This window comes from Sycon ciliatum, chromosome 6, assembly GCF_964019385.1.
Source record: "Sycon ciliatum chromosome 6, ocSycCili1.1, whole genome shotgun sequence".
NCBI lineage: Eukaryota > Metazoa > Porifera > Calcarea > Leucosolenida > Sycettidae > Sycon > Sycon ciliatum.
The window spans coordinates 25,420,334-25,487,833 of record NC_088648.1 but is presented as its reverse complement, the minus strand read 5'-3'; the positions used below and the strand labels follow the sequence as shown (position 1 = coordinate 25,487,833).

General features: G+C 47.7%; 6 protein-coding genes and 2 long non-coding RNA genes across 8 annotated transcripts in view; 2 read left to right on the top strand and 6 right to left on the bottom strand.

Moving 5' to 3' along the window:
- Nucleotides 1–2,028: 2,028 nt before the first annotated feature.
- On the bottom strand, nt 2,029–3,699 carry LOC135819787 (uncharacterized). Its single transcript, XR_010553976.1, has 3 exons — nt 3,576–3,699; nt 2,719–2,881; nt 2,029–2,113 (listed from the first exon to the last, which is right to left on the bottom strand). It is a non-coding gene; the product is annotated as an uncharacterized LOC135819787 (long non-coding RNA).
- A 926-nt stretch (nt 3,700–4,625) lies between these two features.
- On the top strand, nt 4,626–7,543 carry LOC135819775 (uncharacterized). The gene is made up of 3 exons (XM_065333042.1): nt 4,626–4,913; nt 5,068–6,060; nt 6,287–7,543. The coding sequence occupies exons 1-3, from the start codon at nt 4,636–4,638 to the stop codon at nt 7,266–7,268; spliced, it is 2,253 nt and encodes a 750-aa protein (XP_065189114.1). The 5' UTR covers nt 4,626–4,635; the 3' UTR covers nt 7,269–7,543.
- Nucleotides 7,544–7,554: 11 nt separating this feature from the next.
- Nucleotides 7,555–9,923, bottom strand: LOC135819779 (uncharacterized). The gene is made up of 4 exons (XM_065333049.1): nt 9,226–9,923; nt 8,791–9,005; nt 8,215–8,533; nt 7,555–8,043 (listed from the first exon to the last, which is right to left on the bottom strand). The coding sequence occupies exons 1-4, from the start codon at nt 9,893–9,895 to the stop codon at nt 7,805–7,807; spliced, it is 1,443 nt and encodes a 480-aa protein (XP_065189121.1). The 5' UTR covers nt 9,896–9,923; the 3' UTR covers nt 7,555–7,804.
- A 5,812-nt stretch (nt 9,924–15,735) lies between these two features.
- On the bottom strand, nt 15,736–17,231 carry LOC135819786 (uncharacterized). The gene is made up of 3 exons (XR_010553975.1): nt 17,210–17,231; nt 16,305–16,448; nt 15,736–15,836 (listed from the first exon to the last, which is right to left on the bottom strand). It is a non-coding gene; the product is annotated as an uncharacterized LOC135819786 (long non-coding RNA).
- Nucleotides 17,232–26,766: 9,535 nt separating this feature from the next.
- On the top strand, nt 26,767–43,931 carry LOC135819776 (uncharacterized). The gene is made up of 12 exons (XM_065333044.1): nt 26,767–27,311; nt 27,724–27,882; nt 33,484–33,709; nt 34,834–34,978; nt 35,695–35,838; nt 36,831–36,927; nt 38,389–38,516; nt 39,459–39,621; nt 40,426–40,506; nt 41,111–41,196; nt 42,060–42,453; nt 43,444–43,931. The coding sequence occupies exons 1-12, from the start codon at nt 27,183–27,185 to the stop codon at nt 43,672–43,674; spliced, it is 1,983 nt and encodes a 660-aa protein (XP_065189116.1). The 5' UTR covers nt 26,767–27,182; the 3' UTR covers nt 43,675–43,931.
- Nucleotides 43,932–46,966: 3,035 nt separating this feature from the next.
- On the bottom strand, nt 46,967–47,917 carry LOC135820161 (uncharacterized). Its single transcript, XM_065333474.1, has one exon. The coding sequence runs from the start codon at nt 47,915–47,917 to the stop codon at nt 46,967–46,969; it is 951 nt and encodes a 316-aa protein (XP_065189546.1).
- A 15,112-nt stretch (nt 47,918–63,029) lies between these two features.
- On the bottom strand, nt 63,030–64,804 carry LOC135819781 (uncharacterized). Its single transcript, XM_065333051.1, has one exon. It carries the CDS (start codon nt 64,765–64,767, stop codon nt 63,748–63,750), a length of 1,020 nt encoding a protein of 339 aa, XP_065189123.1. The 5' UTR covers nt 64,768–64,804; the 3' UTR covers nt 63,030–63,747.
- Nucleotides 64,805–66,188: 1,384 nt separating this feature from the next.
- The window catches only part of LOC135819780 (uncharacterized), a 13,491-nt gene continuing 12,179 nt past the window's right edge, over nt 66,189–67,500 (bottom strand). The window contains exon 5 of the mRNA XM_065333050.1: nt 66,189–67,500. This exon is cut by the window's right edge and continues 167 nt beyond it. Coding sequence (XP_065189122.1) covers nt 67,294–67,500 — 207 coding nt within the window. The 3' untranslated portion in view covers nt 66,189–67,293.

The window sequence follows — 67,500 nt, the reverse complement described above, 5'->3', positions numbered from 1 at the left end:
AAAAATGCATACACTTGGTAGTTGTTTTAAGTAAAGGGAGAGCAAAGTGTATGGATTTCAAGATAGACTCAAAATTTACAAAATAAATAGGAAAAGGCGACAGCGTATACTGCCAAACGCGGCAACGTCCGAATCATTACAAAGCCCAAATCGGAGTACATGTTCAGTTTACGTATACCAGATCTCACTCACTGAGTATCCTTTTGAAACGGCAGCAGAAGCCCTCCAAAAGCTTCACGCCTGACAGACGTCCCGCAGCCCATGAAGCATGGGCAGAGCGTGTGCTGCAGGCGAGAGGTACGGATGGGTAGAGATACAACAGCTGCACCAACCAGATCCGATCTGTCATTGACAAGTCTGTTTGCTACTGACAAGCTCCTGCAGTTTGTGCAGACATTTCTGGAAGAAGATATTCGCCAAGAAATGCGAAAAATCGATTCCACTAAAATCTCAGCAGATGACGGCGATTCGATTTCTGGGGCTCCATCGCTTTCTCACACCTGCTCGCCTTATCGAAGGTGTTTGTGCCTGGAGTAGTACAAAGCAATGCAAGACAACATGCACAAGCATACACACACGCACACACACAGACGGTAATAAGAATGCAGACACACAAACACACACACGCACGTGCGTGCGTGCAACAAACGTGCGTGCAACTGTGTTTATACACAACACCATCATGGTATTGCTGCAAGACCAACAAAATCTTTAAAGACAACAGTGTTGTCAAACATATCAAAACAGTAAAGACTAAGTGAGGAGCAGTCTGACTTACTCTCTCCCCCTCAATGAAGGCACGCACACACACACGCACGCACACACACATGCACACACGCACGCACACACATACACACAAACGCATGCACGTATGCTTACCCAAGGATCCTAGAAAAGTCTCGAGAATTCTGCCTGCAAATGGTGGTCAGGATTCCATACAGGTCGTGGAGCGTCGGGCAGTTTTTCTGTGCCCTCAGCCAGTGCAGTGTGCCGTGTACGTTCTTGATATCCGCCTTCCCGCGCATATCCTTATGATTGTCGTCCATGTAGTCCGGTAGGACAATGCGATAGTTACGTAGAAGCTTCTCGTCGACGAATTCTGCAGCATGCCTGGCCAGCAACTCTGTGCACAACATAGCAGCAAAGAGACGGGAATGGAGAGAGGGAAAGAGGAGGGGGGGGGGGGGGGGGGGAGGGGGTGCAGACAAACTTCAGCACACTGATGAATGTACATGTATTCGAATACTTCAAAGTTGTACGCACTACGCCATTCCCCGCCTCAGATCTGCGCCAAATATGATGTAATCACGGAATTCCTCCGTGACAGAAACCCATAGCAGAAAAGGCCCCAAGCTGCACACCCTGGTTTCCATGTACTCTTGATGTCTGGTAATCCAGAGTGTCCATATTTGGGGAATCCAGGTTAGGCCAGTCTACTGGGCTTACCTACCTGTTACAGATATTTCCAAATGATGTCTGCCAACAGAAATACAATCGCTCCAATGATGACGACTTAAAAACGTCTCAGAGAGCGTTGCAGTCTAGAAGGGAGCCTTTTCATCAGGTTCATTCCTGAGATAATGCGAGACAGAAAGATGGACAGACAGACAAGCTGATGGATAGACAGACAAGCTGACGGACAGACAGAGAAGAGAGGCATCAAGCCAAGACCGAATTCTTCAAACATGACACCTCAGCACAAATGAAGAGGTACCCATAACATACAACCAATAGTCCATACCCTCCCCCCCCCCCCCCCAAGGTGGGCAACGCCTGGGCCAGCTGTGCATAGGGTCTTGGTCAAGCATTGTTGGATCTTCTGATGTCATGCATCCACGCCACAACAGCGCAAGGCCGGTCTCGAGGCAGGGCACCATTGTTTTTGATCCACGAGTACCCGCGACTCCCCGGGATCCGTTCAAGGCATTATCCATATCGTGCAACCATCGCCATGTGTATTGTAAAACGTTTCCCCTGCACGCAGCGATATTACAAAATTCATCGATCTTCGGCCTGCACCCGTGGAAATTACCTTGGCCGGGCACTGGTGTGTATCCAGCTGTGGTGAATGGCTAGATAGTCCATGACTCCACAGCAGCTGCTCTTTCAGATCCTGCCAACCGATACAAACAGAAATGTGACGCAGTACTACACTTGCTGCATGTGACCTTGCAATGGAGCACATCCAAGCAGAAATCGTATGTAAAAAAATTTGAATATTGGCATGAGAAATGTTTGGTTCAGGCACTCGACTGCCTTACACCTACCTGTGCAGCACTTGTAGGACACACATTCACAGGTTCTTCATTGCACCGGCCAGGCATGGAGCAGTTCGTAATCGATTTGGTGGAGTCCCATTTGGATATCAGAGCTCACTAAGATACTGTAAGTCCACTAAATATTCGGCGCATATTTCGTTCTTCGCATATAGATTTTCGGCTATTTCGGCCTGGGCATGCTTGTCCGGAGATTTGTTGTGACAGTGTATGCAGGCAGCAACAGCACAGGCCGCAATATTAATGCGGCCGGAATGTGCTTTCACTCTGGGAGGCCAAAATCTATATATGCCTAAAATTTGTGGACTTACAATATGACTAGGATGGAGGGGGAGGGGGGGGGGGCGTTTGGACCAAAAAAATGTTACATTACGATCCCTTCCACTTGAATATCAGCCGTCGTCTATTCTTGGTAGCATAGGGGCATCATTATAGTACTCACAGGGCGCTGCAGAAATCGCTGGTGGTTGAAATCTTCAGCTTTCATGTCCCCGACAGCAAAGACACTCTCTTCTCGCTGGGCTGTTTAGATGTTGCCAACAAGCTCTGTGTCTGCATTTACCTTGTAGCGGTCATTGGAAGCCAGGGAAAGACCTAGCACACATCTTCAAAACAAAACAAAAAACACACTTTACAGTTGCAAGTAATTGGCGTGGCGCACGTGAAACGGGTGTTTAGCTGCACTCGATTGAAAAGTGGAAAACGTATTCAAAGTTTGAACTTGCTTACATGTTCGGCTTAAGACTGCGCACAAAAGCATCTCTCATTAACCTTTGCGGAAGATTCTACTCTAGAGAGGGTAAGGCGATAGGTCTAACAACCAGTAACCGACGATGGGGCAAAACCTCATTGGCTGAGTCCATGGTGACCATGGTGATCCATGGTGACCTCGGTTGACCTCGGGGGGGGGGGGGTCAGCCCAGTTCATTGCATCTTAAGTGGGTCATGCTTGCATCACTGCATTTATCAGCACAGCACACATTCCCTGCTGCCGGCTCGGGTCTCTAACTCGAGACCTTGCTGTGGTGATTCGCCGGCAACCTCGCAGCCATTCACTCTCCCATGAAGACAGTTGATGGAGAAAAGGAGGATAGAAACAAAATATTTGAAAGGCAGACAAAAACTGAAAGGGATCTGATCCTGCATTCACAGCTACCTAGACACATGATACAGTCATGTGACTAGGCAGGCTGAGAAGTCCGGAGTTTGTTCTTGCTATCTCAACAAATACCAAAACCAGCCTTTATTGGATAACGATAGCTCCTACGGCCAACTCAAAAGAGATCCAGTTTCTCTTACTTGGTTCTCCAGTAGAAAATTTCCCTGGGTGGATGCATACGTAGGACCTCGCATACAAATGCTTCGACAGACGTGAGGCCATCCAGCGAGACTGGACAGAATGTGTCCTGGCTGAACGTGTTGGACACCTGAGCCATCGACAAAGAAACAGCCGAGGATAACCAATAGAGCAATAGAATAGACATTCAAAATTAATGATTATTGAAACGCAATTGAACACTTTTAACAGGCTCACCTAAAATTTCAATTGCAATTGAGTTGGAATATCTAAGACAGACAGGCGCGTAGCCCACATGGGCCAGGGGGGGGGGGGACGTGCACCCCCCCCCCAAATGTCGACCCTGGTTCAGCATGCACATAATGACCATGAATGACATGCACCAGCCATCCTAAACATATACGGCGGTGCACAACCCCCCCCCCCCTCCCCTAAAAGGGGGACCAGCTATGCCGCTGTCACAGAGTACTGTACCAGGAAGATTGCTTTCCCCAACAATGGTGATCATCACGCCTTGATTCCTTCCCATGCCGTTACCTTCACTATCAGGTTCCCTGCATTGCATTAACCTGGTTCAATACTTTTAGGCGTGCAACCTGCTCAAATCAGGCAGGCTTGCTATGGATACCATGGTGATCGAATGGTGCTCTGCTAAATACCAGAGATAATAATTGTTGTGACCAAAGCTAAGTGCTACAAGTGCATGCACGTCAAAATATTCGATTTCTGCACATTCTTTACACGTCCGCGACTGTAAGTGTGCTCATAAGCATAATAGAGAGTATACGATTGCAGGTCATTAACTACTTGAGATGTTTCTATTGACTGGCATCATGAACCCCGATTAACGAGTACTGGTATGCATAAGTGCTGGTATACATGAGTACTGGTATGCATGAGTCCTGAAACTTTATCCATACTTATGGTGGTGAACACGCACCTGGCAGTATGGCGGTAAATACACGCCGGCCAGTAATAGGCGCTGTTCACACAAGGCATTACGTCATGTTTTGGGCCTTGAAAAACCCCGGGAAAGCGTTTTGGGTGGCAGAGACCTGGCGCATGGCGTTGGCATTTATCCACGAGGTGAAATATGAAAGTAGGAAGCGGTATTTTTGTCTTTTGCCTGGTCTTTTCGTTCTTGTTGGCTGTTGCCTATGGACGCTCTGGACCATGTCTGCCCAATCGTCAGCTGAGGACCGCCTGAAGAAGTCCAGCTCGTTATGGGAATCGACTTTGCGCAAGAAAAACTCTTCGTCATGGAAAGTGGGGGAAATGAGGCTGTACCTGCAGCTGAAAGGCGAAGACGACTCTGGAAAGAAAGCTGACCTGCAAAAGAGGTGAGACACACAAAACACCTTGTCCTCTGTGTAAGGATGCAATAAAAAATTGATATTACTCCTGAAATTGCTGTCGGAATAGTTTCCAAATAATAATAAAATGCGCAATAATATTATTATCATTCGCTGTACACACGTTTTTGTATTTGTGCAGAGTGTCGGCACTGCTGCTGTCTGGGACTGTGACTGGGGAGCTTGAGGATGACACCGCTGGAGCCTCGTCATCTGATGTCCGTTTTCCTGACAGAGGATGGAAGAAGCTGGTGGATGTGACGCAGGAGGAGCTGAAGATGAAGTTCTCAATCTTCTCCCTCATGGACCACTTCATGTGCAGGAAGTCGTCTGATGGTCTGGATGCTGACGACATGAGAGCTGTGTCCTCCCATAGCTTTGGACTCTACAGCAAGAAGTACTGCCGAGATGGAGAGGTGTGCCTGGAGAATGGGACGGTGTATTTCCGTGGGTTTTGCAAGGCAGAGATGAAGACGTCGATGCGGTATAAAATAGCAATGGCAATGAAACGCGAGCCCTCTGTACGGATCATCTATGCGTCTTGTGAGTGCCGAGCTGGCATTGGCCCATCAGCCAGCTGCAAGCACATCGGGGCCATGTGCTATGGACTAGAGGAATTCTGCCGACGAGGGATATTCACTGGGATGACCTGCTCAACCAGTGACCTACAGGCTTGGAGCGCACCACCAGGCAAAAGGCGAGTTTCTGACATGGAGTTCGCTAAGCCTGTGTTCAACCATACCCCGAAGTCAACCTCCAGTCGTGCGTCCTTCGATCCACGTGCTGCCACCGCTCCAAAAGACTCTGCACCAGAAGAGCGACAGAGACTCTTTGACTTGTTGAGCTCTTGCTCCCAACCAGCCAATATCCTGGACACTCTGCGGCCATGCTCTACCTCTCCTGCTCAGACAACCACCTGCTCCACTGGATCAACCGACTGCCGGTCAGTGCCGGAGCTAGTGCAGCTGATGAAGGAGTCCAGGACGTACCGCAGCACATTCCGACCTGATGGCAGTGTTGTCGTGGCATGGTGTGATATGTTCATGCGTCATATGCAAGTGTCCAGGCAGCAACGCCATGCACTGGAGTATCGAACTCGTGGGCAGGCTGGTAACCGGCAGTGGAAAATGCAAAGGTATGTCTGAGGATAGTGTACTGCATTCAGTCCAGGAAAGTCTGCAGGCACATAACACTATCCAAAACATGACGAGTGTATACTGTTTTCATGCTTTTGTTGACGACTTTGTTTAGGCCATGACTTTACAACACTTTCAAGTATGTTCAAATTCACCCAACACTGCAGATTGGTTGGTTCATGTGTATGTCCCTCTGGTGTGTTCATTTTGTGCCCTATGCAACAGGTACGGGCGACTCACAGCATCCAACTTCGGCGTGATTGTGAAGTGCAAATCAGCACATCCATCGTTGGTGAAACGCCTTCTATCCCAGTCAGTTATCAACAGTCCGGCCTTGTCGTGGGGCAGAGAGCATGAAGATGAAGCCGTCCGCATCTACTCGGAGAAGCAGCACATGTCTGGCATGAATGGCCTGTGTGTCTCACGGCGTGGTCTTGTTGTAATGCAGTGTGGGTACGTTGCTGCCAGCCCAGATGGAATCGTATTCGTCCCGACCCAGCCGCTGACATCGCAAATGGGTTTACTTGAGGTCAAATGCCCATATTCCCATCGTCACCACTCTCCCCAAGATGCATGCATGGAGTCTGGCTCCAACCCATTCTACTGCACATGGTCAGATGGAGGTTTATGCCTACGGCGACAACATGACTATTTCTATCAAGTGCAAGGTGGCATGGCAGTTGCTGAAGTGCAGTGGTGCGACTTTGTCGTGTGGACGCCAATGGGCATCGCTATACAGCGAATCCCATTCGACGCGGCGTTCTGGAAGGAGCAGATGGAGCCGAAATTGACCGGCTTCTACCGTGGTTGGCTGCTTCCGCAACTTCTTCACCCACAAGAAGAGCCCGTCTGCTACACGGATGTTGCCCCTGCCGACCTCACCCAGCGCAATGTGCCGCCGCCAGTGTCGTGTGCTCTACAAGATGCCGCCATCTCTCCAACGCAAGAGAAGGATAACCCGCCACGACAGGTGTGCGCTGCAGAAGATGCTGCCAAGTCTCCAACGCAAGGAAATGTGGACCGGCAGCAACGTATGTCAACCGCCACAGGAGTCTCATCCTGCTGCCAAGGTTGTTCATTTGATCGAGCATTGGCATTGCATCCGTGCAAAGTCTGTGCCCATCAGTTCCATCATATGTGCACGAATGATGACATGGGCAAAGTTTGCAGTTGCTGCTTGAGAGCTCATGGTGACGTCAGTCTTTGACGTGTTCATTGGCTGCCACCATTGCTACATGTATTTCCCCACCCTATGGACGGTGGAGCTGTGGCAATGCATCCACATGAACGGCTACGCATGCATACGGTGTACATACTTATATTGTCAGTGTACATAATGTCTAGTGTTTTATTGCCAGTGTACAGAACATGAAAGTGGATACAGCCCCACGTCACACCATTTTTTTTACAACCATACGTGAACATAGCCCACTTTATTGCCGTACATGACAGCCACACACATGCTTGTGATTTGTATGGTTGCTTCCATGATCCATTGAGTTACTTCATAGAACGCACTTTTGTCACTTCATGCTGAAAAGAAAAGAGGAGAAATACAGGCAGTGATATTGCTATGGTGGTGACAGCAGTAACGTGTGGAAAATAGCAACGGATGCATGGTGGGGGGTTGGGGGGGGGGGGGGGGAAGAGGCTCACAGAAGCAAACACTGGGACAGGCCATCATGAACCTGTCAGTAACTGAACGCATTGAGCAGTAACGGTGCAGCAAGAAATGGAAGGAAACTATGTAATGAGCTGCGCACCAAAATCGGCAACCACACAGCAAACCAGAAATATGGCATCAGCAATGTCAAAGTGAGCGGATAGAATAAAATCCAGGATGTGAAAGTTCTTTATTCGTTCGATAGCACGTTCTACATGAACGCGTAGCGAGGCAACGCGGCGGGTCTGCACCAACTCCTTTTCGGTCAGCTGTTGGCCATTCTTGATGAACGGTGGTATGTTGACATAGGCACCCCGTTCTGAGGTAACAAGAAACAAGAAGCACAGTTTATAAGCTTCCAAGCAAAACTTGCTTACACCACCATTTCCAGCATTGACTGCACAACACATCTACTGTGAGGAGGAGTTTACAGCACTGATCGCAACCATAAAGTATTGTTCACCAAAAGGAAACAAAACAGGGGACATACCTTCACAGAGTTCCTTGATTGTGAATCCTTTGTCCGCCATGACTGAGTCACCTTTGTCCAGCAAATCCAGCACTCCACACGTCTTGGTGATTTCACGGTCAGAAACTGACCCACCATACAGGGAAGAGATGAACGAGATAGCTCCACTGGGTGTGATGCAAACTAGAGCTTTGAATGTGTTTCTATTCTTGTACGTTGACCAGGTGACTCTCTGAGTGTCGGGGTCGGAGGGAATCTGGATGGGAAACTCGGTGCAATCGATTATAGTGCGTGTGGTGGGGTATAGGTCGCGGAACTTCTGGGGCATAGCGGCATCGATCTACAGGTTAGTAGATAGAACATGGGCACATAGCACACACACACACACACACCAATGGGACTCAATTCTCGAAAGACCAGATCAAGCACAGACACTGATGCGATCGTATGTAAGGTATACTTTAGGAAAAAAATAAACCAGCCCTATTGCAATCCAAAAGGCTGGACTCACTAACGACCAGTAATGGGTTAGGCTTCAGCTGTTGAGCCACGGGCATATCATCAACAGACACAAATCATTCTGGCATGACAACTAACCTGCGCTCTAGACGGCCAGGCGGGTAGCTGTGCGGACTTGAAGGCGTGGTACATGACCATAAGGTACGAGGTGAAGATGCGGCTCACAGTACCTGCACTGATTGAAAACCTCTGAGCCAGGTCTTCGTTAGGACAATCCAGCCGCAACTTCATGAACGTAAGGAGCAGGCTGTTTTCATCGTCCAAGGCCCTCACACACTGACGTTGCCGTTCACCTATGCAGTGGGCACAGTACATTGAACCGAGACATGTATGACATGGCCCACGAAAAGAAGTTTGATTTGCCAGGAGGATGGAGACTCACAGCACTGAGTATGGAAATTATGGTACCGACACAAGTAGGTTCCGTACTACTGAAGTCATTCCACCCAACAACATTGCAAAGCACAGTATTTACATCATCAAAATCTAGCACAGAGCAGATAACATCCTCACCTGTTCTTGCTCCATTCCATAAAGTCATCCCCTTGCAGTGGGGCTCCAGGAAAGCCACCAATGCCTGAAATTGCTCATAGCTGGGGATACCAGTATAGAACTTGGTGAGGCTGTCACTGTTGCAAATCCTGGCGACAGAAAACTCTGGTGCTGGTACTGTGGCAGTTTCCTCCAACTTGACTCGCAGTGCCTCATTCTCCTGTGTCAACTTCTGCACCTCCATCCGCAACCGTGTGTTCTCCTCCAAACATTCCTGGATCTGAGTTCGCACTTCACTGATCTGCTCATCAACGCTGGGCAGGGATGGTGATGGCTGCTCCTCACAAGTGCTTTCACATGTTTCAGGCTTCGCTGCTGACGGTTGGGGCGTTTTGTCCTGATGTGTCTTCAGAGCCACGCGTTCTTTTGGCGTTTTCCTCGTCTTCTCTGCTGCTGACCATGCGAACAGCGTTGGGATAGGATGCTCCTTGGAGCGCTTTCCGCCAACAAAATGAGCGCCGCAGACCCTTGTCGAGCTGCCCACAACCACACTCGATGTCCGCATGTTGTGGAGCCACTTTTTGAGTGTAGGCTTCTTTCCCAGAGGAAGACGGTGAAAAGAAAGCTTTGTTCCATCTTTCCGCTTGCCACCCCGATTAGAGCAGCCAAAGACGCAGCAAGTCTTCGTCATCGTGTCTAAACGACTACAACCACTTCCTCCACAGTCGACAGATAACCTGAACCTAACTAAATCAAAATGTAAGTTTGTTCTTTCTTCAAACAACGAAGCCCAAAAGTTTTTGCCACCCAATCTGAGCTTCCCGCGCGATGACGTAAACCAATGATGTCACTTGCCCTTGTGTGTACAACGCCTATTGAACAACAGGAAGAAAAGAGATCAATGGCTGTAAGTACAGTCTAGTATGCATGTCTGGTATACATGATTACTGGTATACATGTAGAGGCGACGGTTTCAACTAGGACATAGGTTGCAAACCGGAACGGACTCAATATTCACTTTCTCTCTTGGTATTTTGATTAGAAAACATATGTCACAGTGAGACTACGATGTGTTATACTCCGAGCCAAAATGTCATGGCTCTGTGATGACCAGAAGCGCCATACCAAGCAGGTGAGTTTTTGACGTGTTGCTTCGCACTGCGACTTGAGTTTTACGACTTTCGAAAAATCAACTTCTTGTCGCAGGTAAACAGCGGCTCGCCTCTCGCCAATAAAGCACCGCATACCAATCAAAACTAATGGAAGCACACACAAGGCTTATTGTTACTCTGTACTGGCCGTCGTGGAGTGATAGCAATTACCTAATTTCAGACCCAGAGTGAAGTTGACGTGCACTCTAAGGGCCCGGCCTCACATGCACTTGAGAGTTGCGGATCCGCTGCAGCGGTGTCGCAAGCAAGAGCGTGTATCACCATGTAAACTGCGAGTAGCGGAACTTCCGCCGTGGCGGAAAGTTCAAATCCGCTACTCCAAAAATTTTGGAGCGTATACTCTCCTGCGGAAGTTCCGCTCCTGCGACACTCCGACATAGTGAGCGATTTGTGTTGTTCGATTTTATTTTCGATCATGAAGTGGACAGTTTGACTTTAGTCAATATATCAGAGCAGCTACGGCTGCAGTTGTACATGTATGTTGAAGTCAAGACTCGTTTGGCCAAGGGATGAAGAGAGATACGGAGCGATAGGTGGATAGCCGAGAAGCTGAAACCGACGGCTGCGGCGTCGGCCAAAGACCAAATCCCGGACCCGTGAGCAGCCAAGCATGGCCATCATGTAAAACCACGCAGTCGGACCACTGTGATGTAGGTCTAGCAAGAGCGATACATGTACCACTATTACCAGTATCTGTAGCAGTTATCATTGCCATTGGTTATCGTCGACGTGCTGCTCAACAAGTTCGTACTAGTATTCAGCAACAAAATGTCGCTGCGGTCTCCATTGCCTGTCGACAACGTCTCGACAATCGACCTCTACCCAACGGAAAATCCATTCTTTCAGATTACTAGTATAGTATACAGAACAAAGACTCAAAGTCAACAATACCGAACCCACGACATGTAGCTAATGCTTGATACTCAACAAAAACAACGATCTGTCCAACACCTAGTATCTACATCAACAGTACATCAGTGCTGCGTCGATGTGTCCACAAAGGACGAAACAGTTCTGTCCACGGACACAGTACTGACTGTACATCATCAGTACGTGCACGCGTACTTCGAAGTGAAAGCATGCTTGAGTTGCAGGGGAGCTGCACTGAATATTTTGGAAGTCAGAGAGGCGCGCTCGCTTCGTTCGCCGTGCACGCGTGAGCATGTGAGACCACGCGTACGCGAGCATTTTGTCGCAGGAGAGGTGCGACACTACTCCCGCAAAACCTTGTCGCACCAGCGGATCCGCCACTGCATGTGGGACCGGGCCCTTAAACGAGTCCGGTTTGGAGCCACCTCTGATTTGAACTTTTTGAAGCGAAAAATTGGGCAACTTGGAGGCAATGGGTCAACACAAAGGAGTGGCTCAGTTCGATTGACTCTGGCCCCAGAGCAAATTTCAACATGCCAGTTTCCTTCCACAAACATATTTCGAGTGAAAAATCAACGCTGATGATCGGTTTGGGTCTATACAAATTTGGCTGTCAAAGCGTTCCAGTATCGAGCCGTCTACTCTACATGATTACTGGTATACATGAATACAGATTATCGCACCCCACGTGAGTGTCTCCATGGTTTGAGCCAATCAGCGGCCTTACTGAGCGTGCAATATTCCCCAGTACACCGCCAGCCAATGAGTGGATGCACTGCAGTGCGATATTGCACCCCGGCGCCGGCGAGTGAGCGTGCAAATAACCTATATTTGCACGCTCACTTCGAAGTGAGCGTGCAAATATAGGTTATTTGCACGCTCACTTCGAAGCGAGCGTGCAAATATAGGTTATTTGCACGCTCGCTTCGAAGTGAGCGTGCGGATATGTTATTTGCACGCTCACTCGCCGGGGTGCAATATCGCACTGCAGTGCATCCACATACTCATCTGGTCATTGGCTGGCGGTGTACTGGGGAATATTGCGAGTCGCTCCGCCAAGCAGTCGCTGCTGACTTGCTGCAGCACACCAAATAATAATTGGTCGAGGACGTTGTCGCGGAAGCGAATGTGGACCCGGCTTGCGTCCGCCAAGCCAACTTCACAAGCTCCGTGAGAGTCGAGACAGCAGATGCCCAAGTATTGGAGAAGACTGTCGACAGCCGATTTGAGAAACTGTCCGACGCCGCCATCGACAGCCTCGTTTCTGAGCAGAAAAACAAAAACACAGCGGAGCAGGCAACTGACAAATGGCTCCGCTTATTCGACGAGTATTGTAAAGACACAGGACGTCGCTGTGACCTGAGTACGGTTACGGCAAGCGACCTAGCTTTAATACATTCTGCGACATGCATACGTCGAATTCCGTCCGGAGAAAGCTGGAGTGAAGTTCTACTCTGCATCAAGCTTGCTCGGTTTCCGTTCCGCAATACATCGCAAGCTAGTCGAGTTGAAGCGGCCCATGAACGTCCACAGTGACCCAGCGTTCAAGGACGCAAACATTGCATTGAAGGCTTTCCTCATGAAGCCAAAGAAAGCGGGAGAAGTCAAACTGAGCGGTGGAGCACAAACACCCCATCAACGACGACGACATGAGCAAGCTGTCCCGCTACTTCCAGGATCTCCCGTGTATAGACAGCAGCTGCTCGAAAGAAGTGTTCCTCTAAAAATGAACGCGACTGGTTGTGCTGTGTTGTATGACTGTGAAATGATAGCAGGGTTGAATGCAGCATGCTAGGGTTGCACCAGACTGTGTCAAGTGTATGTGGTGACAGACTGTGTGGTGGCAGGGGTGCGATAAATGTATTACTGCACTCGGACGCGTGCAATACCGGCGTCGATATCTGCACTTACGGCTTCGCCGTTCGTGCAGATATCGGCCGGTATTGCACTGGTCCTTGTGCAGTAATACATACTTATAGCACAGGTAACCATGAGTACGTATGTATTACTGCACAAGGACCAGTGCAATACCGGCCGATATCTGCACGAACGGCGAAGCCGTAAGTGCAGATATCGACGCCGGTATTGCACGCGTCCGAGTGCAGTAATACATTTATCGCACCCCTGCCACCACACAGTCTGTCACCACACACTTGACACAGTCTGGTGCAACCCTAGCATGCTGCATATATGCGCATGCAACCCTGCTATCATTCACAGTCATACAACACAGCACAACCAGTCGCGTTCATTTTTAGAGGAACACTTCTTTCGAGTAGCTGCTGTCTATCACGGGAGATCCTGGAAGTAGCGGGACAGCTTGCTCATGTCGTCGTCGTTGATGGGGTGTTTGTGCTCCACCGCTTTGACTTCTCCCGCTTTCTTTGTCTTCATGAGGAAGGCCTTCAATGCAATGTTTGCGTCCTTGAACGCTGCGTCACTGTGGACGTTCATGAGCCGCTTCAACTCGACTAGCTTGCGATGTATTGCGGAACGGAACCGAGCAAGCTTGATGCAGAGTAGAACTTTACTCCAGCTTTCTTCGGACGCAATTCGACGTATGCATGTCGCAGAATGTAAGCTAGGTCGCTTGCCGTAACCGTACTCAGGTCACAGCGACGTCCTGTGTCTTTACAATACTCGTCGAATAAGCGGAGCCATTTGTCAGTTGCCTGCTCTGTGTTTTTGTTTTTCTGCTCAGAAACGAGGCTGTTCGATGGCGGCGTCGGACAGTTTCTCAAATCGGCTATCGACAGTCTTCTCCAATACTTGGGCGTCCGCTGTCTCGACTCTCACGGAGCTTGTGAAGTAGTTGACTTGGCGGACGCAAGCCGGGTCCACATTCGCTTCCGCGACATCGACAGCGTCCTCGACCATTTTGGTGTGCTGCAGCAAGTCTGCAGCGACTCCCTGGCGGAGCGACTCGCAATATTCCCAGTACACCGCCAGCCAACGACTAATAGTCTATGTGGATGCACTGCAGTGCGATATTGCACCCCGGCGAGTGAGCGTGCAAATAACCTATATCTGCACGCTCACTTCGAAGCGAGCGTGCAAATAACCTATATTTGCACGCTCGCTTCGAAGTGAGCGTGCAAATATAGGTTATTTGCACGCTCACTCGCCGGGGTGCAATATCGCACTGCAGTGCATCCACATTGGCCGGCGGTGTACTGGGGAATATTGCACGCTCAGTAAGGCCGCTGATTGGCTCAAACCATGGAAACACTCACGTGGGGTGCGATAAATAATTATTATACATGTACATGAACACAGGTATACAAGAGCTCCCTCCGAGTTTACATGAACACAGGTATACATGAGTACATAATATACATGTACATGAGCACAGGTGTACATGAGCCCTGGCATACTACTGCATACAGTATACAGTTTACAGTACACAGTGATCTCATTCGCATGCATGACTCTATCCGTACTTCATAAGAGCAACAGCTTGGTCCGTGATTCCGTGAAGTACCCAGCCCGGTCTAAATCTACATCAGTAGACCATATACAGTAAGTATCGTTTATAAAGTGACCGGATATAATGATATACCGGTTATAGTGATAGAACACGTCAAAATCAAAATCAAATCAGAAAAAATACAGCTAAAATATTTCTATATACACTATTATCGGCTATACCGATATATCGCTTATTGTGATGGACTTCAGGAAGCAAACCATATCAAATGTACAGGAAAATATCGCATATAATGATCAAGAGTGATGATCACACGTTTCTGTATGCACATGTCCTTTTCTGGCTGCGCTACCCCTCGCTCCCTTTGTATGGTCTTGTCCTTTTCTGCATCTTTCTGCATGCTCTTGTCCGTTTCTGGCTGTGTTGCCTCTCACGATGATGTTGCCAACTCACGTACACAGCCACTCATGTCTATTTCTGGCTCTATGCAACTCGTTGGACACCGAGTAGATCTACGTGAGTACGGATCCAGCTCAGGCTTTTTTTGGAGAACACGCTGAAGAAGCAGCCATGCCACATGATGTATCGAAGTTCTAGTACATGTACAGTCTGTACTCGTACTGCACTGCCATGCACTGCTCTGTGTCATGCACCGGTACACAGTCCGCGGAGCATGCATGCACTTTCAGCATGCTTTTTCCAGCGTGTAGGTCTACGCATCATTTTCATGTGCAGTCATGTGCCATGTGTCGGTCAAACATGCAAATCGGCTATAGTGATGCACCGGATATAGTGATAAATTTTCGAAAATCAAAGGGGCACGTTATATCCGATATTTACTGTAATTATGGCAGAGCTCACTGACTTGTCAGTTTGAGCACTCTGGCAAGGTACGCTCGGGCCTGATTTAAATCTGGCTTTGGACAATTATATTTTCATTGCTATCAGGTTCGGCCTCATTTCCTCTGTGCTGCGCTGATGAGTTCACAAAGAACGAAACAGCATGCTGTCCGCAGATTGAGTAACTATTTTATGTGTGAATGAATAGTGAACTAGTGGAACATACCTCCTTTGTCATGTCTGCTCGCTCACTGTCGGAAATGGCTGCCCACCTAGCAACAAGGTTTACGAGCAGTGCACGCATTGGCTGCAGCACGTGAACTCTAGAGCATAACGAAAAAAAACCACAGCAGAGAGTATACCCAGTGAAGTTTTGATTGACAAGAAAGAGTTGTTTTGTTTTGTTTTAGAGTAATATTTCGTTTCCATTCCCGAAGAAATCAGGACAGCCACTTACCCCCGGAAAAACTGTCTGTGAGACTGGGTACCCTAACACCCTTCCAGCACACATACTTTAACATCACCTATCAACTCCAGTACTACAAATCACTGTGTCACAGAATGCGTATCTCAGTCTGTTTTCTGTCTTCATGTTTCGTCGATAAGGGCAGAGTCCTGGAGTGGAGAAAACTGCTGGAGAAGCTGCAGAATTGGTAATATTGATGGGTTTTCAATACTGCATTCGCCTCATATATTCATTAGAAAAGGATTTGTATTACTTCAGTATTACGGTCATAATGCTTGTGGATACAGTGTGCCAATATGTCATGCATCGATAGGACTATACTTACACCAGTGCATGAGCAGCTTGAACCATACTGTCCGCATCCTTGCTGTCCCCCAGCTTCCCACCGATATGTCCGCGCAGCTCTGTACTGTCCACCAGTTTGCGAATGGTGTCCACCTCAGATGAACGCAGTGGACAGCGGTTGTACCTAAGTCGTACAAAAGCAAGATCAATAACAGGCCCGCCGGAACCGGTCCGGTTGGTCAGACTTATTACAGGACCTACTTTTCAGCCACCGACACATGTTCTCTACTGTGGACGGCAGGCATACCCGCCATGCCATACACAAACTGTATGAACAGCCATGATACTACCGGACCAATCAAAAACTGCTTCAGATGGTCCTGAACAATTATGTTTAGAATGTACCATGTTTCACCGGCTATTTCTCTCTTTCTCTCTCTCTCTCTCTCTATCTCCATCTTTCTTTCTCTCTCTCTCTTTCTCTCTCTCTCTCTCTCTCTCTCTCTCTCTCTCTCTCTCTCTCTCTCTCTCCCTCCTTCCCTCCCTTGCTTCTTGTCTCCCAAAGACCGTGGTTGGGAAACGAGAGGTACCAGGCTTAGGTCCTGCCGCGCTGCAATCCACAGTTAAATTGGAGCTTGTGTCCTGGCACAAAGGTGACATGGATTGGGCAGATGGGGTTTGGCCTCTTTCCGGCGTATCTGGTCCATTCTCCACCACTGTTTAGGAGCTGCGTCTGATGCCTGATCCTGGGGTGGTGGCGTCCCACGGAGGTGGAAAGGTCAGCTTTGACCTGAGCTGTACTTGGATCCGTGGTCTTTTGCTCTTTTCTTTCTGCTTTTCTCTGAAGGGTACGTGTGTGTGTGTGTGTGTGTGTGTGTGTGTGTTTGTGTATGTTTGTGTGTGTGTGTGTGTGTTCATGTGACAGTTGGACACATGTGCCCTCACCTCTTTCTGGGTAGCGTGGCAAAAAAAAGGGGTTGGATGTACATGTATACGTCATGTACATGTACATGTACATGTAGGTACACACTCCGCAGTGCAGGAGGGCTCGTGAAAAGTGACGGAAAAGGGAAGGAATGAATTGTGGAGCTGTCCTTGGTGTTCATATTTGTCATTTTCGTAAAGATATACATGTACATGTACGGTCATGTACAATGTACATGTACATACCCAATGCTACCATACCCAATACGTGTACAAGTACACATGTACATGTACATGTACTTGTACATGTACACATGTACATGTACATGTACATGACCTCAGCGAGGGTGTGATCACAGGTGTAAATATTATAAGTGTTTTCACACTCACGGCTCCAGCTTCAAGTCAATACAGTATTTCATACTCACTTATCCATACACAATCACAAATCTCCACTTCTCTCCACATCTCTCCCCAGCGCTTTTCATTTGTCCTCTAGCTTTCCACGCCTAAATTCACGCCCAACCTCACACCCTTGCAGACCACATTTCTCAACAAACTTCGCTGATTACAAACACAAATCTACAATTCTGTCCATCTTCCTCTAACTCCAAGCGCTTTTTACCAGCTCCCCCCTAGGGTCCAGCGGATTCTGCCGGCAGAAACATTGGCAGAATTCGGTACTTTTCCTGGTAGGTTTCATACATGTTTGGTATGTGGATAAAGAAATGGAGCAGAATTCGAGGAATTGCCCGCCATAAGGTTTGTATGGTTCTGCCAATTTTACTGCTTTTCGAGCAGAATATGCCTCCTTTTCGAGCAGAATCCGCTGTTCCCTACGGCTGAGTCCCCCCCCCCCCCCCCCGCTTGCTTGTGCTCAGCCTTTACTGTGGTTGGTCAGCCCTTGGATGGGCTTTACTTAAAAATACTGGTCCAGGAGAAAATTAATGTCTTTCCGCAGCGAATACATCATGTGTGAATAATAATGAATGTTGAGATTGGTTAGTGGATGCATGCAACATAGTGACTAAGTCTGTTGTTTAGTGTTGTTCCTCTAATTGCTGCATTATCCGCCAAGGCCTATTGCTGGGTCTGCTTCACGCATACTGTTTATACTACATCATAACGTTTCAAAACATTGTCATCCATGGCTGTCGGCACTACTACATGTACAATGACCTTGATTATACATGTACATGTACATGTACATGTACATGTACAATGGGTTGATGCAGTGATTATGTTTGAACATTTGACCAAACCCACCTCACACGCCATTCACATACATGTACTAGTACCGGTAGTAGTAATTCAGCATGCTGTCCGCAGATTGAGTATTTTCGCTCCTGCTCAGTCTTGTAGTAGTTGAGCACTCTCATGGGGTAGTGCCTTTGCTGTTTGCATTACGCAGAGCTCACTGACTTGTCAGTTTGAGCACTCTGGCAAGGTACGTTCGGGCCTGATTAGAAATTTTTATTTTCATTGCTATCAGGTTCGGCCTCATTTCCTCTGTGCTGCGCTGATGAGTTCACAAAGAACGAAACAGCATGCTGTCCGCAGATTGAGTACTGAAGTAATGTACATTTACCTTACAAGCTTGAGCAGCGATTTTCGTGGTCCTTTCCTTTTGTTTTCGATGCCTGTTTGGTGATGAATACGGCGGGCAGGTTTTTGCTTTCACTCAGCTGTCATCATGATATCAGTTTCCTCCCCTTTGAAGAACTATCCTTTGAAGACCCCGTTTGCCCCTTCATGCATCACCTCTGCAAACCAGCGTGACGAAGCAAGAAAAGGTGCAGGGCAGCTATTTTTTCACCTACTTCGAGTGCATGACTGTACATGTACATGTATCCAGTATCCCTTGTGGAGTTGTGCCTCTGCGTTGTGTTTGATTTTTCGCGGCCCTGTGTTTGAACAATCTGGTTTTTGGGACGGTTGTACAATGGACACGTGCATGTACACGTACGTCTACTTTATTAAAAAAAAATTTAGAACACTCTGATCATGAAACCAGGGCTCGCCGTGATAAAGCAGAAGTAGATAATAGTACCTCTCCTTGCCAAGATGAGATAGAGTACACGTCTGTACCGCAGAATGCCAGAGTGGAAGTGACGCTTTTAGCTTGCTACCCTATCGGCACATGGACCACAGCCCTACAATAGGATCCATGTACATGTACATGTATCTACGCCGCTTGGACTGGCTGTTGACAGTACTTCAGTTTTTGAACAGTCATCTAATCCAGTGTTGCCGATAGGCGATAGGTAGCCGTATGTTAGGCGAACAGCGCAGACGCAGCAGCATAGCCATTGTTTGTCCGGATATTTGTGTGCGGATGCATTTTGTGGTGGTGTGTTAGTGCGGATACATGTGTGCAGATGTATTTTGTGGTGGTGGTGTGTGTGTGAGGGAGGGGGCTGAGCTCAGAAGTGAAAGAAAAGACCTACTGAGAATCCAAAAAGCATGAATTGCACCGTCTACCGTCTTCATCCATATTCTGGCACATGTGGTGAAATCGTTTCTTGCATGAAGGGCACATGTGCAGGGCGCGCTGATCACCTTCAAGGCAGATGGCGCAAACTTCTACTGACGGTGTACAGATACGCTGCTGGAGAGAGGGCGGTGGGAGCATAGGACTGGAGGTCGTGATTTGTGACGTAGCGGCAGACCCATGCAACACAGTACTCAGGGCTTGAGTCAATGAACTGGCAGCTGACTGAGAAGCCAAAAAGCATGAATTGCACCGTCTACTGTCTTCATCCAGATTCTGACACATATGTGGTGAAATCGTTTCTTGCATGAAGGGCACATGTGCAGGGCGCGCTGGTCGCCTTCAAGGCAGATGGCGCAAACTTCTACTGACGAAGCACGGATACGCTGCTGGAGAGAGGGCGGTGGGAGCATAGGACTGGAGGTCGTGACTTGTGACGTAGCGGCAGACCCAAGCAACACAGTACTCAGGGCTTGAGTCGATGAACTGGCAGCTGCTAGTGATGACTCCTGTGTTTTAGGTGGCAGTGATCCGCCATGGTATCCAGGTCATCGAGTATGCCATTCTCTGGTTGGACAGAGCCAGTTTCAATGAAGAGAGCTGGAAGTAGGTGCTTGAAATAGAAACTTTCCAGTTTGCCAAGGTAACGCTCTGCAAACTGCTCTTCACGTTTCAACCTCTGAATAAACATTTCTTGAGGAGTCCAAACAACCAAATCAGCCCACTCACACTCTGTGACAAGGAGCTGGAACTGCACCTGGAAGTGGTATTGGTGCGACTGCTTCAGGGACAGCTCTGCACCATCATGGTTCAGGAAGAAGGATTCTTCTGTGCTGCATCAGACAAGGAGACAGACCGGCAGCTGTACGGACACTTCACTTCCAGGACTCCACGGCCAGCAGTGGGATCAGACAAGATACCATCAGGAGATGTAGCTAGCCACGGGGTTTTGAGGCTGACTATTAAACCAGAACGAGCGAATGAGAAGTTGGGTGATTCAGCTTTCTTTTTCCCCAAGTACTGCTTGATAGCCAGTGGTTCACTCCTTGTACCATAGCGGGTTGCCAAGTTGCCACGGAACTCACCGCAGAGTTTCTGCCGAACCACTGACTGGAAATCATCCGTTCGACGACGGACAATGGCCTTACACATCGTGGCAGTCACCCTTTTTCGCCGCTCTTCAAACCAACGTGAGCATCCACTCTGTTCAACTGTAGCAGTCTGGATAAGCTGAGCCGGCGCTTCACCAACAACATCTACCTGGTAGAAAGCGGCTTGGCTGGTATAGTGCGGGGGAGCTGATACTGCACGGCTCATGACCTGGGGATCTGAACCACTGTCGTCGTCGTCATCGTCATCATCATCATCACCTATTTCGTCATCAGCATCGCTGCCGCTGCTCGAGCTAGACTGCAACAATGTCAGCCAAGTCGAACTACCGTAACGGCCAACCAACCCGGACGAGTCATGAGAAATGGCATCATCGTGGGCTGCAACCAGGTCATCACGAAACTTTGTCAACTCTGAAGGCGAGACGCACCACGGCACGCCAGCCACCTTTTCAACTCTGGTACGTGCAGATCCCTTGGCTTACGACCACTCAGAGAAGCACCGGGAACGTCTGCTTCGACTAAAGAGTACAGGTCCTCCATTCTTCCACCGACGACACTCGACTGGTTCAAGAAGTACAATTATGACTTTGGACAGCCATCGGTGCTCCAAATCAGTCAAAAATCGCGACTTCCACGGCTCCTGCTCATAGCCTACACAGCTTCGCCACTAATAAAGGACAACAGAGGTGTCGAAAGCTACAAAACACGGCTTCGCCAAGAGCCAAAGAACCAAATAGCCATAAAATATTCTGCAAAACCATCTAAAGTAATACAATCGCCTAATGGCCAAGATTACTCGACACCCATTAGGTTCAAATTTTTCCGTTACGCGTGCCCAATGACGTAATGCGCAAAAGGACTAACACCTCTGTCCGTGCAAGGCATCGAGCTCAGGTCAGGACAGGCGCAAGAGCTGCGCGCGGGAGTGTGCGCTTTGCCTCAGTCAGTAGATCTACCACTAGTGCACTGCCAGTGCCAGCCCCTGCCCTGGCAATACATCATACATTACATGTACCAAAGTAGAGGGGACGGCTCGATACCGGGACGTTTTGACAGCCAATATATTTGTGGAAGGAAACTGGCATGTTGAAGTTTGCTCTGGGGCCAGAGTCAATCGAACTGAGCCACTCCTTTGTGTTGACCCATTGCCTCCAAGTTGCCCAATTTTTCGCTTCAAAAAAGTTCAAATCAGAGGTGGCTCCAAACCGGACACGTTTTAGAGTGCACGTCAAATTCACTCTGGGTCTGAAATTAGGTAATTGCTATCGCTCCACGACGGCCAGTACAGAGTAACAATAAGCCTTGTGTGTGCTTCCATTAGTTTTGATTGGTATGCGGTGCTTTATTGGCGAGAGGCGAGCCGCTGTTTACCTGCGACAAGAAGTTGATTGTTCGAAAGTCGTAAAACTCAAGTCGCAGTGCGAAGCAACACGTCAAAAACACACCTGCTTGATATGGCGCTTCTGGTCATCACAGAGCCATGAAATTTTGGCTCGGAGTATAACACATCATAGTCTCACTGTGACTATGTTTTCTAATCAAAATACCAAGAGAGAAAGTGAATATTGAGTCCGTTCCGGTTTGCAACCGGTGTCCTATTTGAAACCGTCCCCTCTACCAGTCCCACTAGCACTGACTGTCACTGATGGCTGCTTGGCACCTGTACTGTGAGTGTGCCTAGACTGTGACTGTGTGACTGTGAGTGTGACAGCGACTCTGCACACCCGCACAGAAGAAGATCTGTGACTGACAGAGTCTGTGTTGCGTGGGGTATCTGCACTGCACTCTGCAGTGCAGTCAACGATACTCGATAGTCGCTGACATAAGATCCCATGTATAGTCAGTCATGCATGTACAAGTGACTGTGTGTTTGTAGATCTACAAGTCGTGTAGATCTACCCATAGTAGGTCTACTGAGGCTGTTTTGTATGTCTACCATGAAATGCATGATCCATGATCTGCAAAGCCAAAGCCAGCAAAGACTACACTGCCTACACTATGTACTATGTAGATACAGGCTACAGCCATGACTTGTACAGAACCAGAACCAGCCAGTACAGAACTGACTGACTGACAGTGCAGATGATGATGATGAGAAGTAGCACGGGGATCACTCTGCCCAGTGGCAGTGGGCTGAGCCAGCTACTTAGTTGATTGAGCTTTGGGAAGGGTCCAATGAAGTAATACAACTGTCATAGTTCGGTGTGTTAGTTGCTGAAACGCTTTGCACAGGCACAAGTGCACAAACAGCAGAGGCAAGGGATGGCTTACTCATACATGTATCTTCCCCACAGGTACACCTTCGAACAATAAATAATACATAATGAAAGTGCTAAAATAGAAATGAGGAAATAGACCGAACATAAAGGTAACAGACGAGAGAGAAGAGAGAGGAAATTCAATGTAGAGGAAATTAAGGCAGAGAAAGAGAGAGATTTTTTGGATTGGATTTGATTTTTATTTATAGTGGTGACTATAACAGACAATTGCCTAATAACAATAGACCCACTCGAGGGAAAGATGCAAAAAGATATGAATAATTAATATAATAGACTACCGGTATTGGATAGGTGATCATGTTCGCATTTTGCATAGCTGAAAGGCATAAGTACTACATGTAGCGTGAAAAAGCAAGGCATTGGGGTAATAGTTTCTTAAAACGGGCGGAGTTATCCACACAGCGAGCTAGAGGGTGTAAATCATTCCACAGCTTAGCACATTGGAAGGAAGTGCCATGACGGGCAAAGGCAGTTCTGAGCATGGGCAACTTAAGAGTGTGTGATACAAGGCTGCGCGTTGCAAGACCATTATTTAAACGCTCGAACATTTGACTTAATGTGACACTACAGCGGCCTTCCAAACAGCGCCACGTCAGATACAGTAATTTCTTGCAATACATGGATGCCAAACGATCTAGACCAAGTCTCGCAAATAAAGGACTTGATGGGCTACAAAAGCCAGTATCGTACACTGGACGCAAAGCTCGCTTTAGCATTCGTTCAAGCCTACCTAACTGGGTTAAGGAAAGGCCAGCAGAAAAACAATTTGATGCATATAGAAAATCTGGCAACACTAGGCACTTTACAAAGGTTTCTCGGCAAGTCAGCGGAATATTGTGTCGATTTCGGAACAGAATACCAATTTTACTGGCAAGTTTGGTGACCATAGAATCAACTTGAGTCCTCCAAGAAAGATCCTGGTCCAAATGTATTCCAAGGTACTTTGCACATGTCACTTGATTGAGCTGCACTCCATGACAGTAGACTGCAAATTGGTGGTCAGTAATATGTGGCGTAGACAGGAAGAGCACTTGTGTCTTCCGGGCATTTAGAATTAAATTGCGGTTTGACAGCCAGGTACTAATGGAGAGATGGGGAAAACATGTCAAAGATGACCTCAAGCCCCTGAATGTGCCGATTTAGGAATGTCTCAATCTCGCCACCAACAAGCAACTCTGGCTTTGAAAGGTTCTGGAATTCAACTGCTTTTCGCACTTTCTTCATCTTGTATTGAGATTCTAGCCGCATGGTTAGACGCGAAAGCAGAAATGCCTGTGTCTGGTGACGTGAAATAGAAACACATTAGCACACAGCAGAATTTGGCGTGTTTGGGAGCATTACTAATACATGTACATTTACATGTACATATTAGTGTACATGTGTAGTATCCCTGCCTGGCTAATAGTAATACGGAAGTAATACGGAACTTTACCTGATGTACATGTACATGTATATTCGCCTACCACACGGCTACCTGTTACACATGTACACTGTCGCGAGAAGGTGCTCTCTGTAGACGGGGTTGGTGATGTCATGGTGATGACAAAAAACTGTTGACAGCTGATACGGTGAGAGAAGGACGCGATATCCATGGGCAGAAGTTGGAAGAAAAAAGAAAAAGAAAAGAAGTTTTTATAGAAGAAAAGAGCGAAGAAAACAAGACGACATCAGGAGTACTCAGTAGTCTCCTAACACTAACAGGCTAACACCCTAGCATAATGAGGGTCAGAACTGGGTGCGATACCCATATGGTTCAAATGGTCCGCAGGGACCGGGGCTCTGCAACCGCGGAAGGTTGCAGTAAGGTCACTGTTTCCGAACACAGTACAGTGTCCTCCACCTTGTTTCATGCTGTCAATTTCTAACAATTGCGCGAACTATAAGGTTTATCTGCTTTTTAACCAGTATTAGGTTATAATCATGTACATGTACATGTACATGTACATGTACAATGTACAATGTACATGTATATGTAGTGTACATGTGTCATAGGTCGCCGAGTGGTATCAGGAGGCACACACAAGAAGACTGACTAATATTACATGTATGTTATTCGGCTCAATCTGCCTGAAGTTATGTATACAACTGCTCCGGCTCAATCTGCCTGGAGGGACTCGGAAAGGAATACAACTGCTCCGGCTCAATCTGCCAGGAGGGACTATGTTCTGTTCTGTTCTGTTATGTTATGAAGAAATGAGTAAAGCATGGCAGCTTTTATAGGGCGAAAAGGAAGGAGATCATCATAGAGTCTGCATGAGCCATGAGTCATGATAAAGGGCAAAAGTCTGTTGTGTTAGTCCAAACAGAACTTGGGAAGGCATAGCAACAGTATCTAAATGTATAAGGATGAAAGAAGCAAACGGATCTTTGGAGGAGAACAGAGGCCAGGGAGGGCATTGGCAAATGGATGCAAACAGGATCTAGAAAGGGTCATGACTGTCCTCATGACCTCAGTCAGGGTCAGGGAGGTACTGTACAACATGTGGGTGTTAGTTCTACATGTACATACAGGTGTGATGATCTAAACTAGCAAAGATACATCCAGCAAGCGCAAGAGAAACACAAGTAGTGAGAAGTGATTTAATTAGCTTTGCAGGCTTGTCAGCAAAGGAGTGACAAGACTGTCATGCAGTGCGTGTACGTGTACATGTGACATGATTAGAGGTCAGTAGATATACATGTAGTACTAGTAGTCAGCTACAGTTCAGTACGAGTACTAGCAAGGCAGGGGTACTACACATGTACTCATGCTCTTTTCAGTTTTGTTGACATGATTTGACTGCTTTCACCCTGAATTACATGTATTTGAAACGTTCGAGTTGAGGTGCCCTGATCATGAATATACGCCTACACGTACAGTGTACGTACATCTACTACAGTGTACTTATAGGAAATGTTCACGAGGGATGCACCTAGCGTGCAAAGAGTGCTCCAAAACGCGTGGTGGCAGAGCGTAGAAGAGTCTAAAAACACTAGTACCAGTAGTTACACTAACAGCCGACGGAAAGGCTCTATGGTTATAACCCACAGTTTCATGCACAACCCTCTGCAACCATCAGATGATTGCAGGGTTGTGGATGAAACTCCGAGTTACAACCACAGAGCCTTTCTGTTGGACTGTTGTGTACGCAACTTCACAAGTACAATCAGTTATGTTCTGGTACTGGTAGGCTGTGCACTCGAACGTCTCTTTCTCTTGAGACACGATCTACGAGCGCGCGATGCAGGCATCGTGTCTGGCATCATTGAACCTAATGACCCCAGCCGTGGAAGGGACGTTGCCAGCCGCGCATTCCACTCCAGTATGTGCACCCTGTTTCCCGCTGACCTCTAGGATGTGCTAGCTGACACGGGTGATCGTCAGCTTCACTGGTTTTATTTCCTGCGCCCGCCATCAGGTCGCAGAGGCAGCATGGCAACACATCCCGGTGAAGATTTCCTTCGCAGAGACCATCAACCTGAAAGCGAAGCGACGAAACAGCAACAGACTCATCAACATCAAATCATATGCGCCTGCCCCGAACTGTCGCTGACTTTGTCTGCTGGCATCAGACGCAACACCGCAAGGGACATCCTAGCACCTCTGCTAGGCTGAAGACGTCCCTCATGCACTCGGCACACACGACGTGAAAATTAATGATGTGAAGCAACACAGTCGACACACACAGTGCCACACGCATCCTACCTCACTCAGATCATATTCACTGACTGTCGTCTCGAATGATATGTAGGGTCTGCAACAAGAAACCTGAACCTAGTTCGTGACTGTGCAAGAAAGGAGAGTTGAACGCTGCAGTGCAGTGTTGGATTGTGTGTGATGCAGACCCAGAGATCTGAAAACTCCGAACATTTTTAGGAACCATTGCGCATACTTACTGAACCACCTGTGAGTGTGATTTCTCGAAACGAAAAGACGTCTTCACTACATGGGGATCTGCTGGTAGGACATTTGTCGTGTTCAACTCAAAGGCACATTTTTACAACTTGGTGCAGCCAACATTGTAAACGGGACGATCTGAGTCTACCGCAAGCCTTCTTGACCAGCGGTCGTCCAAAAACGATCGTCCCGACCTGCGATCTGCTCACGTCGTTATACACCCTGAATTGACAGCATGGCAATGGATGGCGCTGGAGGCGCGGGTATGTTTCGCTGGCTTCCCGATTCTGGACCCGACCGACCCATTCCGCACACGGGTCTTGTGGACGGGATATTCCGTAACACCCAGTCCATTGAGCGCAATGTAAGTTGATCTACATCTTAGCATTAATTTTATACTCAGTCCTCGTTCAATGTACGAATCACGGAGTACATGTATGTCTAACCGGAAAACATACACAGAAAAGAAAGGTGAACCCTCACAACAGGTCCTCCCTCATTCCAGAATTCCAACACGTGCCCCCCCCCATAAAAGTAATAAATACATAAAAAAAACTTTCACAACAATGAAACTGTTGATTGACAATCACAGTCTTAGCGACCAAGCATCACCTCCTATGGCGAAGGTCCCTGGTTCACATCCACATGGTATCAGTCAATTTTGTTCTTGGGTCTTTCTTCCTTTTGAACTACAACTGTCGTACCTGAAGCGAATGAATGTGTCTAACTGTTAAAGTGTAATTGCTTTTCTGCATGTGTTCTGTTTCTGTTTGAAGCCACCATTTACCTTACAATACCTCCTGGCCCAGGAGCAGAAGTTGGCAGAACGAAGCGCTGGCGGCATATATCGGCTTGGTAGATGTACTCAGATGGTAGTTGTCAGTGATCATGGACTGCTGAAGGAGCTACTGACCCTGCCGTACCCATCCTCTACTGTAAGTTTCCTGCGTGGAACAGCCACCTGTTGCAATGATGCAATTTATCGTTCTGTTGAGCTTAGAGCGTAGAACATTCCCATTAGAGCTTTTTCAAGGACGCGGTGCCGTCCCCCGCAAGAGGCGCTCATCCCGAGATGTGGTGAACAGTTCGCATGTGAAAACGCAGTGAAAAGTACAAATATGTCCCAGGTTCATCTCCATCAGCGCTTGGAGCAATTCTGAGGCTTGTTCTTTTTCTCCCTAGACATAGACATGGAAGGGCTTCCGGGCAGCTGCTCTAACTCAACACGAATGTCAGACATGAAATTGAGCGCCATCCTAGTGCTTTTTTCACCTCCACGTGTCCATTCCCATACAAACTGAACGCTAGTTGGACTTCATCTGTTCAACTGCAATCCACAAATTTCTCGCGCATGATTCCGAAACGTGACCATTGGTCTCACCTTCAAAAAGCTCTGTGCATAGCTGTTGCAAGTTTGAAAAATGGGTCAACTCTTTGCTTCCTCTACTTACTCCCCTCCCACCCCTACCCCCACATATGTTTTTAGCAAGAGCCCTTCTAAAAACTCAGCACAACTTAGAAATTTCATGAAAAGTTCGTTTTCCCAGCTAAGGTATAACCCGTACCTGATGATGCTCGCCTGTTTGAAAATTTGAAGAAATTAGTTTTGCATAGTGCAGGCAGGCACAGTGGGTTGGTCAAAGACCATGATTGAAAAACGAGAGGTACCTGGTTCAAGTCCTGCCTGGGAGCGGTTTTTCCATCCGTGCTGCTACCCACAGTGAACTGGGAACTTGGATACATGGATGCGGCTAATGGGATTTCTTCTTGGCACTCGTGCCAGTGGTTGTGAGACTTATCCCATCGCTTTATAAGTTGCTAATCCCTTCCCACTTTGTGTGCGTGCTCTTCATTTTCTTTTTTCTCTTCTTCCGTGGTTGATCTCATCCTCTCCTCAATTCAATTGGCTGTCTTGACATGCCACGAGGTGCAGAAATAAATAAATAAATAAACGAGAGAGCTTGGAAGCTCAGGGCCCTACGCTATGCTTTTTTGCCTTGATGACCTAGACACAAAAAAAGCTTACGGATGTTATAAATTCATATAAAATTTTCATAACCTGGGATTCGAACACGCACTATCGCCCTGCATGCATCCCCCGATACACTTCGCATACATACTACTTCTTCCAAGTTGCTTCACGTTATGATCTTGCATTTGAAAGCCCTATTTGAATGTGCATTGTGGCCAGCCGTCTTTGATGACACAGTACGGTATGGGACAGGTACGGGACAGGTACGGGACAGGTACGGTCGAGGGTAATACGACACCGTCTACCGCCTTGATGACCTAGGCAAAAAAAGCATAGGGATGTTATAAATTTTTCAATTCTCCTATTTTTTTAGGCATAACCTGGGATTCGAACCCGCACTATCGCCCTACATGCATTCCCCCATACACTTCGCATTCATACTCATTCTTCCAAGTTGCTTCACGTTATGATCTTGCGTTTGAAAGCCCTATTTGAATATTGCGGCCAGCTGTGTTTGATGGTACGGTACGGTACGGGACAGATACGGGATAGCGCCAGGCTTGACACAAACACACAAACACACAAACAAACACCAAATTAAAGCTGTGTGGACCCTGGCTAGCGCCAGACGTTACTGAAGTAACGTCTTCTGCATAGCTACGGGAATAAATAATCCCCTTGACCCCACCGTTAGGCGCTCCATCTACCACTAGGGTTTACCGGGTGTTAGCGGCCGTCGCGAGTTCCCTCCGGGAACGGACACGATAATTTACTTTTTTCTTATAGTGTAGGCAAAGACTGTTTGTATGCTACGGGTGGGGCAATAGATGACAAGGCTACATACAGTGGAGTATACAAATATTACACAGCAATGAATCAAACAAGTCTCATTCCGCTGTTACTCCGAGTTTCGTGTCAGAACGCTTCATCAGACAGCATATGACCAAGACTAACAATCACTAGAATATATATACGGAGAAGGGGAGAAGGGGGCAAAGGTGATGGAGGTACATTTCAGTAGCGCGAGAAAAAGGGATGACAAAATCAGCGTGATTATAAGAGGAAAAAGATGTTGAGAGTATAGAGCATAGCCAGGGTAGAGAAACAGCGCGATTTTCTGGCAACACATCAGTACAGATTTGTGCTGCATTGTTACACATCAAATTGTGACCTAGGGTGGTAAAAATGTTGATGGGAATTGTGTTGTGGGAATCACTCACGCCAGGCAAGGGGGTGACTACCACACCCGCCAAGGCATCGGAAAACCGGCGACAGAAGCCAAGATCCGCCAAAGCGCGTGAGCCATGAGCCCTGGGGAGTGCTCACCATTCCCGCGCCCCGCGGAACCCAGCCCTTGTTGGCGTGACGACATTTGGAGATTAACTCGCTCCTCTTATTCAGGCGGGTGCTCCTGTCGGCGGTGATGATGCGGAATTTCTCCGTCACGCATAGGTTGCACCGTTTGCTTACGTTGCTGTACCCTTTAGCTTGCTCAGCAATCCTCCACTTGATGGTGACCAGTGCGTTCGTCTCTTTTAGCCGCCATACATGCTTGGACAGCTCCGTGTTGTTCCTCCTTGACTCGATGTTCATGTCCGATTTGTGGTTATAGTGTCGTTTCTTAAAGGGGAAGTCCGGTGAAAAATTTAAATTTCAGGGTCGGTAGAGTTTCGGGCGCTGAGTCGAATGGTGTTGGTCCCACGTGTCTCCGACAAAGCGTTCTCGAGATATTTCCGTTTGAAAAACTGAGTTTCGGGGGCTGCGCCATGACGTCATGCGGCCGCGCCACACCCTCTGCAACGTCATAGCGTGCAGCTAGGTCAAAAGGAGTGCGTGTCAGTGCTATTTCAAATGATTTGGCGACTGATAGTTTGGTGCAAGCGACCCCGAAGACCTGTAACTCCTTGTGAGAGTGAGGATGCAGCCATGGCTGACCTTCATGAGTTCGGTCTGGGGCTGAGAACCTCGGTATTCAGCTGAAGAAATGGCCACGCGGGCTGGTCAAGAGTGAGCGCTACTGAGTTTCCGACTGATGAAGAAGCAGCAGCTATTGCAGACGAGGCTGATCAGATCGCTGGAGAGCAGGGTCGCCAAAATGGAGAAGAGTGATGCGAGTGCTCTAAATGTTGTTCCATACCGATTTTCGCTTAGACTCCAGTAGCCTGCCACATGGTGATGTTTTGGTGCGAACTAATTACTTGGAATATTTCGGACTACTCAATTGGAGAACAGTGCAGGCTCTTTGAACCACGGGCACGACTCTTCGCTCGCAACGCTATGGAATCTGAAAGTTCTAGGTCCGGGAGCTGTTCGCTGTTTTGTCACTTGTCACGGTTGTGCACTCATCGCTGTAACATAAAAATAATGAGGCGGGTGCGGAAAGCTAAAATTTTCTTTCTCAAAGCACAACCACCGGCACTGCAAGGAGAAACGCACGTTCTTTGACTGCATGACTGTACTGATACGAGTGTAGTACATGACAAGTCCGTGTGTTGACTAGTTTTCTGAGTCTTGTGTCAGTTGTGACTCGAGTCTTGTACCCCAGCACGGCAGTGCGGGAGTAGTTCCGTCTGTGATGAGTTTGTTGACTGCATGCACTACAGCTAGATAACACACTGCATGCACGCAGCGCGCGTAGAGGCTGACGGAAAAGTCCAACTCGGAAACGGCTATAATACGGTATAACCTCCAGGTTTACCGAGCTGAAAATCACAGAGTACGTAGTGTTTTTAACACTGAATCGAATGGTCTTGGTCCGAAGAAGCTGCGACAAACGGTTCCCCAATCGAACGCGCTCCGAATATGGCCATTTTTGTACACAACTAGATGGTGTGGCTACCTGGCTGCACGCTGTGACGTCATCACCTGGATCTGGGTGATGCGCGCGCAAATTCGCACATGTTCGATTGGGCGTATCTGACGAACCATAAGCCGCAGCCTCCTCGGACAAAGACCATTCGACTCAGCGACCCGAACTCTACGGACTGTGAAATTTAAATTTTTCACCGGACTTCCCCTTTAAATGGTGGCTCAGTTGATCCAATGTACACCTTCTGTTCGTTTTCTTTCCCCACGTGCGCTTCATAAACGACCTCTTGCGCTTGGCATCGGCCGTTCAGCGGGCACTCCGGTTGAGCTCGGCAGTTGCATGGCTTTTCGATGCGTTTCGGCTCAAGTAGCATCTTGTTGTGCCCGTTTATCACTGCGGCTACGTTGGGCATACAACTGTAGCTGACCTTGACGTTATTTTTGTTGAATATTTTTTGCAGCTTTGAATTCGCAGGGAAGTGCTTCTGCACCAATCGCAAGAATGTGGCCGCCACATTCGTGCTCACATTCTTGCTGAAAGGCGGGTTGAACCATATCACTTTCCTCCGACGATTCTTTCTGTTCCTTCCTGTAGCACGTGTCGCCTTCTCCTGGTATTCAATCGTTGAAGTGAATCCACAGTGGAGTATAAATAAATTTAAAAAAAGTTCTACAAATGAAATTCGTCACAAGCGATAATACAACCAAAGAAGTATACAGCCGAAGAACTAGCCCACTAGATCACTCAATCATGACTGTGTTCTTTACTTTTAAGCGATGCTCGCAGAATCCTTGGGCACCTGAACAAGAATGGAGATGATTTGTTCATGTATTTGAACTTCACTTTTGGAAAACCACCATTGGTACATTATAGGCTGTCCGGTCTCACACATACATGCACTCATGAGCTCATAATACTTCTTCCGTTGACAAAAACTTCGTGATGGATGTTTGAGAGACTGGTTTGCGCACAAACTGCCATGAACTGAGCCGCGATCACTTTCTCGGCCTTCCCTGGCATGCCATAAAAGAAGTACCATGCAAAGAAAGCGACATTTCTCGACAAGCACAGCGGAATTGATGGTTGCGCCGTGGCAACATAGGTGATGACAGTCATGGTGAGCGAAGCTGAATTAACACTTCTCCAAGGGGATAATGCGCTGCATGCTTGGCCTCTCTACTACTCTAGCCCTGAGTTTGAGAGTGATAGAGAGCGATGGAACGGAGCAGCGAGCCTACACAATGAGCGTGTGAACAAGCAGCTGCTCCGATCGCAGGGCGCAATGAAATAATTCTGAATTCAAGTTCTTGTTCAACCTGCGCAAAGCCCAGATTCGAATGCTGATGACCATGCTTTCTTCCAGAAGTCTGCAGTCCGACGCGAGTCTCGTGGCTAAGGAAGGTCGACTGGACTTGCTAGCCGCTGCCGTTCAGTGCTGGCAGGGCCTGGGGTATCCATCAGGGAACTTGGAATCAGTTCGGCTGTGCCTTTACTCCAGCGTTTCGCGGAGTTTTGGAGAGTGGAGATGAAACCAGTAGTCGTAAAAGATTTTTACATTTTGCGACTCCCTGGTGGAAACGAGTACACACAGTCTCTCTCGCTCGCGCTCTCTCTAACTCTCTATCTCTCTCTCTCTCTCTCTCTCTCTCTCTCTCTCTCTCTCTCTCTAAGTCAATGTTTATGCAAGTAACTTGCAGTGGTAGAACAGAAAATATATTTATATTTCTTTGGCTTGTGAACTCATATGCTCTTCAGGTTGTCAAGACCACCGACTTCAACATGTCCTCTCAACAGTGGAATGCCCGAGTTCTGGCCGAGAGCAGTCAACTACCGCCATGCCAATTCCTCAACGGACTACACCATCGGGTCATGAAGGAAGAGCTCCAGAGTGCACTGAAGCTGTCCACTGAAGCTGAACAGGACAAGAACCTGGAAGCAGCCATGACAGCAATACGCGAGGTCTTCCAAAGCGATCTGGCAGGTTGGTGATCCTCAAATTTGGCGTGGACTTGCATGGGCGTAGCTAGCTGATCTTTCCTGTGGTAACCCTATACTAGAGTATAATCATATTGTGTGGTGACCATGTACCTTATGGTTGCCAGCTTTACCCTTTCACTATGTTCAGTCAACTTCGCTAATAACGACTGCGGGTATAACGACACTTCGCGAATAACGACAGAATTTCCATGCCCACCGCAAAGTCCCATCTAACTGTAATGCATATACAGGTCCTCCCTCATTATAACGAGTCCGGTTAGTACATACACCCCGTTAGTAAATAGAAATCTGAAATCCCCTGGCGAAACGTGGTCTATACAACTGTTTACAGGTCCGGTTACAAAATAATCCATTAGTACATAAAATCCGTTATAACGACCCTTTGCCCAGGTCCCTGGAGTGCCAAACCCTCAGTATAAGATAATATTGACCATGCAGGACCAAGGGCAAAACACGTAGGATAAAGCAGAAAGAGGAAACGTATTATGTCTATGTATTCGCGAATATGGACGATCCTTTTCATCCAAGGAAGAGTTATGTTGGAGATTTTCAATTATCTTATGACGAGTTGAAGCATCGATAATTTATGTTGTATCGAGGGTAGCCTTGGTAAGTACGAAGCAGTGCCTATTTCACCTTTAGCTGCAAGTCCTGCTACAAGATAAGTCTCGTTATAAGATAACTTTTTCGATGGCCCAGAGATTATCTACTAACGAGGGAGGACCTGTAATGAGACTTCAGATGTAAGGACACTTTGCGAATAAGGACACTTTTCTGATGCCCCGCCGAGTGTCGTTATAGGCAAAGTTGACTGTAGTTCCCATGCCAGCCATTTGCAGGTGTGGTGACCATAGATGCAGCTAATGAGTTTCTCCCCCTTGTCGGCCATTGGTTATGAGCTTAACCACCTCACCCTTGCCGTTAGGCGTTGCATCTGCCACCCTGGTATCACAGGCATGGTGGTGGCCTGGCACAAGCGAAACTTCCTAAGCTGGTTGTGTTTCTCAATACAATTGTATAGCCGGTTGTAATGTGGACTTTTTAACTTTACTTTTTTGCATATTTTCCTCATGATGCCTCTGCCTGTTCGTCGTTATGATATCTTAGGTAAGCCGCTAAAGGACGTCATATTCACCGTCTCTCTTGGCATCTTGAAGAAGCTCTATGTAGAGGATGGTGCGAGTAACCTTGATGATGTCACAGCGGAACTGTGCGATAAGTTTAGCTTTAGCGCCACACTGCTGAGAAAGAGGTGAGGGCACATGTGTGCAACTGTTACGTGAACACACACACACACACACACACACACACACACACAGACACAGACACACAAGCACACACAGACACAGACACACACACACTTTAGACAAAAGCAGAAAGAAAAGAGAAAAAGACCACGGATCCAAGTACAGCTCAGGTCAAGGCTGACCTTTCCACTTCCGTGGGACGCCACCACCCCAGAATCAGGCGTCACACGCAGCTCCTAAACAGTGGTGGAGAATGGACCAGATACACGGAAAAGAGGCCAAACCCCATTTGCCCAATCCATGTTACCCTTGTGCCAGGACACAAGTTCCGATTTCACGGTGGATTGCAGCACGGCAGGACCTAAACCTGGCACCTCTCGTTTCCCAATCATGGTCTATGGGAGGCAGGGAGCGAGGGAGGAAGGGAGAGAGAGAGAGAGAGAGAGAGAGAGAGAAAGATAGAGAGAGAAAGAGAGAGACAGCCGGGGAAGTATGGTACATTCTAGTCGTACTTATTTCGGACCGCCGGATTCAGTTTTTGATTGGACCGGTAGTATCATGGCTGTTCATACAGTTTGTATATGATATTATGTCAGGTAAAACTACTCCTTCACAGTAGATACCATTATGTTGGTGGCTGAAAAGTAGGTCCTGTAATAAGTCTGACCAACCGGACCGGTTCCGGCGGGCCTGTTATTGATCTTGCTTTTGTACGGCCTAGGTACAACCGCTGTCCACTGCGTTCATGTGAGGTGGACACCATTCGCAAACTGGTGGACAGCACAGAGCTGCGCGGACATATCGGTGGGAAGCTGGGGGACAGCAAGGATGCGGACAGTATGGTTCAAGCTGCTCATGCACTGGTGTAAGTAAAGTCATATCACTCCTGTGCACATCACGGTAACCAGTTCCGTGTCCTGTAAGATTCATAGTCCAGTCAACTTTGCGTATAACGACACTCGGCGGGGCATCAGGAAAGTGTCCTTATTCGCGAAGCGTCGTTTTACCCGAAATTTCTTTATATGACTGTATTCAGTTCGATGGGACTTTGCTCTGGCCATGGACATGCTGTCGCTATTCGCGAATTGTCGTTATACCCGTAGTCGTTATTCGTGACTATATGTATTCTTTGATGTACAGGTTATCAGTTGTCTGAGGATTGCCTCAGCTTTGCTATGTGCATGAAACGCAGCATTACAGCAATGACCTAGCCGGCTGTCTCTGTTCTCTTTTGCCTTTTGTGGTAATGCTCCACCCTCGTGGTGTTGAGCACTCTAGGCAATTCGGGAATTCTCGCTATTGTAGTCTGTACCTTAGATCAGTGCCTGTCCTTTGCATAAGCCGGTGTCTAGGACGGTATAGCCAATGACTTGACTGATGTATTTGTTTATGAGTCATGTTTCAAAACAATGCACGACATGTCGGCATGCCGTATCCACGAGCATTATGACCGTAGTTATACAATTCCTTTTCTAATCAATATAATTATTATATGAGGCGAATACAGGATTGAAAACCCATCAATAATACCAGTTCTGCAGCTTCTCCAGCAGTATTCTCCACTCCAGAACTCTGCCCTTACCGACAAAGCCTGAAGACGGAAAACAGACTGCGATACGCATTCTGTGAAACAGTGAATTGTAGTACTGGAGTTGATAGGTGATGTGACAGTTTGTGTGCTGGAAGGGTGTTAAGGTACCCAGTCTCACTGTCAGCTATTCCGGGGTAGGTGGCTGTCCTGATTTCCTCGGGAGCGGAGACGAAATATTACTCTAAAGCAAAACGAAAATGCCCTTTCCTGTCTATGAAAACTTCTTTCGGTGTACTCTCTGCTGTCGTATTCTCGTTATGCTGTAGAGTTCACGTGCTGCAGCCAATGCGTGCCCTGCTCGTAAACCTTGTTGCTAGGTGGGCAGCCATCTCCGACAGTGAGCGAGCCGACATGACAAAGGAGGTATGTTCCACTAGTTCACTATTCATTCGCGCATGAAATAATTACTCAATCTGCGGACAGCATGCTGTTTCGTTCTTTGTGAACTCATCAGCGCAGCACAGAGGAAATGAGGCCGAACATGATAGCAATGAAAATAAAATTGTCCAAAGCCAGATTTAAATCAGGCCCGAACGTACCTTGCCAGAGTGCTCAAACTGACAAGTCAGTGAGCTCTGCGATAATTATATGGTCTACTGATGTAGATTTAGACCGGGCTGGGTGCTTCACGGAATCACGGACCAAGCTGTTGCTCTTATGAAGTACGGGTAGAGTCATGCATGTGAATGAGATCATTGTGTACTGTAAACTGTATACTGTGTGCAGTAGTATACCAGGGCTCATATACAATGTACCGGTACATGTGCTCATGTATATATGTACTCATATAATATATACATGTGCTCATGTATAATTATGTACTCATGGTTACCTGCGTTCATGTATATACATGTACATGATTGTATGTACTCATGCATACCTGTGTTCATGTATATAATTATGTACTCATGGTTACCAGTGCTATACCTGTGTTCATGTATACCAGTACTCATGTAGATTAGACTGTATTTACAGCCATTTATCTCCTTTCTTCCTGTTGTTCAATTACTGGCCGGCGTGTATTTACCGCCATACTGCCAGGTGCGTGTTTACCACCATAATTATGGATAAAGTTTCAGGACGCATGCATACCAGGGCAGTACTCGTGTTTACCTGTGTGCATGATGCCGGTCAATAGAAACATCTCAAGTAGTTAATGACCTGCAATCGCATACTCTCTATTATGCTTATGAGCACACTTGCAGTCCCGGACGTGTAAAGAATGTGCAGAAATCGAATATTTTGACGTGCATGCACTTGTAGCACTTAGCTTTGGTCACAACGATTATTATCTCTGGTATTTAGCAGAGCACCATTCGATTACCATGGTATCCATAGCAAGCCTGCCTGATTTGAGCAGGTTGTACGCCTAAAAGGTATTGAACCAGGTTAATGCAATGCAGGGAACCTGATAGTGAAGGTAACGGCATGAGAAGGAATGAAGGCGTGATGATCACCATTGTTGGGAAGGCAATCTTCCTGGGACAGTACTCTGGTCCCCTTTTGTGTGTTTGTGTGTGTGTGTGGGGGGGGGGGGGGGTGCATGGGCACATACGTGTAGGATGTCTGGTGCATGTCATTCGTGGCCATTATGTGCATGCTGAACCTAGGTCGAAATTGTTTTTTTTGGGGGGTGGGGGGGGGGGGGGGGGGCGCACACCTCCCCCCCCCCCCCCGTGCCCCTTGTGTTAGACATTCCAACTCAATCGTAAGAGAATTTTTTGATGAGCTTGTAAAATTGTTCAAGTGCGTTTCAAGATCATCTGAATGTCTATTCCATTGCTCTATTGGCTATCCTCGGCTGTTTCTTTGTCGATGGCTCAGGTATCCTACACGTTCAGCCAGGATGCATTCTGTCCGGTTTCGCTGGATGGCCTCACGTCTGTCGAAGCATTTGTATGCGAGGTGCTACGTATGCATCCACCCAGGGAACTTTTCTACTGGAGAACCAAGTAAGGGGTTGTCCGTAAATAACAAACCTTTTTCACCAAACGAATTATTTTAGTTTCGACCCAACCCCTCCCTCCCTCCCCTTCAGAACGTAAAAAATGTTGACATACATGCATATACAACGGCCATGTACATGAATCAATGTTTTCTGAAACGAAATTGGTCAACCCCCTCCCACCCCATAACGAAATTATCTCGTTTTGTGAAAAAAGTTCGATATTTATGGACGACCCCTAAGATAAACTAGATCTCTTTTGAGTTGGCCGTAGGAGCGTTATCCAATGCAGGCTGGTTTTGGTATTTGTTGAGATAGCAAGAACAAACTCCGGACTTCTCAGCCTGCCTAGTCACATGACTGGATCATGTTTCAAGGTAGCTGTGAATGCAGAGTCAGATCCCTTCAAGTTTTTGCCTAGCTTTCAAATATTTTGTTTCTATCCTCCTTTTCTCCATAAACTATCTGCATGGCCGAGTGAATGGCTGCGAGGTTGCCTGCGAATCACAACAACAAGGTCTCAAGTTGGAGACCCGAGCCGGCAGCAGGGAGTGTGTACTGTGTTGATAAATGCAGTGACGCAAGCATGACCCATTTAAGATGCAATGAGCTGCGCTGCCCCCCCCCCCCCTTCGGTCAACGGAGTACTCACTACTCCAAGTGAGGTCACCATGGATCACCATGGTCACTATGGACTCAGCCAATGAGGTTTTGCCCCATCGTCGGTTACTGGTTGTTAGACCTATCGCCTTACCCTCTCTAGAGTAGAATCTTCCGCAAAGGTTAATGAGAGATGCTTTTGTGTGCAGTCTTAAGCCGAACATGTAAGCAAGTTCAAACTTTGAATACGTTTTCCACTTTTCAATCGAGTGCAGCTAAACACCCGTTTCACGTGCGCCACGCCAATTACTTGTAACTGTAAAGTGTGTTTTTTTGTTTTGTTTTGAAGATGTGCGCTAGGTCTTTCCCTGGCTCCCAATGACCGCTACAAGATAAGTGCAGACACGGAGCTTGTTGGCAACATCTACACAGCCCAGCGAAAAGAGAGTGTCTTTGCTGTCGGGGACATGAAAGCTGAAGATTTCAACCACCAGCGATTTCTGCAGCGCCCTGTGAGTACTATAATGATGCCGCTATGCTACCAAGAATAGACGACGGCTGATATTCAAGTGGAAGGGATCGTAATGTAACATGTTTTTGGTCCAAACGCCCCCCCCCCCCTCCCCCTCCATCCTAGTCATATTGTAAGTCCACATATTTTGGGCATACAGTCAACTTCGCTTATAACGACACTCGGCGGGGCATCAGAAAACTGTCCTTATTCGCGAAGTGTCGTTATACCCGAAGTCTCACTGTATGTGTCACAGTTGGATGGGACTTTGCTCTGGGCATGAAAATTATGTCGTTATTCGCGAATTGTCGTTATATCCGTAGTCGTTATTAGCGAAGTTGACTGTATATAGATTTTGGCCTCCCAGAGTAAAAGCACATTCCGGCCGCATTAATATTGCGGCCTGTGCCGTTGCTGCCTGTATTCACTATTACGACAAATCTCCGGCCAAAAATGCCCAGGCCGAAATAGCCGAAAAAAGATATGCGAAGAACGAAATATGCGCCGAATATTTTTGGAGACTTACAGTAACTTAGTGAGCTCTGATATCCAAATGGGACTCCACCAAATCGATTACGAACTGCTCCATGCCTGGCCGGTGCAATGAAGAACCTGTGAATGTGGGTCCTACAAGTGCTGCACAGGTACAGGTAGGTGTAAGGCAGTCGAGTGCCTCAACCAAACATTTCTCATGCCAATATTCTAATTTTTTTTACATACGATTTCTGCTTGGATGTGCTCCATTGCAAGATCACATGCAGCAAGTGTAGTACTGAGTAACATTTCTGTTTGTATTGGTTGGCAGGATCTGAAAGAGCAGCTGCTGTGGAGTCATGGACTATCTAGCCATTCACCACAGCTGGATACACACCAGTGCCCGGCCAAGGTAAGTTCCACGAGTGCAGGCCAAAGATCGATGAATTTTGTAATATCGCTGCGTGCAGGGGAAACGTTTTACAGTACACACGGCGATGGTTACACGATAATTATGGATAATGCCTTGAACGGAGTCCTTTGCTTTCTGACAGGCAATGCAATGCATTTCCTGTACACCACAATCATGTATTCAAATCAGTCTTTACTTCTATCGAGTAACAACGTTTGTGCAGAAGACTCCTGCACAGAACCATTATTCAGGTATGAAGTTCTATGTACGCAGGTCCCAGGACTACTCAGACACAACCTTCAGAGCTTCTCGACAAGTAGGTCCACAAATTGGTTTAGCCGGAGAGACTCCCAAGATAGGTAGCCATTAACTTCTGGAGAATCCGTAAAACACAACAACAATACAATACAATAATTCCACTCAGGCCCCTCCATCTAAAATCTCCGGCAGGGCGTGTCAGAAGATGGCGTTTGATTGCTCTCCTAAACGGGGAGGTTTCCATGCGTTCCAAGCTAGTACTATGTGCAGGATTGTTTACTCCTTTTCCGCGGGGAAACTGAGAAAACTGTCATCTAAATCCATTCTTATTCCTGTTTCTGTCCAGGACTTGGTACTCAGCATTTCCAAGCTATTCGTATCTCTGATGACCGGGTACGAGGTTACTCTGAGTGAACTGCCAAACTGGACCAGGTAAGATTCTCTCTGTCCTTCCTCTCTGCGTAATCTATTCTGCCATGGTTGGCTCTCACCACACCTGCCCACATGTCAGTAGCCTGCCGGTTTTTGAGGCAAGTCAATGGCCTATTGACTCTTGGACCGTCCAACGGGCGACACCCCCTGAAATCCCCAACCTCTGGGTGGACTTGGAGACAAACCCACACATGCACGCATACCTATGTTCTCCCCACCCATCGGCGTCTTTGGTGTGGGTGCTGACTTACATAGCAGAGATTCTTGAGAGTTAAATCGATCTCATGTACGACCTGCTTTACATTCTATGGTACATGATCAGTGGGGGCTTAAGGTGTGACGGGAAAGAACAGGACACTGGCGACTGCATCGAACGGGTATCAAGAATCCACCCATGCTGCCATACAAATCAGGATGAGATGGAAGATGTGTATTTGTTCACGCGTTCTTTAATATAGCATGTACAGACACAACAAGCTGCATAAAGAATGTTTGAATGTCAAGTCTTATCATGCATCACAGTACTGTCGGTCGCCGAAGAACTGGGGGGGGGGGGGGGGGGCAGCCTTCTAGCTAGGGACCATTTGTGATTCCTATTTTCATGTACTACAGTCTATGCACAGTTGAGTCACCGTGTATACATTGGTATACTGTGCTTGGTGAAATTCTAGCCTGGCCGTTCTTCAGCACTGGAATAGGGGGAGAGAGTTGGTGGAGGGAAGAAGGGGAGAACAGGACAACGTTTTTAGGCATGGCGCAGAATACAGAAGTTCAAAACGTATACATAATAATAGTGGTATATACAATCCAGTCATTGTGTTGGCTAATTTGGTATTGGCCTGCATATTTCCATGTTTTCGTAGCGAGAGCTGGCAACCGGGCTGTCTACCGATGCAGGAAGGACTGTCAATCACTACTTGGTCTGCACGAGAGCCTATAGATGCCGAAGCAACAGCATCGCTGAAGTCGTCCATTGCTCTGCAAGCGTGTCAATCGTCTGCCGCCAGAACGGAACTCAGTGCAGTGTCCGTGAAGGATGCCACTACAGCACTGTTCCGCTCCCTGAACAAGCTGAGGACTGCTGCCGACCTACCGAGTGACGTACAAGGTACAGCCGTGCACGGTGTGCATGAACACGCCCTTGCTACGGCATTGGAGCAACGCCAGGACACTATGCAGCGCACACTGCAGATCGTGGAGCGGCTGCAGGGCAAACTGGCCGAGGCGCAGGATGGCATCACGGAATTGAAAGAGCAGGTATGCACCCACCTTTCATTTTCTCATTTACCATTATATTGAAGCATAGGAACAAGCAACTCTGGTTAACAATCATTGACAGATGCATGACCCCTGTATATGATTCTTTTATGCGGCCAATATGCGACTTGTTCATATTATTATTATTAGGACATTTGTATAGTATGCAACAAGGAGGGCGAGATGAAGTGACATTAGATTGCTTTGGAAAATGAAAAATGGAAATTGACTGGAGTTTTCATTTGGGAATTGACAATGGTGACGAGACTGCTTATCTTCCACGCGTTGTGACTCGGCTTCAGCCTTTGTCACATTCCTAGAATAGCTGTTCTGGAGAGTTTTAATCTGCTTCTAGGTATCTTGAAGATGGGCCCTGCTCGAGAATTCAAAAATTAATGTTTTTATCTTTATCCAATTTTCAGTGATCGGGGTAGCCCAACGACCGCTTGGAGAGTGTCGTGAAGATGTATGGATATAATGGAAGGCTACAGTGGAGTCTGTGTATCTTGAAAAATGCTTCCACGCTTGAAATAACAATTGTTTGGGAAGTGCCTATGGTCATGCCAAAGCATAACACCGACTGGAATATCCTCAAATGCGTTTGCAAATGATTAACTTGCGAATGGTTGTGTTTATTTGAATTCGCAAACCGAACGGACTGAACATGTCCAAGGACAAGGAAGCGAATGAGGTCCAAGTAACCCAGGAATGGGAAAACTTGGAAAGGAGACACAGATGAAAAGAACATAATGGGAAAGGAAAGAATGAAATAGGAATGAAGTGCTATACAAACAGCAAAACATTTCGCCTAGACCAATAACAGCCAAGCTTGGCCACACCAAACACCACAATAATGCTATCCTTTTGTACGCACAAATTAGGTTTGTAAAGACGTTGATAAAATAGCCTCCATCACCTTTAACTGTAGTCCATAACCATTCTCATTATTCTCATTGTTCCTTTCTCTTGTTCTCACTGGGTGCATCACAGACTGTACCGCAACTCAGCCGCGACACTGTGGAGCTCTCTGGAGATGTGTGCCATGCAGAAGAGACCATCACAGCTGCTGCAGAGCCAACTGGTGATGACTCCGAACCACTCGAGGCAGTAAAGGAGATCGCGGCATCACAAGCGGAGGTTGAGCCTGAGATACACACGGATGATTCAACTATCGCAACTGCGGCCAAGGAGATAAGCGACGAATCCACTGCAACCGAGTAGAGCACAGTTTTGTCGGTCGGTGAACAGCTGAGGAGGTCAGCCTTCTAGCCTAGACCGTTCTTACATTTCATGTTCTAGTAACTATTTGTCTCGTTTGGCCCTGAGATATTTTGCTCCATAGTGATCTGACGCTCATCATTCGCTCAATTGTCGCTGGACAGTTCTGTCCGTTTGGGTTTGCGGATTCAAAGAAACCAACCACAGCAACATGATTGTGTTACATTCCATGCACAGTTGAGTCGTCATGTGTACATTGATATGCTGTACTTGGTGAAATTCTAGGCTGGTCGTTCTTCCGTGCTCCATTCTCACGCCAGTACAGTAGTTTTCATCATCACTCTAGACTGCTTACATACCCAATGTCACATGGTCTAATCTTCTGGCAACGGACCTGTACATGTATGTAGTGTGTGTACTGCGCAGACATTGTGCGTACTATGCGCTGCTTCAAATCTACTCCCCTTTTTTCTGATGATTGGTTGCTAAATTAAACCAAGAAATTCTGAATAGCCATAAATAGAATTAGCTCTGCATTCGTCACGAAGCACCAACGAAGTCGAAAGGTTTCCATAAACCGATTTTCATGTCACTATCATCGGTGGAATATCGTGACTGAATTGAAGGCAGGCTCAGCAAACAATAATGAAGTACGCGTTCCGTAATATGTCACCAGGAGGAAATAAATTGATAAAATAGAAGGCAAGCCGGGCGAGAGAAACTCAATGTGAGAATAGTGAAGTGAGAGAAACAAAATGAATAAGTAAAAACAAACCGTGAAATTAAGAATACAGTCTCAGCGTAACCACATGCTTCTTTTGTTTAACAACAAGAGGACGGAAAAAGTGTTTTAACTCTGAGTTTCACGCACTGAGCGCTTCTTTTGCGCTTCTTTGCTTCTTTTGTTTACAGTTTACAGGCTTACATAGACGAACACAGGAAGCTTCGAGAACTTTCAACTGCCTAGCAAAACGTACCCGCCTTTCTTCTAAAGTAGTACTAGTGTACTATTTCGAGTGCTGACAGTTTGGTATTTAAAAACATTAATTTTAGGTTTTCGGCTATGCACTCGAGTTATAGACTCTCTGTGTTTTACGGAACAGAACAACAAAGACAATCAAGGCTTGTTTGCTGCGACTTCAAGTTTCATGCTCTCGCAATCATCAGGCAACAGTTCTGTATTTTATTACGCTCTGCCTCCGCGGTGTTGAGCACTGTCAGCACACTGGGTACATCCTCCGGTGGACTCTCTGTGTTTTAGATATTTACACTGAATCGTTTCATTGGATACTAGTCATGTGCAGGTCCTGCCTCGTTATAACGAGTCCGGTTAGTACATACACCCCCTTAGAACGCATTTTTGGTGCTGCTCCTACAGGTACATCCTGTGCTAATGTGTGTCATGTGCTGTAAAGCTAAAAGTTGCGCGATCAAGGTTCGTACCGATACTTTGCAAAGTCCCGAATGGAGCTGATGTTTTGCCGCTTCATTTTTCTCGCCGTCCTGAAATAGTATGCCTGATCATCTGCGCCCTTCTCTCCGGTGTATGCGTAGTGAATGGTGGTCTTGGTTATGCTGTCTGATGATTGGTTCAAAGGAACGGCAAAGAAGGAGTTGGTGCACCATTGCTGGCTGAGAAATGTAAACCTTGTTAGTGAAAAGAACACTAGAATCTTCTTGCGAAACGTGGCATGTACAATTGTATACTGGTTAGGTTACAACACAATTTGTCCGTACATAAAATCGTTGCACTGTATATCGATCCTTTGGCCAATACCCTCAGTGTAAGATGATATTTTCCACGGCGGACCAAGGGAAAAACACACATGATAAAGCAGAAAGTCGTAACGGATTCTATCTGTAGAATTGTGTGCATGTATCTGTGGAATATAATAATTTATGTTTCATTAGAGTAACTCCCAAAAGGATAAAGGATCGTGTGAGCTTTTAGTGTTCATCTGTCGTTGTTGTAAATTAGAAGCTGGGACAAATTTGGCCATTTCAGAAATAATTTGAATCACTCCACCACTATCTAAACAAGAACGGATTTCCTCGCCATGGTATTGAAAGTGCTGGCCAAGGCTGCAGTGTGAAATAGTGGAGGAGTGTTTCAAATCATTTTGTTGTGGCACGCTACAATAATGGAGGCTGGAAGACGAAGCAATGGTATTGTACGTACCGTCCAATCGATTGCGATATGCCTATGGTAAGAGATTCAGCTGATATAGGGAGGCAGCGTTGAATTGTTGGGAAAATGTGCAATGCCTGTACTCATTTGCCTAATGTCTGCAAGTGTCCCGTGGTCTCGTATGCCAACAAGAAGAACGGATAGCTGCAATAATAATAGTACTGCATTACCCAATGCTGTAGACAGCAAGCTGGTTCGGCCATATAAGGCTCATCAGCACAGCTATGATCTTTAATTAAGTAGGCCGAGCTCTGCAGTACTAGTATACTGTCGTCAATCTGGTTCGCCTAGTACACATCACGGCTTCATGCATCACGTGATACATGCAGTTCCACAAACAGGCCAACAAGTCCATAACAGATTATTCATCGTTTTGAATAGTGTTTGTGCTACAAGGGGGGCGGGGGCGGGGGGGGGGGGGCTAGCAGTCAATACAGATAGCGTGGTAGGCAGGGCAATATATGTATCGTGCATGTAATTATTAATCATGTACGGTGTATAAAACTTAGGCTATGCAGACATGATGCCTCTAACACCCAATAGCGTGAGTAAACTAGTGGGACCATTGTTTATTAGGCTAGGGCCTGTTTTGGACTTCCCGCTTTAAATAAAGAATACAAACAAACAAACACACGACGCTCTACGGCGCAGGACATGATCATAGGTAAGATGTTGAGAAGACAATGAAATTATTGATCCATCTGAACGTCGTGTGCGTGTAGGCAGGTTAAAATGATGATGTGAACTACACTAGCTGTGTGACTGCGTGAGAGATACATAATGAGAGCAGTATGCTTGTGCTAAAAGAGTCAGCCGGCGAAGTGTCACCAGGGTGTCCAACGTAGCAGGGGGAGGGGGGGGGGGAGGAGGAGGCGGGGTGCGATTGGAGAGGTGTGTCGCACGTCAATACAGGCGATCCTTTCTCAATGCTTAGAGCAAAATGAATCTTGCTTGATCGGTTCTATGTACTTCCCAAGGGTCACTAGCAGCAAGGAATACATGCAGCCATTGCAGGGTGGCAATTCTACATCTGCATGTGCTGGCTAAATAAAATGCTAAACTTCTTCTCCATGAGAAAAGGCTAGTAGAGGAGAATGTGTGACAACATCAACGCTGGTCTGGACTATCTTGAGCAAGGCTGATGTTAGGCTCAGAGTTGGTGTCGGGGAGTGACTCTGACGAGCGGCGACGTCTACAGGTGATCTTGCTGTAACCAAGATAGATATTATGGCTGTCAGTTGACTTGTCCCAGACTGTGCGGCCCACGTGACGGTAGCCTAGTTTAGACGGAGGAGGGACTTTGGTAAATTTATCTCCTGGGTGGGCCACACGGATACTGCGAGGGACCTTTTTGGAGAAGTACTGCGCGAAACAGCCGTTTCCCACACGCGGCGTACCGAAGTTGATCATGATAGGATTTGTGTAGATTCCCCTGACTCGTATGTCGATCGTGGCCATTACGGCAAGAGCGCCTCCAAGGGAATGCCCCGTCACGTACAGCTCGGCGTCAGGATGAGCAGCTTTCAGCGTCTCAATGTTAGTCAAGACATCAGTTTGCAGTCTTTTGAACGCTCTGTAGAATCCATAGTGGACGTATCCTGGTATTTTCTTCTTTCCTCCCAGGTCTTTGGGCCGTACACGGAAGGCAGCTAGGTTCACGATCCAATTAAGAACTTGGCTCACACGATCTGTTTTGTCTCTTGATCCACGGAAGACGAGGACATTGGCGTTCAAGGCTGGATCATACCCCGCGTAGTAGGACAGCCTGAACAGCTCGTCTTCCTTCACCGTCAACGGCTCGAATCCAGTCAGATCCTGCCGGCATAATGAGCAGGTCCAGGTACGGACCAGGTCGTGTTCTTTGACGTACGCTGTGGCACTGTACGCCATCATCTTTCTCGCCAGAGTACCATCATACTCGTAGTCGCTCTTCTTGTTTTTGCCGCACTTCTTGAACCTGTCGAACAAACCCGCTTCGGCTAGGTGAATGGGCTCTAACAACTCCACCACTACCACAAACGTCAGCAGCAGACGGAGGAACTGTGTTGACTCAGCCATCTTGCTTCTAGTGGAGAAGTGAGATCTGATTGCCCGTCCATTCCTCAACACGGTTTATATAGCATCGCTAATGAACGGACTAGCGCCAGCGGTAGCCAATACTGCTGCAAGGTCTCAGCTCCGTTTTCCAGATGACCACTCAGGCGCTAGCAGCGAGTTTCTTTGGCCGAGTGGCAACAGCAGAATTGGCTACAAAATGCTTAGCTACGGCCGATAGTGAAGACGGGTACGAGTGTGGATAGCGGATTGTGTACACTTGCAGTGTGAACACACTTGCATGGGCCCAAGAAGTCTTCTCCACAAGCTTACTGTGCAAAACGTAAACAACAACCGCGTGGTCTGTGTAGTGTTCATAGGACTTATGCCCATATGCTGCATCAAGAGATAAAACACAATAGCGACAAAGAAAATGCTGTGTTGCGACTCCGAGTCTCACGCCCAACAGGCCTTATGATCAGCATTCAGTTTGCCTGATATCATAGATGACGAGCGCGATTTATTGTGAAAGTCGGAGTCGCGACACAGGGCATCCTTTTTCTCTATGTTGTGGAATGATCTGCGCTATACGGGCATTGCGCACTATACGGGCAGTGCATGAACTTACAGTCATGTACATGTGCTTGATCCCAGCACAACACATACATTGTACGCGTAAGTGATTCCTACTGCACGTATTCGTTCTACTCACTTCAATTGTGTGAACGAACCGGACATCAAAGTGCTCACACCTGTCCATTCCTTCCAAGCTTTGAAAACGATCGCCACAATCTCCTAGAATTTGTCCAAAGTTGTTTTTGTATAAAAAATTTTCCGAAGTACTCGCAGACTCCATTGCAGCAATTTACACATAAGGGTACCTAAACTCAATCACTCAAACACGGTCTATTTGCTGCATACGTCATTTTTTATATTGTGAAAACAATGGACGAAATCATGTTGTGTTGTGATGAAATAAAAACAGGATTACCTTTACAAAGAAGCGGTACAAAGAAATTGAAACCTACCCGAGGAAATGCGAACTGGGGAAGTGATACGCGTGGCAGGCGTCATGCGAACCGACGCCAGAAGTCAGCTAGAACACTCTTTAAAACTGACGGGCAAAATTAATGGATTTCCTTTCTTCCAGCGCTAGCATTTATGGAGAGGGATAGTAGGGCCATGTCTCGTTTAATGCCTGCAAAAATGATAACATCTCTCGGTGAGTTTCTCGATACTACCGATCGCGTTTGAAGGTTTCTTGTGATGAACCAGTACCCACGCCGTTGAAGGCCACGATTTTAATCAGCATCTTTCGGCCAGTGCATCAATAACACACCTCAAACTACTCAACTGGTGTTTTCAATGCAAGCTAGGTCAGCTGGAAAGCCCATGTTATGTGGGATTTTGTACTGCTGAAAGTTAACTAACGGTATAATTTGAAGAGCAAAATAGACAACCCTGCCTATGAGATTGATCACGGGATTGTGACTGACAGCCCCAAACATTATTTCGCTTAGAAGTGTCCATGCAGGAAGCCTCCAGCCTGATCCTGATTCTGAGATACGTGGATTGTCGAAAGGATCAGGGAAAGTCTTGGAAACGAGGCTCCCAGATTGCATGTGGGTCTGAAGTTTGGACACACATACATGTACATGATTGTTTACATTGTCTCCCCTAGCGAGCTGTTTCTGATTATTAGTAATGCTGGCATGAGGGAAGCATGGATGCAGTGAAGGGGATTTTCGGTTTTTGACCACTTTGGTGTGTCTGATCTCCTCACCTCCCTCCGCTTTAGGAGCTGCATTTGTGCCTTGATCCTTGAAGGGTGGTGGCGTTCCTACGAATGCGGAAAACTCGCCCTCTAGCTGAGTCGGACACGAACCGTGATTTTTCTAATCATACTTTGAACCTTCCGTATCGGAGTCTTCCAATCTTAGAATAGAAGAGTACAAACAAAATAATGTTCAACTGGGAATACACAGCTTTAGTAACGATGAAAGCGTCGCAAGGGGCGCCATGATTATCGCCATGGTGATTACGCAGTTACATTATACAGTATCATCTCTCTCGCGCGGAACGGAAGAATCATGGCTTGTATTTACCGCCATTATTCCCCTTAGAATGTTCGATTTCTAGTTATATATTTATTACTTAAAGGATTTCCCAAAGGCAAAGCCTATCGGGGAGGGGGATCTCCTAAGAATGTTCCACTTGAGTCTTCACATCATTCTACGGCGAATTCATCACCATCATCCTCAGAAGACGTTTGGTTTTTGTAGTGTGGATTTAGTGTATGTTTAGTCGACTGTGACCGTACAGATCTCATCATTAAATGGCAAGGACCTGACAACGTCTTGGCCGATACAGTTTCTGGTAATGTTGTGCACGGAGAGGTATGTTAAAAGCACGGACGCACGGTTATCGGCACTGATTTGGTGCTTGTGCACAAAGCTAAGCCACTGCAAGTGTCAGTACGGACAATGTCTCACTAGTAGGAAAACCCGTTTCCCATGTGCACTCTCCACTGACTCCAGAGCCTTGTATGAATTGCAGTACTGAACCTTATTGCTCATTGTACAATGTCATGTACACTGTACATGTACAATGTCATGTACATGTACATGACATTGTACATGTACATGACATTGTACATGTACATGACATTGTACATGTACATGACATTGTACATGTATAATAATAATTATTATCCTAGATCCTCACCAGTGACATGGGATATGCACCTTGTTTTATTATCACATCCACATTTTGGAACTTACTTGACTCCAGGTCACACAGGCATGCACATGTACATGTACATGTACACGTAATTAGCCACAAAAATAAGTGCTAAACTGTTACTTGAAATTTTGAAAATTCAACCTTCCTGTAGATGTGCTGCCGCGATTATAATGTCAGCACAAGAGCTGGGTACAAGGTTCAGTAAGGCACCCCGTGCCGGAGCGCTCAGATCTACATGTATGCGCAAACCAGTGAAACGTTGACACCAGGCCAGCACCTCCTGGCCCACACATGGCTGTGTGATACAGGCAGGTCCTTCAGTTCTCAAGTGGAGTAGCTCATAACAATCCCCCAGTTGCAGAAATAATTATTATTTTCGCTGCTGATGGGAGCGTTTCGGACTGGCCACATACAATGTACCATGTACATGTACCATGTCCCATGGACCATGTCCCATGGGCGAACTGTTGGCTAACTTAAAAGTCAATGTGGATACTATCCAAAACATGTCCAGCGTATTAAGAACTTATTAAGAAATTAAGAAGATCAACTTCTATAACTTTAAAGGGGAAGTTCACCCTAAAATCAAAATTTCACAGTTTGTAGATTTCGAGGCGCTGAGTTCGGTGGTGAAGTTCCCATCGCCGTGCGATACGCAGTTCTGGAGATATTTGAATTTGAAATTTACCATGACGTCATGCAAAATGACGTCATGCGGCCGGCGCACACCCCCTCCACACCCTGTGACGTCAAAGAGATACAGGTTCCCGGTCTGATCTGCTTGCTTTTCAGTGAGCGAGAAAGAGTGGCGTTTGTGGAGTTTCTTTCTTGCGACCTGAACAGTTTCAACCACGATGACGGTTTGCTGTGCTGTCGGCTGCTCTAACCAGTCTGGCAAGCCCCCTGGGACCACGGTGCATCGTATTCCGCGGGATAAAGCTCTCCGAGCGGAATGGGTTGCAGCGATTCACCTCGAGAATTTGGCAAATTGCTACCTAAGTTTGAGGAGAGCTGTGCAATTTGTTCGGCACATTTTGAGGAGATGCCTTCCAGAGGAACTTGCACGGAGAGATGGGCAAAACGTGCCGCCGAAAGCTGAAAGCAGACGCTGTGCCATCGATTTTCCCGGACAGGCGTCCCCCAGCGAAGCGAAGGATGTCGCAGTATCAGGAGATGCAGGAGAGAGAAGAGGTGAGTGAATGGTTCTGGTGATTTCGTGCTTTGAGAGCGTGTTGAAATTTTGTCTGTACATCGCGAGTTGGAGAGGGCAGTTTCACCCACTGTGTTGAGTACATCGTATACTTGTAGAGAAAATTATTTACAGATACCGGTACAAAGCTGTTTGCAGTGTGTTGATTGCAAGGTACTAGTATTGAATGAAGACAGAAGATCGTGCAATATATTTTTGTTTTATTTCAATTCAAGTTTTACATGTCGTGAAAAGGCATACAGTGGTCACTAGCTCTGTCCTCTGCTTGGTAAGTTTCAATTCCAAGAAAGTCTTTATTGTGTTGCATTGTCACTGTTATCTGCGTGTATTTTGCGAGTATGATCCTAGCTCAAGCCTATTCTGAGCCGTATGCCGCAGCTTTTCGGTCTCCAGTTGCATGCGCATTGAGTCCAGACGATGGCATGATATCTGCTGATGCGTGCACACAGACCCCCGTCAGCACACGGGAAATTTAGAGGTGATGTTATGGTACCCACTGTGTAGATCAAATCCACACGTACATATGCTTGCAACACTGGCAGTACATTTTCATGACTATTCTTTTGCTATAAACACACACACACACACACACACACACACACACACACACACACACACACACACACACACACACACACACACACACACACACACACACACACACACACACACACACACACACACACACACACACACACACACACACACACACACACACACACACACACACACCTTTGACCTTTGACGCCAATCGCCGGAGGCAATGATGGCCATGCTACGGCAGAAGCCATAGCAACTTGTGCTGGAATTGCACCATTCAACAGCTTGCAAGGCTGAAGAATTGACCGTCACAATTCAGCCTGGTCTACACCATACAGCTACACACACACACACACACGTGCAAGCACCTGGCTGACTACAAATAGTGACAGCTTATGATTGCTTTGCCGTTTGTCCATTATGCAGGTGTTCCACAGGACTCCTTGGCCAAGTTTTCCGAACATCAGCCATATGTATTGTCGGTATGCTGCGTAACGGTGCGAGCTGCTTTGGGGAACAGGGGAGTAGATCTTCCTGCTGTTAGTCTCACATGTCAACGTACATTTCAGTGCAACAGCAGCACACTACAACAACAAATTTTTGAAGAAGTATACAAGCCAATATCCTGGTTATATTTTTGCACCATGGAACAGTATTTAATTTTGATGAGAAAATACAGTTCTCCGATGCAAAATCGACGACAGTATTACACTATTAGCACGTACCGGTTTCCAAACTCAGATGGCTTCGATCCGGCCTGCTGATGGATCTTGCCCAAATAGGCACGCAGTACAATGTACAGTGCGTGCTGGTTGCGGCAGCCTTCCTCGAACTGTGAGGTGCAAGTAATGCAGCCAGACTCAGTAACCAATCCGCGGCTGCCGATTCCGGAACATCTTTGCAGCAAATGCAGTCGTTCCGCAATAATTGAACGACGCATTTGCCACATTCACACCAGGACGTATTGCCAACGCGATCGGCAGGTGGCCAGCAGTCCTCTAAGCAAGCAGCAGGGTCAGTGTCGGCAGCAGCCGCTGCGGTTTCGTCAGCATTTACACCAACTTGCTCCGCACTCGCCATCTGCATGATCTCATCCTCGGTATACTCCGGTTCCTTCGCTGGCGTCCAACTCGCTCTCCTCGGAGTCACTGTCATCTCCTGACAAGGAGGTAGACCTACCCTGAATCGTCTCCGCTCTGAGCCTCATACTGCTTGACTTTCCGCCTTGGACATTCACGACTTCACTTTCCAAGTTCTCCGTCCAACTCCAAGTAAAAGTTCCGAGCTCCAGCTCCTCTATCTCTTTGACGTCACAGATTCGTGACGCCATGGCGGCGCCAAAAACCGCGGATCAAAGTGATATTTCAGTTGCGTATATCTCCGGTTATAGTCACCGGATGAAAACGAGACATACACCAATCGACTCAGCTGATTTTTCCCAATAACATATCTGATTTTGATTTTAGGGTGAACTTCCCCTTTAAAAGTCACGTTGCTGGTGAGATGGGGTCGACCAGAGAGCACGTATGGTGGAGGTAGAATGGACATGACTATACAATGTATAGTCATCATGTCCAGCCTCTCATCCTAGTAAACAAACATTAAGGTGGCGCTCTGGCTTCCGGGTTACCTTCAAGGCTCAACGGGTATTTCATCGTACATGTTTGTAGTATGTAGTGTTTGGATTGCTTTTTTGTTATTTTTTTGCAAAACCAATTCCAAAAACAATTGTTCGTAATGGTCTCCGACGGTTACGTCGGCAAGCGAGCCTCCGCCACTGTCAAGTGTTTGGATTGTGCGCCTGGCTGTGTGGCGCCAGTGGGAGGCAGTGCAGCTAGCAACACGCATCGAAGGCCACAGAGAACTTCGGTCGTGAGCCATTCCTTTCCTTAGAAGAACGCACGGAATACTATACACCATTCTTATCTCAGCATCCCGCAATGCAGGCAGGCATGGTGGAATAGTCTAAGACCATGATTGAGAAAATAGAGGGTACCAGGTTCAAGTCCTTCTTGGAAGCGGAAGGGTTTTCCCAGCCGTGCTGCGACCCACAGCTGATTGGGAACTCGTGGCCTGGCACGAGGGAAACATGGATGCAGAATGTGATTTTCGATCTGTGACAGCTTTGATGGTGGATCTGATCGACTCACTTGTCAGGTGTGAAGTCAAGTCCGCGGAAAGGCGAGCGCTCAGGCGGGGGTGGAACCACATTTCCCAAGAAATTAAATGTGTAGAAAATGATTCAAAAACGCTGAAGCATTGTGTGTATTGTCATTTTCTTGTCTAGGACGATCTCACTGCATTGCACCGCAACGCCGTGATTGCTAATGATGTTAGGCATACAGGCTTGTTTGCACATACTATAGAACAATGTTCTTATGTGAGTTTCAGCATTGGATCTCGTGCTTCACAGTTGATCTTGCATGAAAGGTAGTCGAATAACACAATACATGTACAATCATGTACATGTAATAATATTCGCGGGATCCGCGTCGGCATCGCTTGAATGTTCAGAAACACACAAACTAGCCTTCGCATCCGCAGGCCACCACTATGCCTGTTAACCTAAAGTGGCGAATGCAGATCTCACAAGTCAGTCAGGGACTCAGGGGAGAGGAGGTTAGTCTCTCAACCAATCGGGCGTGTAACGGCCCCTAACCCTGTGCTGCATCCTTGTTATTCTCACTCCGAGTTGTGAGTACCCAGTTGACCGTGGGTGTCGGCGCAGTTCAACACGCGTAAAAAGTCTTTTCACACGCTCCCTGCTACCAGCGCGGGTCTTGAACTCGGGACCTCATGATTCGCAGAACCAATCGGCCATATGCGTTGGTACATGTACGTGCATAATATACAGGGACCGTATTATTTTTATTTATTTCTTACAAATACCACTTTTAAAATGTGTTCTCTAGCGCTGGTTGTTTCACATCCAGTATTCTGAGTCTAAGACGCGGGGGCGTTTTTTCACATACTTTTTTTAACTTCTTTTTATATGTTCCAAAGTGCGGCTACATTGTATATGTACATATACATGTACGACTCAACTACTTTGCAATTGACACGCTTAATCCAGGATATTTACGGACATCGTAACCTGAAGAAGCATGTAGGTCTTGTCTTTTTTGATCTATCAAAAGCGTTCGATACAGTCTGGCATCGAGGCCTACTTGCTAAGCTCGAGTCCATTTTTCTAGTACGTGGTACAGCTCTGCAGTGGCTGTCGTCATATTTGTCGTCCCATCATCAAACTGTCCGTGTCTCTGCTTCCTTGTCCGATTTTTTTTTTTACTGAATACCACAGTACCATCAGATGCTGCACAGCGGGGGCGGTGGCATATTGGATGGAAGTGGGGGCGGGGCAAAAGTAACTCCTCCGACCAAAGGTCTCGGAATCATCGTTACTCCTGTGCGCTGATACATAGGAGAAAAGAAACATGTGCATCCAAGAGGGGAGCACCGGCTTTGCAAACGATAATGGGGAGAATTTGAGATTGGGATAGGACAAAACAATAGTAAAAGCAGTGCACCGTAGGAAGATGGAGTGAACTGATAATCGGATTTTAAGGCTGAGCGAAGGGGATCAAAGAGGGGTAGAAGGGAGCTGGAGTGCGGTCAGTATAATTAGGCTGGTGTGTTGGCAGAGATCATAGCCTGTCTGTGGCCCACTCCCACTTGCTGCGCCGCAAGTGGTCGTTGACGTTTTTCTTGAACGTGTGCATACCTCTGCGAGAAGGGGGAGACTGCAGAAGGGTAGGTGGGAGCTGATTCCACGTTGCGATGAGGGAGTGGGGAAATGAGCGGAGCGTGTTGTTTCGTGCCTGGGGAGGAAGAATACTGGTGAGTTGCGATGAATGATGTGTTGCAGATCTGGTTGTCTCACGAGTCGACATGCGGCATTGCGGTGCGGCTGCTGATGGTGGCAGAATGGCTTTCACCATTTCCGGACCCTCCACAAAGTGCAGCTTGTACAGAAAGCAGAGCCCTGCTACGGTACGGCGAATGTCGAGGTATGATCCATCTCCAATTATGTGCAGGGCACGGCGCTGGATGGCAGTGAGGCGGGCCAAGGTGGTGGGGGCTGCGCTCATCCACACCAGCATGCCATACTCTAATACAGGGCGGACAAAGCCACGGTACACGATTGCCCGGTGCTTTGGGTCTAGCACAGCCGTTGCCTTACGGAGGAAGCCGAGCCGCTGGGCTCCGCGTACTGCAAGCTGTTGGATATGGCTGCGGAATGCCAGCTGCCTGTCGAAGGTGACGCCAAGAAGCTTGAGCTCCTCTACTTCTGGCACGACTGAACCTTGGAAGCCTATTGCGTTCGGGGGGGGGGGGGGGGCGAGCGGTGGTGGCTGATGGTCAATGCCTGCGACTTTGTGGGCTCGAACTTGATCCTCCACCTGCTTCCCCATGCTGCCAGTGAATCTACTGCCTGCTGGAGGATTGCCGTCTCTTCTGACAGTCTGAGTCGGGTGGTGATGCACTTTTAGAGAGTTGTGTCGTCGGCGTATACAGCCAGCTTCGCCCCATCAGGCAGGTGGTCTTCTGCGTCGTTGACGTACAGAAAGAAGAGGGTGGGGCCGAGGATGCTGCCCTGCGGCACGCCAGATTGGATTCGGTGGGTCAGTGAAGACTGGCCACCTATGACGACACGGATGTGGCGGTCTGTCAGGTAACTCCGGAGCCAGGCAAGGAGGGGACCACTTATGCCGCACCGCTCAGCCTTGTGGAGGACGCCGTTGTGCGAGACCTTGTCGAAGGCCCCGGCAATATCTACTGCGAGTACCCTGACGAGGCCTCCACTTGCAGCTGCAAGGCTCCACTCATGCTGAAGAGCAATCAGCAGATCAGAGGTTCCCAGTCCAGTGCGAAAAAAAAAAGAAAAAAAAAGGCCAAACTGCCTGTGAGAAAGGATGTCATTCTTCTTCAGGAAGTTGGACAGGCAGCGGTTCACGATGGACTCCATACACTTAGACATTATGGGCAGTAGTGAAATCGGTTGGTAGTTTCTGGGGTTCGACTTGGGGCCTTTCTTGTGTACCGGTACGACGTTGGCAACTTTCCACATGGCAGGTTGATGACCACTGCAGAAGCACAGGGTAAACAGCTTGGATAGGGGCAGGGCCAGAGAGTCGGCACATTTTCTCAGCACTCTAGCAGGTACTGCATCAGGCCCTGTGGCTTTACTTGGGTTCAGGGCTCGGAGTGTCCTGCGTACGGTGGCTTGGCGGAAGTGGACTGTTGCAAGCGTATTTGCGGTGCGCTGGCGGACATGCGGGAACGGCCCCAACTGTTCTGCAAAGTCATCGTCTAGGCTGCACTTCTGGGCAAAGTACTTCCCGATGACGTTAGCCTTGTCGTGGCTTTTGGTGCATTCCATGCCATTGGGGTCAACCAGGACTGGGATGGAGCTGTCCCGGCCATGCCCTCCAACACCTGGTCACCGCGCCAGCAGGCGACAACTTTCACACCAAGGTTCAACTCGAGTTCAACTCGAGTTCAACTCGAGTGACAGGACTGCACCCAAAAAAGGTCAAACAGGCTAGTAAGTTGTACCCTGCAGGCACGGTGACCAGGTGACTGGTGTACGCAGGAGCACGTGACCGCTTGTTCAACCATGTTCGATTGGGAATAAAGGAGGAACGCTGCATCGCAGCCTTTTCGGACCAAAACCAGTCGACTCAGCGTCCAAAAGACTACAACATATGGGCCATTCGCGGTCATCCGTGCTTTTATAAGAACGAAATGGCGCTTTTAGTGACATTTTGCATACAAATCCCCATCTAGTAGGGCGCAGTCACCCAGTTTCGGTTGAAGTGCGCGAGTTCGATTGGGAATAAAGGAGGAAGGGAGCGTCTCAATTTCCTCGGACCAAGACCATTCGACTCAGCGCTCCGAAGACTACAACTGGTGAAAATTTGATTTTAGGGTATACTTCCCCTTTAATCACGCTCTACCACTCTCTGTCCTGCAGGCTGCCCGTCCGGAGCCGTTGCTTGACATGGTCAAGATGTCTGGCTTTGGCTCTTGCTAGACATCTTGTTGAGTCAAGGAATGCTAGCCTGTACGTACACTGGAGCGCTCAATTTCTGGGGTCATCGCGGAATTTCCGCCAGGCATTGCGCTTTCTGTCAACTGCTGCAGAGCATTCTGGCGGCCACCAGATTGGATCCTGCGGTCTGGTCTTGAAGACCTTGGATGGTATAAAGCGTTGCATTCCCTCAGTGATTCGCATGGTCAGAAGCTCACATGATATGTTAGGGTCGCCGCCGATTATTGTGCCCCAGTCAGTAGTCCGGAGGAAGGCAGAGAGGCGGGGCTTTCAGCCCGCTGGTATCGCCATACTGTACGAGTGGTGGGTTGGTCTACAGATGCAGTAAGCTGGAAGTCGGCAATGACAACAGCATGGTCTGATCTGCCAAGAGGTGGTTGGGTGGTCGTAGACACAGTTCCAGGCACATCTGACATGACGAGGTCAAGGATGTTTTCTCCACGAGTGGCTGAGGTGACGTGTTGTCGGAGACCATGTACACAGCACATGTCTTCTGCAGCTTCTCCAGCAGCCGAGGTGCGTGGACTTCCAAGCCATTCCCGGTTGTGGGCATTGAAGTCCCCTGCCACAATAATGTGTGAGCAGGACTGCGGGGCTTTGTCGATGTCAGATTCCAGCTGGGTGAAGATACTGCAGTCGCTGTCTGCACTCGTCCCAGGTCTGTAGGCAGCACAGATGCCAAATTTCATGCCTGACGGTGCAGCAACACTAATCCAAAGAGTTTCACACTCAGAGTTGATGTCCAGTTGTTTGTACGCCATCCCTTCTTTCAGCCATATGGCGACTCCGCCGCCTTGCGCTGTCCGGTCTCGACGTATTGGGGGGTAATAGTCAGGGATTGAGACTTCCGCAACTGTAGCCTTGTCGGGCGATAGTTTGGTCTCGGTGACGACAGCGATGTCTACATGCAGGCTTTTCAGAGTATGCTGAAGCTCATCCATTTTGTTGTAGATGCTGAATGCATTCGTGAGCAGAAGACGGAGTGAGGGGGCCTTAGTTTTCATTGTGACCATTGGCGTTGTTTGGGCTGGTGCATGGCCTACATTGGGTGGTGGGCTCGTGGGTCTGTGTATCCTGCTGGGATGGCTGCGCACCATGCTGGTCAGCTCGCTTTGCATCCTGCGGCAGCGAATCTGGTGACCATTCTGCAGAGGAACGTTTGTGGCTGTGAAAGGGGGTTACAGGTGTGCCGGCAGCGGCAGCGGACAGGCCACGACTCGCGCTCAGGAAGTCGTTAATTGTGGCGCCAATCCCAAGTTGCTGTTGCTCTTGATCATGCTGCTGTGCTTCCAGCTGGTTGGTGCTACTGTCGCTACTGCTGCTGCGGCGACTGCTGGTGCTGCTGCGGTGACCACTGGTGCTGCTGCGGCGACTGCTGGTGCTGCTGCTGCTGGTGTTGTTGTTGGCGTTGTTGCTGCTGCTGCTGCTGTTGTTGTGCTTGTTGTGGCTGCTGCTCTTGCTGCTGCTGATGCTTTTGGCCGCATTTGCATTTGTGGAGGTGTGGAATCTCCACGGCCTGCAGTAGAGCGGCCTTGGCCAGAAATTGGCTGATATCACTGTCAGCTTGCAGGTGGCATCAACTGATATCCTGGCGGACACTTGCCCGTTTCCGGCTGTGTGTAGGCTGCATTGGTGGGCTTTGACAGGCGTCCCCAAGCTTTCCGACCTGCGGTGTACAAACTCAGTGAGGCTGTCCACCGTACAGTTGGGGCTCAAGTTGCCCACAAAGAACACCGATCGCTTCTTTCTTGGTGGGCCCGCGGCAACTAATTTCCAACTGTCATCCTTGATGACGGCCAGGATAGGTTGGCTCTTCTCGCAGTTTGATTGCACAGGCTCAGGATCGACCAAGCTGGGGTCGTCCGTACGGGTACGGGTTTCGTGCTGTGCAGAGCCAGAGGTCACTTCGGCCTGCCCTGACTGTTGTCCATCATGTGCATCTGCTGGGTCAAGCTGGTTTGCTGCTGAGTCAAGCTGGGGAGGTTTCGTACGGGTACGAGATTTGTCGCCTTGGGCTTGGTGCTGAGATCGTGCCTTGTCGGGAACAATGGCGGATTTCTGCAGGGAACAAAATTCCTCACGGAGGCCTAGGAGCTGCGCGGAGAGGTCGTCCACACGCTGATGGAGACGCGCCTCACGATCCCTCGACTCACTGACATAAAAAGTCAGGGTCTGCAGCACGCTGAGCAGAGTCTGCTCTATCCCCGGGAGGGAGCAGAGAAGTTTCATTGCAGGCTCTCCTGCGAGCTCGCCCATGGCGAAGAAGTTCTCCCTGACTGCTTTACCTACCTACACCCCTACACTACGCTACCCTACACTGCCACTACTGGCCTACTTCCAGACCGGCCTGCTGCCGGCTGGGCTGTCAAAACACTACGGAGCTAAAAAAGTCACAACTGTCCACAGTCAGTGCATTTCATTGATCCTTTACCTGTAGTGTCTGGTGTTCCACAGGGGTCCATACTGGGTCCACTCCTTTTCCTAACTTATGTGAACGATCTGCCCTCTCTAGTTCCAGACGTCAGCGTTTTTGCTGATGACACTGCACTGTTGTGCTCTGACAGCTCGCCGTCCATCCTCGTTACCTCCATGCAGACCGGCATTAACTCCACCATAGCATGGATGGAACCTTGGAAGCTGAGGCCCAACATCGCGAAGACCGAAGCAATGTTCATCAGCCCATCGCCGCCCACTCAGCCGTTGCACTTTCCAGGAGCCAAAGCTAACGTTAAAATTGTTCATGAACACAAACACCTTGGTGTTATATTCGACAGCCATATGTCCTGGTCCCCACGGGTCCAGTCAGTATGCAAGCGAGCTAGCTCCTCCCTTGGCATGTTGCAACCTCACTGCCACCATTTAAATGACCATTGCCGAAAATTGTTCTTTACGTCGTAAATTCTACCTATATTTGATTACTGTGACACAACGTGGTGCGGTCTGTGTCAGGCCCTTCTTCAAACTCTGGAAACACACCAGCGTCTGCTTCTAAAATTCCTGTTTCGCAAAAAGATCAAATATTCTCCTCCCAACGTCTCTACAGTTAAGCTTCAGTATCTCCCCTCTTAGAGCGACACCAGCAACATCTTTGCATCCTTGTACACATGATCTTATTAGACCTGGCTCCCAAACACTTTGCTAAGTATAACTGGTTTGAGTCCACCAGATCAACACGTTATTCCTTCTCATTACCCCGTGCCAATACCTTCCTGTTTCTGAAATCTCCTATCTTCTCTGCGTACACTTCTCTGGTCTTCCCTGCCAACTAGCCTTAAAGCATGCACAGACATTAAGGAGTTCAAGCTTCAGCTTCTTCGTCCTAAATAATCTCACCATTTTCGTCATGCCTCCCTTTGCAGTACTCTCTTTGTTTCTCTCCTTATTATTCAGTTCGCCGCGGTTGGCTACCACCCGACTTCTCATGTATATTGGCAGTCTTCTGACGAGCCAGGAGATGTTGAATTAATAATAATAATAATAATAACAATAATAATAATCACCCTAGAAAACACAGTACATGTCAGGGAGTAGTAAAATACAGGGAGGTGACACGAGCATGTACGGCCAGTTTGACGATTGCCTCAGCACCGTTTTCACCCGCCGGGTGAGATTGGGGTACTATGGGTACCGAAGTGTGTAGACACGCGCGCGGATCAGGATTCTCTCGATCAGGGAGTAGTAAAATACCTACCGCCAAAGAGACTCCTTCTGCAGCCCGTAGAAACTCAGCGCTGAGAATTTCCAACAATTGTCTGCCTTCACAAAGTTTGGTAGTCGACCAAACTACCACTATGTCAGGATAGAAGTCCAGCAAGACTGGTATCACTTTGGAAGATATCCCTGCGTGCCGTAGATTTTTCCTGTGTCGATACAAGCTGTTTACGAGGACGTAGCCCGCATTTCAATCCTTGACAAACTTAGGAACATTTCATTCCGAAAAGTGAACTCCCGAATCTCTAGCATACCATAATATGAAATGCTCATCATCACAAAGAAGGTAGAGAAGTACTGGTTGATCACAACTGAGGAGAAATTAGTGCCGATCGTGTGGTGTCCTAGAGATTTTTTCGACTTCGAAATCGGTGCACTCGCTTTTCATCTCCAATCGTACACGTATTGTTCTCAAGGAAATCAACTTCGTTCTATTGCTCCATGCCGTCGATCGGGACGAATTTCGGAAGGGTGGTACCTTTCCATATGGCGATGACACAGATGTATCACAAGAGCAAAACAAATGCTGTTCCATGAGATGGATAGACCTTTTCATGGAATTAGTTCTTCGACAAATACTCAAGATTGATTCAGCAGATCATCTTTTTTTGCGAAAGAAAAAAAAACAAGCGCGAGGCACCCATCAAAAATCACGATTAGTGGCGTGTCACCTCCCTGTATTTTACTACTCCCTGGTACATGTACATGTAGTTGTAGTCGTCGTGGAGTGTGGCTGGTGAATTGTTCGTGTCGGCGCCTGCAAGCGTCCTGTTTCGGCTGGTCCCAAGACGAACCAATCATTGCCATGTAATTACGCATCGTTTTCAAACCTTATTCTTCCGATATGCATCACCATTCCGCACACTTTAGTACGACATGTAGTTCCAAAAACACACGGATACGTCCCTAAAAGAAGTTTTTGTTGTTGGTTTAGGTGATTGTGCTACAAAAAGGCGGGGGCACTAGAAGTCTACACAGAATAATAAGATAAGCAATGCAATGCAAGCGAAAAGCAGACCAGTGTATGTTGCGTCTAATTATTATGTACGATGCAGAAATCGATACACTTTGCAGATGTTATGCCACCAGCACTCACTAGCGCATGGGCAATGATGGTCTAGTGCGCAGAACATGCTCAATGTACTCCGAATGATGAAGAGGGAAATCATACATCTGATGATCTGAACGTGGTGTGCGCGAAGGCAGATGAAAGTGATGACTACATTAGCTATGTGATTGGCCGTGAGAAGTAGAGCAGCCGAAAAAGCAGTAGAGCAGCAGAACGTACATGTACATGTACATCATTGATTGCGCTAAAGGTGTCCGTCGGCGAATTGTCACCAGGGTGTTGAACGGAGTGTGGTGGGGGGGGGGGGGGGAGGTGCGAGAGAAGAGGTGAGTTGCAGGTCCGCACAGGCGATCCCTGGTCAATGCTGAGAGCCCATGAATCTTGCTTGATTGGTTCAGTGTCCTTTTAAAGAGGGCCACCAGCGGCAGGGGATGCATGTTGGGTGGCGATTCTAAATCTAGCTGCAAATTAAAGTATTACCTGAGAAACGTCTTCTCTGTGAAAGCAGGCCCTGGCGAGAATGTGTGACATCAAAGCTGCTTGAGGGTACTGTTAAAACCAGAGCTGCCGTCGGAGATTGGCTCAGGAGAGCGGCGACGTCTTGATGATATGCTGTCGAACCCGAGATAGGAGCGATGGTCGTTCGTGGACTTGTCCAAGACTTTACGGCCCACATGCCGATAAAATAGCCATGGAGGCGGAAGTTTGGTGACCGGATCCTTTGGGTGGGCCACACGGATACGGCGAGGGACCTTTTTGGAGAAGTACTGCCCGAAACAACTGTTTCCCACACGCGGCGTACCGAAGTTGATCATGATAGGATTTGTGTAGATTCCCCTGACTCGTATGTCGATCGTGGCCATTACGGCAAGAGCGCCTCCAAGGGAATGCCCCGTCACGTACAGCTCGGCGTCAGGATGAGCAGCTTTCAGTGTCATAATGTTACACAAAACTTCGGTTTGCAGGCTTTTGTATGCTACGTAGAATCCTTTGTGGACATATCCTGGTATTTTCGTCGTTCCTCCCAGCGCGTTGGGCCGTACTTGGACGAAATCTATGTTCGTAATCCAATTACGCACGTGGGTTATGAAATCTGATTTTGTTGTTCCCCGAAAGACAAGAACATTGGCATTCAGGGCAGCGTCATACCCCGAGTAGCAGGAAACTCTCGTACCCTTGTCTTCCATCACCGTCAACGGCTCGAATCCAGCCAGGTTCTCCTGGCACAACGAGCAGGACCAGGTCCGGATCAGGGCATGGTCTTTGACGTACGCCGTGGCGCTGTATGCCATCATCTTTCTCGCCAGAGTACCATCATACTCGTAGTCGCTCTTCTTGTTTTTGCCGCACTTCTTGACCCTGTCGAGAATGCCCGCTTCGGCTAGGTGAATGGTCTCTAACAACTCCACCACTACCACAAACGTCACCAGCAGACGGAGGAACTTTGTTGACTGAGCCATCGTGACTCTAGCGGAGAAGTAAGATCTGATTGCTCGTTCATTCCTCAACACTTTATATACTCTCGGGATGGAACGGACAATTCGTGTCATCAGGTGCGCAGGGAGCCTCCCAACCGTTGATAGCGATATCTCTGTAGCTTGGTACCAGACGTCACATGAGGTGCGCCGCCAAACCTATGTAACGGCGAACATTCGCAATAGACCAGTGGAGTTGTGTGTTGTACATGACTACACAGTATGGCTTGTTTTGATGCGAGAACAACGACAACAAGTGACCGAAACAGAACAAGAAACTGAAACGCACTCAAGGAAGGTTCCAAAAGGGGAAGAGGACACGAACTGGAGGAACCATAATCATATTATCATTCGGGAATTCCAGCGCAAGTACTGAGGACGGGTAAAGGCACAAACGACACCACGCATGTACACATTCATGTACTTCACCCCAACACGAATATCAGGTTCAATCCCCTCACCAGTTCAAGGTTGAATACGGCAAACAGTAGGGAATCATAAGTTTCTCTCCCAGTTATTGTTTTTCCTTCTCTGTAACGGGTGGTGTGCCCCGCATGTGAATGTTTACACCAGCTGAACACCTCATGGCATGCGACTGGCTACGTTGTGGGAAACAAGTTGTGACCGTTCCTGAAGTACTGAAGTGGAAGCCCACTTCAATAGCCATCACAGCATTGAATAAATTATGCCAGCACTCATTAGCAAGTGTTGTTCCCTTTGTACATGTACATGTAGGCGAGAATGGACTAAATGGTGGCCTTCTTGAGTTTATCTACACTACAGTGCTGGCAACTGAAATCCGACCCCTTAGCGGTGGGTTCACTTTCTAGCGGTCTCTGTTTCGTAGTTTTACCATCCCGTTTTGGGTCTTTGCGATGTGAGCGCACCGCTCAGGGGCTGGATTTTAGTTGCCAGCACTGTACATATCACGCAGTAACGTGTGGAGTCTGTCACTGTGTGTATATGTGGTTCAATTACATGTATGACAACAAGCTGCAGAACAGTTAGCAATAATACTTCGGTTCAAGTCTCCCCGTAGCATTTTCCTGCAGAGTGTGTCCGAAGCACTGGCATTTCTCAGCACCCTTACAAATTTCAGCTCCTCCCGGGACGTTTGAGGCCGGTACAAACTACAACACATACTCTGTACACGAAACTCAGCGATCGTGTTCAATTCGACCGAAAGGATTGTTGGAGCTCTTGGAGACACCTCACATCTCGCTACGCATCGATGGCCCCCTCGAAGACGGAGGAGGGAGAGTGGCGGAGCTGCAGGTTGCTTTATGGACGGACGATGAAGAGACGGTATTGCCGTGAGATTATTACTTGTAGTATCTGCCTTTTAGCTTGTCGTTCTTTGCTTATTGTGTACGCCAGCTCCGTATGTCCTGCCGCTATTTGGTCCCGTAAGACTTATCATTTACGCTAGTTGCCAACGTAGTTAGCACCCAATTTCAATCTCTTGATGCTTCCCTATCGGTATCGTCATTCTAAAATCAGCAGAGAACTCACGCCGAAAGAGAGCCATCGCTCTGCTTTCCGGAAATTGTTCTAGAATTGAATTTAAAAATCAGTTGAGAATGTAGGTGAACGGAGAAAAAATTGGAAACCGAAAATAGCACCGAATTGTGAGAAGTCCCAAATCAAAATTAGTTGAGGTAAATAAAAATGGAAAGCAACGCATGAAGTGTTGCCGATTCGACTTTCCTGTTGCTTTTATCTAACGTTATTAATTAATGATGCTACAAGCTCATTATAAACTTAATCAAGGAGTTCGGGATTGATCAGAAAGGTGCTTGTACATGCTTGGAATATATGCGAGATAAGATTCTGATCAACAGTATTCCGTGATGGGTCTGCTGGGGGGTGATAGGATTGAAGCGCATTCGCGCTGTACAGAGTTTGAGGCAAATGTATTGTAACACGCTTGGCTAACAAAATCGCAGCAAAGTCATAATACGTATGCTCAACACATGCTATGTGTCAGGGTGACTTGCAACAGATGAGTGTGTATGTATGTTTGTAAAACAGAGAGGTTTTAAAAGGTTTTAAAACACTTTTTCGTCCTCTTATTCTTTGTACGTATGTACGTATGTATGTATGTATGTATGTATGTATGTATGTATGTACATGTATGTGTGTATGTATGTGTGTATGTATGAGCAAGGTCTGCGATCCACCAGAATGCCACACCGCATAGTAATAGTGCACTGTTATTCTCCCCCTATAATTAAAATTTATTATGTGCGTGTGCGTCACTCTGTACTCCATGTTCACTGTTCGTAAAGAATAGTAGCCTACAAGTGTGAAATATGTCACTACGATATCACGAAGTATGGTCCTGGCCACTGACGAACCAAATGTCACGTGGAGAAAGGCATCCAGTCAAGTACATTCTAGTCACAAGGTATAGCTAATCGACCTTACAGCTGCATTGGGGTTGCCTGTTTCAGGGCTGGCGCGGAACTTGCGCCCATGGTAGCTTTTCCTTGGGGAGCATGTCACTCCGGGCACATTGTCCTGTAGTAGGCCCATTACCAGTTGACTAAATTCATCTCAAATCTCAATCTCAATTAGTTTGTCAATAGAGTGGTGTTGTGTTTAGCCTCGCTCTTCAGCTTCTTCTTCGTCATTTTCTTCTCCTCCTTCTTCATCATCTTCAGGCGTGTCATGCCCACCTTGGCAACTCAGCATATCAATGGCGGCTCGTGGAGCGATGCTCCACCTCTCATTACCGTAGCAATGTACTCGAACCCAGCCGCTCCGTTCCACGGTCAGTGTCTCGCGGTTGCTGCGCCAGCTGCTTTG

Bases quoted from the DNA above. Each gene is read 5' to 3' on its own strand.
- LOC135819775 (XM_065333042.1), top strand. From the start codon at position 4,636: ATGGCGTTGGCATTTATCCACGAGGTGAAATATGAAAGTAGGAAGCGG. The intron at 4,914-5,067 runs GTGAGACACACA...GTATTTGTGCAG, and splicing joins AAAGCTGACCTGCAAAAGAG to AGTGTCGGCACTGCTGCTGT. The intron at 6,061-6,286 runs GTATGTCTGAGG...CCTATGCAACAG, and splicing joins CGGCAGTGGAAAATGCAAAG to GTACGGGCGACTCACAGCAT.
- LOC135819779 (XM_065333049.1), bottom strand. From the start codon at position 9,895: ATGACGAAGACTTGCTGCGTCTTTGGCTGCTCTAATCGGGGTGGCAAG. The intron at 9,006-9,225 runs GTGAGGATGTTA...CCCACTGCATAG, and splicing joins ATGGAATGGAGCAAGAACAG to GTGAACGGCAACGTCAGTGT. The intron at 8,534-8,790 runs GTTAGTTGTCAT...ACTAACCTGTAG, and splicing joins CCTGGCCGTCTAGAGCGCAG to ATCGATGCCGCTATGCCCCA.
- LOC135819776 (XM_065333044.1), top strand. From the start codon at position 27,183: ATGGCAATGGATGGCGCTGGAGGCGCGGGTATGTTTCGCTGGCTTCCC. The intron at 36,928-38,388 runs GTATGTTCCACT...TCGATGGCTCAG, and splicing joins GAGCCGACATGACAAAGGAG to GTATCCTACACGTTCAGCCA. The intron at 41,197-42,059 runs GTAAGATTCTCT...ATGTTTTCGTAG, and splicing joins GAACTGCCAAACTGGACCAG to CGAGAGCTGGCAACCGGGCT.
- LOC135820161 (XM_065333474.1), bottom strand. From the start codon at position 47,917: ATGGCTGAGTCAACACAGTTCCTCCGTCTGCTGCTGACGTTTGTGGTA.
- LOC135819781 (XM_065333051.1), bottom strand. From the start codon at position 64,767: ATGACACGAATTGTCCGTTCCATCCCGAGAGTATATAAAGTGTTGAGG.